We start from the raw sequence: 54,356 nt of genomic DNA, 5'->3' as shown, positions 1-54,356 counted from the left end.
TATTCTCATATAACTATTTGAAGGGGTGTGTATGACTATGTTAGGGTATATGTGATTGACCTGGGAGAGGTCTAATATTACTACATATGCATGTGTTTAGCTTAGTTATTCTATGTTTACCTCGACATCTTCGGTGACGGATCAAAACTTCTATCACTATCTCTCGACAATTAACTATTTCGCTAGGTGAAACAAGAAAAGGAAAAGGTAAGGGAATTGAAGATTTATTTGAGCCAAACAAATGCATGTAATTTCTGCAAGGTTTGTGAAAGGTTTTTGGTGACATTATGAATAGTTCTTAATCGGTCCCCTTGCAGAAATTACATGCATTTGTTTTTTTTTTTTACTTACCAAAAAAAAACAAATGCATGTAATTTCTGCAAGGGGACCGATTAAGAACTATTCATAATGTCACCAAAAACCTTTCACAAAGTAAGTGCGAGAGTTCTTATTATTATTTCTCTTTTCCGTTAAAGATCAAGCCCTATCTACTTTGGTCAAGGTGAAATGATTATGAGTGATTATAGAATTTTGGAAGTTGGCAATTCTCTACAAAAGGAACTATTGTTCGACCCTTTTAACCTCGTGGATGCACACGGGAGTAAAAGACATTGTAACTTTAGCAAATATGATATGATATTACTGCGGTATGAACTTTTAAATCTTTAGCTATAGATGGTCAATTAGCTTATACATGTTCGAAGCTCGAAATGCATCCAACTGGGAAAATTTGTCAAGGATAAAACAATTTGCATGGAAATATGGGGACATTCTCACTTTTAGTGCTTTTGATCGTCCCATCAGAGCTGAACTTTAATCATGGTACTATTGGGTCATGAGGCCCATTGAACCCACTGTTCGGAAGGGTTTTGCTAGGCAATGTATTTGTATGATTAGACCTAACCAATCTAATTAAGCTCACTCTAGATCTCGACTCTCAAATTGTTAAGATGATCGCTTGCCGAAGTGGCAAATTCGAATTCATAATTACCCTAGTTGGTAATAAAAGCCCCTTACATGATAGCTATGTATTCACATCATATCCAAACCGGAGCGTTTAATCTGTTACGAAATAGTAAGTGCTTTTGTATTATCTATGCCATCATGGCATCGGGCTTTGCTCCTAATTTGTTTGTTTCAACATGTACCACAAATGGACAAAAACTCTATTGAGAAGTTTATCCTAATTTTAGCTCTCTCAAGCACCAAATATAGCACAGCGCTTATTAGAAACAAAAGCCCGACTGTTCCATGGAGCTCGTTCATATGGGATCATAATATTGCGCCAAGGTATGGGTTTCTACTATGGCTGATCACTCTAGACAGGCTCCCTACTCAGATTGTTTTGCTAAATTATCGTAGAATCTTGGAAGGTCTTTGTGCATTCTGTAGATATAGACCATATTCTATCGATCATTTATTTTTTGGGTGTGCAATCACGGGTACCCTGGCACTATTCTGGGCAAGAAACTGTAATCTCTCTTGGCGTAATAGATCGTGGCAAGAAAACCTCCAGTGGGCTGTCAGGTTCATAAGTGGAAACAGCTTTCGCCAGCTAATTGTTCGCTTCTCCCTTGGGGCGCTTTGCCATATTATTTGGTCGGAACGTAACCATATCCTCTTCAGGAATAAACCCCTGTTTATGCCGGCTCTACTCGTGCACCTTTCTAAGCTCGTAAGGGACAGAGGGCTGTCCTACAAGTCTGTTCAAGACTCCCCTCGCAACAGAAGGATCCAATCTAATTGGGGCATCTCGCCTTCTATCTTTGAGTAATCCCATTGCGGTGGTTTAGTTTTTTGCCCTTTTGTATTCTGTTGGCCATTGTTTGGCCTTGTTTTGCAACGCTTGTGTTGCTTTTTTTCGTTGACTAGTCGGTACACCCTTGCACCAGTCGGGACACCCTTCCGTGTCTCTTCATGTGCGGGGTTTTTGTGTTCGGCTACTCTTTGTATTTTGCGTTGAAAAGTTATAACAATCCTTACCTTACCAATATATATATATATATATATCACAGCACTTTACATGAGTTTCGTTGTTGTAGTGTAGACAATTTTTAGCCGTCAAAACTTTGGAAGAAGCATGTCAAAACTTCTTTGCAATATCACGGTCACATCGTACAACCAAGAAAACTTCTTTTTTGTTTGGTTGTGACATTGATATCGTCCTTGAGTCAAAGTGAGCCGTTCTTATTAACCATTCTAAGCTTAATTTATCTCCAAAAAGAGTTGAGCACTAATGCCACATTGGCTTCTGAAGGGGTACTTAATTTCGGAAAGAAATCCAACATTCACTCCTCTTCTTTGGTTCTTTCTATTGCAATATTTATGTACTTCCTCAAAGCTAATTAGTCCTAAACAATTTCCCGATCTTTTAAACCTATCCAATAACCTTCCACTTTTTAATTTAGGCTCCATTTGTTTAATGGAAAATAAATGATTTGGAAAATATTTTCATAGAAATAAATATTTTTATCTCTTATAAAAATGAATGAATGATTTTTTTTATTATTCACGAAAATGTTTCGACATAAATTGTTGTCAATAATATTATTTTAGGAAAATATTTTTCAAATAATTTATTTTTTGCAAAACAAATAGAGCTCATAACGAAACTCTAATCCTCTCCTCTGTTATCTATGATAAAAAAATTCTTGCAAAATAGGCATTCCTTTTTGAAATCAATGATTTGACGGTGCAATTAAGATAGTGTGTTTGTCCTGGTCCGTCGGTCTATCTTTAAAACGAACTTGATTAATATGCATTTGAAAGCTACCAAAAAAAATTAAAAATGTACAAACTATAAAAATTCTCTCCATCTCACTCTCATCTCATTAGCCCTTCCTTAAGCATTATACATTGATTCTATAAAGAATTTCGATTATATTTCAAAATGATTTCGATTATTTTTTTTTGGACTGAATACTTAATTTTTGCATAAAAGAGCTAACCATTAATACCATACTAGCTTCTGAAGAGGTACTCTTAATTTAGGGAAAGAAATCCAGCATTCACTCCTCCTCCGCCTCGTGATGATTTTTCTTTCCTTTCGGGCATGGAGCTCAACCTTTCTTCCTCCACTTTCCAAGATGATTTCCTTTTCCTTCCGGGAATTTTCCAATAAATTTTCCCCCGAAACCCTGGGGCGGCATCTCTCCTGACCTCGAGACTTCTCCTCCACCTCGTGAATGGCTTCTTCTACAATCTCCTCCAGAGCTGTAACCCAGACATTCTCGATTATGACCACGGCTTCACAATCGAAGGCTCCTCGCAGAACCCTTTCTCTCTGATGGTCTCGACCGGCCATTTCATTACCCATCCCCTGATCCTCAACTGGCCGCAACGTTCCCCAGAGGGTTCGACCTCTGCGTGAAGCCGCCACCGCTGACCTCTCCTCCTCCTCCTCCTGTGTCCATGGAAACCTCGCTGGAGAGCAGCGACAACAGCGACTGCGTAGCGGCGTGTGGCCAGGTCGAGCTCAAGAGCCTCTTCGACAATGGTCCGGTTGATCACCATCGTCATCACGATCCGGTAATGGTGGCCCGCCAGATTATGCCTTTGCTCCACTTGAATGACCTTGGATCGCTGAATGAGAGGCTCGGTGAGGAGTTCTCTTCGGGTGGCGTGAGCTGGGACTGCCAATGGGGTCATGAGCGGGACGGTGGTGGTGATGATCGGAGCAAGAGCGGTGGTGATAGGTCTGCCGCTGCAGCAGCAGAAGCAGACAACGTGGAAGAAGAAGAGAGAGAGCGAGGATGGCAAGGTTGACAAGGAACCCTTGGTAGTCAAAGGCCGGTGGACTTTAAGGAAGGCAGGTTAAGACTTGATAAACATTCCCCTCTTCTTCTTCATCTATTTTTTCTTCTTCTTGTTTTGAATGTTTCTCTTTTCGTTATCTGCGAGCTTAATTTCTTCGTTAGGATTTTTGTGCTTTTTTTTATCCGAAATTTGGGGTAATATGTGACGAAGGATCTGTATATTTTTTTCTTATGATTTTTGTGCAAGCTCTTGACTATATTTGTTGAGATTTATGGAATGAAAAAGTGGTCTCTGATTGCTCAAATGCTGGAGGGAGAGAGAAAACAATACCTGAAGAGATGATATAATCATTTGAAGCCTGATATCAGAAAACAAATGGAAAAAAACCTTAATATTAGGCTTCTTATGCCATCTCTCCCTGCATGTTTTTCGACTCTCCCCTCTAGCATCTGGGCAATCTGAGACCACTTTTTCGTTCCATGCATCTCAACAAACATCCTTAATAACCTGCACAAAAATAAGAAGAAAAGATATACAGATTCTTCGTCACATATCACCTCCCAAATTTCGAAAAAAAAAATGCTCAGAAACCCTAACGAACAAATTAAGCTCCCAGATAACAAAAGAAAAACATTCAAAACCAGAAGAAAAAAAATAGATGAAGAAGAAGATGCAAGAAAAAAGAGGAATTTTTTGCAAGTCTTAACCTGTCTCCACTGGCCTTTGACGACCAAGGGTTCCTTGTCAACCTTGACATCCTCTCTTCCCCCTTCTTCTTCCCCGTTGTTTTAAGCAGTTTTGGAATTGCTGTGGCTCTCGAGCTGAGGGTCTCCATTCGATGATTGGGTTGGGATATTAAAATGTCTGTGCTTGCCGTTTGCTACGTTTTGTATGAAACCAAAGACTCTAATTCTCAGTGCTGATGAAACTACATGTATCCGTTATTGAAATTTTATTGATGGTTTTGGCTAATGTTCAGTTCAATGGGTAGAGATGTGAGTCACCATCACTGTCATCGTGATAAATGTGAATGTTAGAGTGTTGTAACTGTTGAGACTGATTTTAGGGGAAGGGTCGTCTGCCTCCATTGTGGTCTTTATCCGGTGCTGCATTCATCCCAACCATCAATCCTTATTGAGATACAATGGAGGCACAGAGCGAGTTAAAGGGTCTTTCTCTGTTTTCAAATCTATGGCTTACTATAACCAAAGCCTCGGGAGGGTTATCGTTCGCGGCCTTTTGATGTAGTGAATCTGGTGGCCCGAGTTGATCTAGGAAAAATGCATTGGGAGTCCTTCATTTTTTCTTTTTCGCATGAATTGATCTTTGCTGAATATCTACATGATTTCTGAACGAAAATGTTTAATTCATCACGTAATATTTAGTACTTTGGCTTTAGCTATGATGTTATGGCATCAGGCTTTGCTCCTTATTTTTTGTAACATGAACCGCAAAAGGACAAAAACTCCGCTGAGAAGTTTATCCCGATTTTAGCCCTTTGTTGAGCGCCAAATATTGAGTTTCATTGTTGCAGTGTAGAAAGTTTTTGGCCGTTGAAACTTAGGAGAATCATGTCAAATCTTTGTAGTATTAGAAGTCGCATCATACGACCAAGAAAAGAACATTTGGTTATATATAAAATGATATCGGTAGCCCATAAAGTTTAGTCCCAATGTGCAACATCATTACCGTTTGGACTTGTTCAATTTGGTACTTGAAATATTCTTCGATATTCAATGTATTCCTTTTATTTGATCAAACATAAGACGGGCAAGTCATCCCACGTGTCTCCTTTCTCTTTCTTTTTGCATAAAAGAGTTAAACATTAATGACACATTAGCTTTTGAAGGGGTCCCTAATTTCGGAAAGAAATCCAGAATTCAATCCTCCTCTTTGGTTCTTTGCATATTTGCAATATTTATGTACTTCCTCAATGCTAATTACTCCTAAACACATTCCCGTTCTGTCAAACCTATCCAATAACCCACCTCTTTCTCATTTAGGCCCCCCTTTGTTTTGCAAGAAATGAATAATTTGGAAACTATTATCCTAAAATTGATCATTTATATTGCTTAAAAAAATGAACATATGAAACAAATTGCAATATTTATGTACTTCCTCAATGCTAGTTAGTCTTAAACACTTTCCCGTTCATTCAAACTTATCCACTAACCCTCCACTTTCTCATTTAGGCTCCGTTTGTTTTGTTGAATGAATAATGGAAAATATTTTCCTATATTATATTTTTTATATTGCTTACAAAAATGAACGAATGAAAAAATTTTCATCAATCACAAAAATACTTTGACATAAATTGTTGTCGATAGTAAAAAAAATTTCATTGGCTAATTATTCAAGCGATTATTTTAAAAAAAATATTTTCCAAATAATTTATTTTTTGCGAAACAAACAGAGCCTTAAATGAAAATCTCGATCCTCTCCTTTTTTCTTTATGATCAAAACTTCTTGCGAAGGATCCGTTTTTAAATCAATGATTGGACAATGCAACTAAGACCGTGTCTATTTGTCCTGGTCCATCTCTTTGTCTTTGAAATGAACTTGATTGATATGCATTTGAAAGCTGCAAAAAACGTGAAAAATGTATGAATTATCAAAAATCTAATTAGCACTTTCTCAGGCATTATACATTGATTCTATTCGGCATTATAAGCGAATCAAGATTTTTGCTGTGGAAGAGATGGTGGTAGAGATGGAGGCTGAGGTGGACGTGGCGATTCTAATTATGGGGGAAGGGATGGTGGAAGGGGAGGTTGGAAGCAGGCCAGTCAAAGGTAGTGGTCGTGGCTACGGTTCCGAGTCACGTGAAGGTAATGTTGGCAGCAACATTGTCTGCTGGAAATTCTTTTCTATTTGATACACTGCATTTGGAAGATCATGATGCTTAAGAGGTCTTCTCCTATATTGAAACAGGTTTAGCAATGGCCATGATGAATATGAGAGAGCTCAGAAGTCGCAGTCCCAAGGGATCGGGTGGCTGGGTTGATCGTGCTAGTAACTGGAGTCGTGACCACAGCTGTAGCCTGATACGTGTGAACATGACAGGGTTCGTTCCCCAGTCCGCAGCTTACACCAAGCAATGATGAAGAGAAACTAACCTCATCGCCCAGGTGCATCTTCCTTCCACAGTGAGAAAACAAGAGAGGGTTCATGGAGTCCGCCAAGTGCAAGGTCTCATTTGCCCGTGGGAAGGATAGCGAGCGAGGGAATTTTGGGGATCACATGGCGACGCTCTATCAAAATGGGATGGAGGATATGGTGGTGTTCCCGCTCTTCTTACCTCGGGGAAGAAGAAGAAGGCGTGATTCCTGTTTTACGGAGGCAGATAAGTGGGTGCAGCTGAAGATCCCCTCATTCTTTCTGAGGTCGGGCCAGATAGGGGAAGCCGTAAAGGGAAACTTGGTTTCCCTAGAATTACAGGATCTAAGATGCTTGACCCATGATCTCCTAGAAATGGTTTTCTTTGCATCTTTGTCCGCAGTGGATGGAACGATTTTTGTGAATGCTGCATTGTAGTACCTGCAGGGGGATTCCAATGCAAAATGCTTAACTGAATTATGGCAAATGAAGCACTTCACTAGAAATTATACTAGATGCGATGTTCTTTTTAAGCGGTTTTGCGGTTTTGGAACTGCTGTGGCTTGAGCTGAAAGTCTCCATTCGGTGATTGGGTGGGGAATATTATATTGTTTGTGATTGCCGTTTGCTACTTTTTGCATGAAACCGAAAACTCTAATTCTCAGTGCTGCTGAAACCTACATGCTGTATCGGTTATGAATTTTTATTGTAAGGGATCCTTCGCCTCTCCATTGCTGTCTTTTATCTGGTGCTACATTCATCCCAAACATCAATCCTTATTGAGAAAAAATGGAGGCACCGAGTGGGTTAAAGGGTCTTCCTCCGCTTTTCAATCTATGGCTTACAATAACTAAAGCGTCCGAAGAGTTATCTCATTCGCGACCTTTTGATTTAGCGAACATGGCGACCCTAGCTGATTTAGAAGAAAAAAGAATTGAGGGTCATTCAATTTTTCTTTTCCATATGAATTGATATTTGCCGATTATCCACGCGATATCTGAACCATAACGTTTAACCAGTTATGAAATATTTAGTGCTTTGGCGTTAGCTATGATGTCATGGCATTAGGCTTTGCTCCTTATTTTTCGCAACATGAACCGCAAAAGGACAGGATCTCTATTGAGGAGTTTATCCTGATTTTAGCCCTTTGTCGAACACCAAATATGCCATGGCACTTTGCATGAGTTTCATTGATGCAATGCTAAAAGTTTTCAGCAGTTTGAAACTTGGAAGAATCATGGCGAACTTCTTTGCAGTATTAGAAGTCGCATCGTACGACCAAGAAAAGAACATTTATCATATATGAAATGATATTGGTAGCCCATAAATTTCGATCCAAATGTGCAATGTCATTTTTACCGTTTTGACTTGTTCAATTTAGTACTTGAATTATTCTTCGATATTCAATGCATTCCTTTTATTTGATCAAACATAAGAGGGGGAAGTCATCCCATATGTCTCTTTTCTCTCGCTTTTTGCATAAAAGAGTCAAACATTAATGACTCATTAGCTTTTGAAGAGGTCCCTAATTTCGGAAAGAAATCCAGCATTCAATCCTCCTCTTTGGTTCTTTTCATATTGCAATATTTATGTACTTCTGGAATGCTAATTAGTCTTAAACATTTCCCCATTCTGTCAAACCTATCCAGTAATCCTTCACTTTCTCATTTAGGCTCCGTTTGTTTCACAGAAAATGAATAATGAAAAATATTTTCCTAAAATTGATCATTTATATTGCTTACAAAAATGAATTAATGAAAAATATTTCACTATCCACGAAAATGCTTAGACATAAATTGTTGTCGATAATGAAAATAATTTGATTGGCAAATTATTTCGAGTGATACAAATGACTATTTTTAGGAAAATATTTTCCGAATAATTTATTTTGTGCAAAACAAACGAAGCCTTAAACGCAACTCTCTGTCCTCTCTTTTCTGCAGTCGCTTGACGATGTTGGTTGAGATGCATAGAACGAAAAGGTGAGCTCAAATTGCCTAGATGCTCGACGGAAGAGTTGGAAAACAATGTAGGGAGATGGCATAACCATCTTAGGCCTGATATCAAGGTTTTTTTCCCCATTTTTCCTTTAAAAATTTGTTTTTTCTTGTCCATAATTTGTTCTTACTTTAGACTCTACCTCCATTATACCTTCCATTATATGAATTTACATTGACCATCCTACTCATTTAGTCTTGTATTCATAAAAAGAATCGCAGTTAGATTTGATAAGTGAATTGCATACATGGGAAGTATATCTAGAGATGGATATATGATATGCATATAGATTAAAGGACATGAGCATTCAACACTCATTGTGATTTTCCATCATGATTTATCATAAATTCATGCCATAATCACACCATTCATACACACCATTATTGAGTATATGTATTTCTTTTATTACCTTTCCACGGAGATATGACTTTATTTCCTTATCTTTACCGACGCGTGTCGTCTAGTGTGTGGAACTCGTGACTCTATCCCTTTTTTTTTGTCGTTATTAAGTTTTTGGCTGACTTACTTCTTCAAGTTTGCCAATACGCTACTTATCCTACGTCGTTTAGTCCATATGCAACAACTCACAAGCATGCATGGCGACAAGTGCCCATGCGGATCGGATTTTTCGGAAACCATACCTTATAAGCTTATAAGCAGGGCTGTAAAAATCCCAAAAGATGCTTTGATTCTTATTAATCATAAATGTTGTTTTTTTCTAACTTCCAGTGGTGACCAAATTGCATGAACCCTTCATGCACTTCCATGCCTTAGCTCAGCAGCTAATTAAGAACAAAACAAAAGGTTAAATCCATTTCATGAACTCCAAATTCTTCCATTTAACACACAACATATACCTATTAAATCACCCCAAAAAATTAGGAATATATCACAATTAAGCCTTACATGAATAAGATCCATAATTATATTAAAAGGGTGTAAATGCATTCATTATGAATTTTCCTCGTTTTTTCCCTCAAAGAAACTTCACCTTTATATATAAAAATAAACATTTTACACTTGCATGTAAATACACATATTGTAATCTATTTGATCAATTAAAATTGAAAATCAAATTACTATTGATTGTCTTAATGAAGTGTAATCTTGATCCACTATAAAATTAAGGACTTCGCCAAAGACCCAAACTCACAAAACCCTAGAATAAGTTTTTCTATCTCTTCTCCTCTTTTTTTCTTCTATTTCTTCTTCGTTGGGTTCTCATCATTTTCTTAGCAGAAGGACTCGTGGAGCATCGAAGAAGACAAGATCCTGATTCAGGCACACAAACAGATTGGGAACAAATGGGCCGAGATAGCCAAGAGATTGCTTGGAAGGACTGAAAACACAATTAAGAACCACTGGAATGCTACCAAGCGCATGTAATTCTCTAAGCGCGACTTACTTTCCTACAACAACTCCAACCTCCTGCAAAATTATATCAGGAGTGTCACCACTCCATCTTGTCCGAAACAGTCGGCACCGACTTGTGGTCGCGAGCACTATCACCACCAGACCAAGAAGCTATCGTTGTCTTTGTCGGCGGCAGCCATTTCCCGTGGCTCGGACATGCAGCCTGGAGCGACCAACCGCCCCCAGCAGGCGCCGGATCACCGCCACCACCACCAGCCGCCGCTACCACCTGCTCAGAGGCCAGACAGCAGTTACTTTGGTTTTCCGATGGTTGATGGGAATGGGAATGGGAATCTTGGGCTTTATCAGGTGAATGACCATCATTATCATCAGGTGCTCAGTGAAGACGGTGGTAATGGGAGTGAAGAGAGATTTGATGGTGAACCTGAGTTGGACTTGGAGATGAGCTTGGAGATGGATGGTGATCGCCACCACCACCGTCGCCATCAACACCATAATGACCATCGACGTCAGGAGATTAAGGAGCTGGACTTTCTCGAGATGATGGCTCACCGAAGTGGCTAATTCTAAATTCATAAATACCCTAGTAGGTAATAAAAGACCCTTGCATTGTAGTTGCTTCTCAAAATGTTATCTTTGTGTTTTCCCAGTTTGCTTATCTGAGACCTAATGTTGTTGTTCTAGTAATCGAATGCGAGATAGAGACTTTTGTTTTATTCCCATATAACCATTTGAAGGGGTGTGTGTGACTATGTAAGGGTTTATGTGATTGACCTGGGCGAGGTCTAATATTATTACATATGGATGTGTTTAGCTTAGTTATTCTATGTTTACCTCGACATCTTCGGTGACGGATCAAAACTTCTATCACCATCTCTTGACAATTAACTAATTCGCTAGGTGAAAACAAGAAAAGGAAAAGGTAAGGGAATTGAAGATTTATTTGAGCAAAACATGTGCATGTAATTTCTGCAAGGGGACCGATTAAGAACTATTCACAATGTCACCAAAAACGTTTCACAAAGTAAGTGTGAGAGTTCTTATTAATATTTCTCTTTTCGTTTAAAGATCAAACCCTATCAACTTTGGTCAAGGTGAAATGCTAGTGAGTGATTATAGGATTTTGGAAGTTGGCAATTCTCTACAAAGGAACTATTGTTCGACCCTTTTAACCTCGTGGATGTCACGCCCCGTACCCTACGAAGCGTTAACATCCCTACCTTGGTCGATTGCAGTGCGACGTCCCAGGAAACGTCGCCGACCCAACGCCCAACAGAGAACAAGCACAAGCGGAAGCAATTAAATAAACAACCCTGACAATTATAAAATACGAGCCAAGGATAGCCAAGCAATAAACACGATCACAGCAGAAAATAGGTACATACTTACATTACTATAGAAAACCTTTTTACAATACCCATCAAACAACAAAAGCGAGCAGTACAAATAGTCAACAGCCACTGAGTCAAAAGGGTAAGTGGCTAGGGGGCTCTTAGGGATCCCAGTCAGGATCTGAGGATTTCGAGGATTCATCCGACTGCTCCTCTGACTCCATATCTGCTGCTCCGTCTCCACAGGGGTGCATGCTCAACGACCGCTGAATGCGATGCGGTATCCCAGAAAGAGGTGGTGACCTCGGCATTCTACGGTTGGGGGTCTGAAATGTTTCGGTTTACACAACCGTGAGACGAATCTCAGTGAGTTCAACCCATAAACCTAGGCTAGGCTAGCATGCAATCTCCTGACCGGAAATAAACACTCAAAGTATAACACAACAATGATAACACAAGTCTCTGACCCTGCAGGTTAGATAGTTCAACATCTAATAATCACGGCACATACGTGGCACACATAGTCACACGTATGCCAAACACATGCTCCTGCACCAAGTCTCACACACTCGCACGCTAATCCATGCATTCTTATGCATGCAAATGTCGTCAGCATGTCATATGCATTTTCCGGCCCACTGGCCCACACTGGCACACTGGCAATCGCCCGATTTATTATTTATTACGACTCGAGTCGACAATATTCACGGCCCGATGCGTCTAGCCTGCTTCAAAGTGCATGAGGCGCAGCAACCGATCTGGCCAAGTGTCTCTAGCCTGCTTCAAAGTGCATGAGGCGCAACACTGATATCCTTACGAACCAGAGCCTGCTTCAAAGTACATGAGGATGGTCGTCTTTCGGACGTACCGGGCATCGTCCTGCTTCAAAGTGCATGAGGACGGCATCGACCCGAAGGGTCACGACCCGAAGGCCCTTAGGTGATCACACAACCCATTATTATCTGAATCCCGCGTAACACGCATTAGGGTCTTTTAGGTGATCACGTGCTCATGACAGGCACGCAGTTTCACACAATTTCATCACAAGTCTCATTCTCGGTATTCATAATGCGTGCCATGAAATGCAACATGAGCATCCACATAACATAGACACAGGCACACAGTTCAATCAAAGTCATTCCATAGTGCCTAATTCACAAGCCACGTGCTTACTTGGCCTAATAATACCGTGCGGCCAAATTCCAAATACACAATTCAAGCCATCAATTGGCCAATCACACTCCGCACGATTCAGCCACACAAGCACGCAATATAGCATTTCGCAATTAAACACAATTGATCATCAATCAATCAACAGCCAATCATTCTAGGTAATCCCGGCCATTCAGCTAATAATTCTTGCTGTCCATTATAATCCGGTACATTCCTCAAAAATATGGACAGTCACTATTTCCTCAATCCGGGCCCAATAATTGTCCATAATAATCCCACTAAATTCCTCGGATTTTATTTCCACTAATCAGTCCTCAATCCAGTCCGAATTATACACCGATAATACCTAAATCAGTCCAGAAAAGTGCACTATCAATCCTAATCCGGGTTTAGGAATTTTACTTACCTAATCCAAGGTCACGACGACGGGGAACGGCGGCCGATCACTGGTGAACAGTGAAACCGGCGGCGGAATTCCCGGCGACGGCGTACGGACGGCGTGAACAGTGACCGTATGGACGGCGGTGAACAGTGCACCCCCCCGCGGCCGCGTACGGACACTGTACGGACAAGGGGAAAACGGTGGCCGGCGAGGTGCCGGTGGCCGGCGCGACGGCCGTACGATGGCGACCGTACGACGCTACAGTACCCGACCGTACGGACACTGTACGGACGGGTATGGTTGGCGTCGTACAGCGTGGCTGGACGGCTGGGTGTCGATGGAACGACGATCGGAGCTCCGGCGGCCCTATTTGCTGGACGGGAAAGAGAGAAAAAGAGGGAGAAAGAGAGAGAAATAGAGAGAGAAAGGGTCTGGACAGGGGCAAGGCCGAGGCTGGCCGCAGTGGTCGATTTCGCGGTCGGCGGCGCAAGCTCGCGGCCGGGTCGGCGAGCTCCGGCAAGCCAAACCAAGAGAAAAAATGGGAGAGGGAGGGCTGTTCTAGGGGAGCTGCTGGCCGAATGGGGCTGGGAGGAGAGAGAGAGAAGGTCAGCTGGTCAAATAAAGTGGCCTAGGGGCGACACGTGTCGCCGATCCTGCGGTTTTGACCAAAATACCCCTAATCCTACGGTTCTAATCTAACCCTATCCAAAAATTGAGGGTGTTGACACCTATTTTTAATTTGCCCAAAATTAATTGCACAAAATTTAGGAGTTAATTTTCTTTAATTCCTAAAACAAAAATATTTCAATTTAAATGCATTGCATATAGAAATTAGGCACATTTTGCATTAATAGGGTCTATTAGAGAAGATTAATTAAAAAAGATCAAAAAAAAAATTCGAGTCAGGCCGGGTCGAGGCCAGGCCGACCCGGCCCTTTTCTTTTTCTTTTTTCTTTCCCCCCGCACGGGCCCCCGCCCTTTTCCTTTTCGTTTTTTCCCCCACGCAAGCCCGGCTCGCCTTCTTCTCCTTTTCTCCTTCTCCCCACGCCGGCTAGGCCTGGCCCGGCCCAACCCTCCTCCTTCCTTCTTCCCCCCCGTCGCTCTCGCCGCCCCTGTTCGCCTCTGTGCTCGACGGCAGCGTGATGCACGGCGGCGCTGCTCCTTGGCGTCGCTATCCGGCCAGAGCAGGGTCGGGTGAGCATGCCGACGGGACTGGCATTAATTGCCAGTCCCGTCCTCCCCGTTGTCCCGGCTTTCCTTATCCCCTCCACCCTCTCTTCTCCCTGTTCCTCTTTGCGCCTCACTAAACTGACCCCCCTGCTTTGCACCGGCCTAAATGGCCGCGAAAGTCGCGCGCCAGAATAGGCCGGTGCAGGCCGTCGTCATTGCAGACGTAACGGAGCAGGGGGGCACCGTCGTCGCCGGCTATAAATAGCCAGAGAGAGAGAGAGGGCCGGTCGGCCATTTTTCAGAAAAAACAGAGACAGAGAGAAGAGAAAGAACAGAGAGAGAATCAGAAAGAAAAGAGAGAGAAAGAAGGGAGATTCGAGTTTCTGCAGGTTCTCACAGCTGCGCCGTCGACCGCAAACCAGCCGGAAAACATCTAGTCGCGTCGCCGAACGGTGAGCCACCTCCGGTGCTCTGTTTTGCTCTGTTTTTGTGCTCGGTTTGGCCGGGACCTGCGCCGGCCGTTTCACGCGAGTCCCGGCCCATACCGTTGTCCCCCGCAGTCCGTGTGTCCTCACCGAAGATAGGTTGGGTCGCCTGAATCCTCCGGTTCGCCGGAACAGGTCAGGATTTGCCGTTTTTGGTCGCGCACACCATCTGCTTGACAAAAGTCCTCAATGAAACCAGTTTTCGTTTTGGTCGCCGGCTGGCGAATGGCGGTCGGACGGTGACCCCGGTGGGTGGAGAGGCTTGGTTTTACTCCCAGGAGGCCGATTTGGGGGCGGCGCCGGTCTGGGTCGGCCGGCGAGAGGCCGTTTTTGGCTTCGCCGGCGGCTGCTCCCACGGGTTCGACCTGACCCGGTTCAGCCGACCCGACCCGGTCAATGACCAGGTCGAATCCGTTGACCCGGGTCGGATCTGTTGACCCAGGTCGGTCCGACCGACTCGGTTCAGCTGATCCGACCCGAGTCAACGCACCGGGTCGGATTCGTTGTCCCGGGTCGGTTCCGACCCGGTCCGGATCCGCTTACTTTTTTATTTTTATTTTTATTTTTATTTAAAAAAATTAAAAAAAATTAAAAAAATTTAATTTTTTTTTTCTTTTTTCCCTCCCTTTAAAAAAAAAGGTTTCGTATTTTATTTTTTAAAATTTTTTTATGTGATATATTATTGTTGTTTTAGTTTAATGTGATATTATTTTGTAAGTTTTTGTCTTTTTAAATTAGACAAGCCTGAGGTTGCGCGGTAGTATTTTGCATGTTCGTTTTTATTACCGTTGTATTGTTATGCATGTTTTTAATACAATTGCATGAGCTGTTGTGTTTTTGAATGTCATCTGACTTAGTTAAGGTTAGAACCTTAGGCTGCATGTATTGTTGTATTCCTGACTGCTAATCGTTTCTGATTATGTACTCGCTTGATCACCTCACATGTTAGGAGAAAGGTCCTAAAATCAATCTAAATTGCCTGACAAATGTTTTCATGAAATGAACAGGATAAAAAGGTACCGAAAGGGCATTAGTTATCTAACTAGTGTAACCAAGTCCCCTAATTCAGTGAATTTCTCGTTCGCAGGAATAGGGTGATTCTCCCATCACCCTATTTGGGTTTCTAATCGGCCCACCCCAAATCGATTAGTGGTGACTCCTTGATATAAATCACCTGCATGTTAAGAAACTTAAACCCTAAGTTGCGATATGGTATGGGCTTGGGAGAGCCCGAGTTAAGTCCCAAATCTAGACTTAGCAAGTACCAGGCGAGCCCCCCTTTTTTTGCATGTTTGATAAAAAAAGGGCTCGGGAGTTCGGTCGCGACAGACTGGCGACTCCGCTTGGGGACTTGCATTTTTTAAAAAAAAGTGGACTTAGGCCAAAAAAATTTTATCCTGTTCAAAATGATTTTTGTTTGGCAGCAAGGACTCCAGGTATAAACCTGACATTAAGGTGTTATTTGTTCTTGCAGGTTCAAATTGATTGTTTGTAAATTGTTATGCATGCCTTAATGATTTAGCACTACACTATTGCATACACAATCACGCTGCCGGACCTGGGCCGCAATAGGACATTTTAGGATGGTGTTAAGAAAGATACGACCTCGAACGCGAGCCCGCGATGTAGAGGTTGTCTTTTTTTTCCCCGAAATTTATTTCTAAAAATCGTAAAGAAGTATCTTTAGCCTCTATTCGCGTGACTATAAGATATTCTTTCGATTTGGCCGAGGTTAAAAGGACTTGACACCAACGCGAGTCTGCGACGGTCAGGCACCCTTTTAATTTCATTTTGCTGAGCCAGTCTAGATAGAAATCGAACCTCACTCCTCATGTGTATGTCGTTGTGATTACCATGGTTCAAGGAAAGGTATATATTCTGTCCCTTTTCATTTTATTATCCAACGTACTTATTCATTTGATTTGTTTTTTTAGGCCACCCGTTGATTGCATTCTATACACGATGGGAAGAGCTGATGTCCAATTTGTCCCCACTCCTAAAAAAGAGCTTCTGGCATGGTGGGACCGACTCGATCAAAATGGCCAACAGTATGTTAAAGCAAGAATTGGTCGCCTACTCCCCTTGCTCAAAATCAACATCCATTCTGGCATGATGCAAGCATTGGCAAATTTCTGGTGCCCACAAACATCCACTTTCATAGTCGTTAAGTTTGAGATGACCCCGACCCTGGAGGAGTACAGTGTTGTCATTGGAAAGTCTTTGGGGTCTGAACTCCTCAAATCACTTTTGGGTATGTCCCCTCTACCCGAATTATCCCAGTTTTTGCGAACCGATAGCAATACCGTGAAAAGAGTCGTTAAAGCTCATTGCAATGCCTGCCCCTGATTTTTCTTAAATGAGCGTTTTGAAAGTCAGCCCATGAGCCAAAAAGCTAAAATTTTTATCCTTGCTTTTGTTGGGTGTGTCATTTTCCCCTATCGCAGAAATTCAATAAACCCTTCGATTGCTTATGTGGCCAAACAAATTTGCACCGGCTTGGGTTATGTTAATTCGGTTCTAGCAGAAATATTTTTGTCTCTGAACCGTTTTAAACAAAATGATGATAAAATTATGCGGGCCGCCCCAGAGATTTTGCAAATCTGGTTTTTATCTCATTTGAGAGGATTTGGGTATCTCATGCAGCTTTTTGAAGTCGATGACTTCATGCACCCGATTCAAAGGTTCGAGGTTTTAAAAAATAATTCCCCTCATAAGGATTACTCTACCTGGGTAGATTTTTTGAAAGACCCCGATCCCGAGGCTTTCTTATGGCATGCTAAATGGTTCCATGAGGGTCAGGTTCGGTATGTTCACCAATTTCACAACCCTGTCCCTTTGCTCAGTTTATCTGGCATCACTTCATACTACCCCTACCGGGTAGCTCGCCAGTACAAGGCCCTCCAGGAGATCCCACCACCTCTCACGACAGATTTGCTTCGAACCCGATTCACTCGCTCAAATTACAATTACGCTGACGAAATTGGTGTCATCCAGAGAAGATGGACTGAATGTCAACCTGAGAACATTCTTGTGCCTAAACTATTGAAAGGGCCAGAAAAAGTCCACCATGCCTCTTTATTCTACATCTTACATCACAAAATCCCGGTAGAGCTATAGCCAAAAGTCCCGGATGTACCCAACAAGCCCAGTCGCCAAACACAGATCGACCAGCTCGAAAGGACCGTGGGGACGAAGGATACGCTTATTGCGGAGCTTGTCCGTGAAAATAAACGGCTCCGAGAGACTGTAGCTTCCCCATCGTTTATAGAATGAGCATCTGGGAAAGAGCATCTTTTTGTTAAAAGCTCTGTCTTTTATATTTCCCTGTATTTATGTTTAGGGGTTTTGGTCATCTCCTGTAAAAATGTTTATGGGTTGTACAAATGTTAATATAACTCGGGCCGCTTTTTATACTTTAAATAAATTTTTTTGCCCCTTACTGACACCACCGTGGCCTTCGGCCCAGTGGTATCCGGGGATGTAGCCTCAGGGTCCGAGGCGACCGGGGTTCAAACCCCGGGGACGCCACCTGTAATGGATATATAAATAAAAACCTTTTTTTCTCTCTCTTTTTTCTTTGCAAATAAGTAAATTATGCAATAATAATATGACTAAGTCATAGAATGATTCTTTATGGGGCATTATACTCATTCATATACGCGTTTTCACAGGTAGTTACAAAAAATGGCCGAAGAAAATGTCCGCCTCAATAACATGGAAGATGAGATGAAAATGGTCCTCAATGCGATCCAAAATCTCACAAAGCAGGTGGAATCCATTCATGGCAAGCTCATACCTACGCCTGCAGCAGTTGAGGTGGTGTTATCACCACCGTCTACTGGAAAAGATAAAGCCTCCGCCATGGACGATCAAAATGCCCCCGCTGGGAGGACGATCCGCTTCCCCTTGCCGTCGAAGCTCGAACTCCGAAGCCGTACCAATGACTGAACAGACAAACGCCTTGCAAAGGTCGAGGAGATGCTGAAACAGCTACAAGACCCGCAACATGCCGTTCCACTTGACCTGTCCATATACAAACGGGTCAAAGTACCAGAAAAATTCAAGATGCCGGAATTCGAGAAGTATGATGGTACCTCATGCCCCAGACATCATTTGCACATGTATCATGTGCGGATGACCCAGTACGTTGACAATGAACCCTTCATGATTCAGACCTTTCAAGCGAGTTTGACGGGGCCAGCCTTGACATGGTATATGTCGAAAGATGCGGATGCTTTTAAGTCTTGGGATGATGCCGCTGATGCATTCCTCAAGCAATATCAGTTCAACCTTGACGTCACCTTCACTCGTGACGATCTAGAACGCACGGAAAAGAAGAAGAGCGAGTCATTCAAGGAGTATGCCACCAGATGGAGGAACTTGGCCGCCCAGGTTACCCCACAACTCATTGATCATGAACAAGTGAAGTTGTTCATAAAGTCGCTTCCGTACGAATACAGACACCGCCTGGTTGGCGCCACTGCTGAATCCCTTAATCGTCTCGTCCCTGTGGGTGAACGAATTGAAATGGGACTGCGTGACGGATGGTTCACAGACCCCGCTTCCACAAGTAAGAGACTCCACACACGAAAAGAGAAGAAGCCCCGACGGATGGAAACATTGCATATACCCAGATCTGTTCATCCTCCCTGACAAATCAGTGAACAAAGGAGCAAGAACCTATCTCAAGTCGCCAGCCTCAGAGGCGATATAAGAAAAGACAATTTACTCCATTGCCTGGATCCCCTTCTCAAGTCCTAGCCATACTCCGGAAGAAAAACCTGCTTTCTACCGAACCAAAACGACCCAACTCAGAAAGCTTTTCGAATTATGATCCGTCAAAAAATGTGACTATCACATGGGCGAGGTAGGGCATTCGACTGATGACTGCTATACCCTCAAACACCGAATCCAAAACTTGCTCGACACCAAAGCCTTTTCATTTCAGACATCCAAGCCAAACATGCAGAACAACCCGCTACCCGAACATGAAAACAGAATCAATGCCATATCCACTTTCAACGCCAGTCGAATCAAGAGTGAGAGGGTACGCACTGTTGATGTTTATAATGCTCTAGTGAGAGCAGGGTATTATCCTACTGGTGAAGTACTGCCCCTGTCTCTAACGAAAGAAAGGGTTGCCAGCATGGCGAAAGCAGGTTTGATTGTGTACGCCGACTGTACCGATATAGTGGCTACCATCTCTGAGGTTATCATCGACTGGGACAAAGAACTTTCAGCATTGAATGCCGAAACAAGTGAATCCATCTCCACGCTTGTGAACGAACCTTTGTCTGACAGCCCAGACGAGGAGGAGGAGCTGACGATTGAGGTACCCTTACCCGCAGAGCATATAGTGATCGAAATACCTCAGCCCTACCGGTACGAGAATGACAAAGCGGTCCCATGGTCCTACGAATTGGATGTGGACCTAATCACCAGGTCAGGACGAACGTATGCCCAAGCTGACGCTCAGCCTCCGAAGCCTGTTACCGACGAAGAAGTCAAAGAATTCCTGGCCATCGTCAAAGCCAGTGAATATAATGTGGTGGATTAGCTACGTAAGTTGCCCGCTCAGATTTCCTTATTAAAACTCCTCCAAACGTCCGTAAAGCATCAGAAAGCTCTGATGAAGGTACTCAGCGAAGTAAACGTACCAGAGACAATCGAGCATGACAAGCTAGAAGTATTTGTGGGGTCTATCCTTTTGAAGGATCAGATAACATTCTCGGAAGATGAATTTCCCGCTGAAGGAAGGGGACATACCAAAGGCCTCTACATTTCCGTCAAATGTAGAAACTCCCACGTAGCTCGAGTTCTGATAGACAATGGGTCTGCACTGAATATCTGCCCGCTGGCAACCTTGCACCGTCTTAATGTGGACACATCTAAGCTCCGTGCCTCCAAAACATCCGTCCGAGCTTTCGACGGAATGAAGAAAGACACTGTGGGTGAGATCAACCTCGATGTCCAGATTGGCCCAACAGTATTCAGCATCCTGTTTCAAGTGATGGACATCCCCACTACCTTTAGCTTTCTATTGGGCCGTCCCTGGATTCACTCTGCCGGAGCTATACCTTCAAGCCTTCACCAAAGCGTAAAGTTTGTGGCCCAAGGGAAGCTGATCACGGTCCTTGGAGAGGAAGACCATCGGATCTACCAAGAAACCGCCATCCCGTATGTCGAACCAAGCGGCAAAGTCGAATCTAGCTATTAGTCCATCGTGCTCGTTTCGACTGTACATGGATATCGAGGAACTGCTCCTCTTGTCCCCGATATGTCAAAAGCCTCGGTCATGGTAGGGAAAGTTATGATTAGGAATGGCTTCACCCCAGGTCAAGGACTCGGCATAGGAGGCCGGGGCATCCGAGAGCCTATTCAGGCTGCCAAGAATCACCGTACTGTTGGTCTAGGGTATCGCGGAGGAAACCCATCGGCCAACAAGGGGCATATAGCGGGTCAAGTCGGTTTGCCACTTCCCCATATTCAGGAAACTTTCCCGTCACCTGCTAAATTACTGCAGGATGAAAAAATTTATCTTAACCTCTCAGGACAATCAGGAAAGGGGTTCAAGCATCCTGCCGAATCTTCAAGTCAGTCAAGCTCCTCGATCCTTCTCGTAAATGTTGCTGTTGACCAATATCGGAACCCAGACAAGCTACCGATTGAGGAAGATTGTGGACGAGAAGAAACGCTGAATAGTGTGGTCACCCTATTTGACGACATTTTTATAGGAGCCATGCAAGAAGACTCGGCCTCTCAGACAAGTACGAACCTGCCTGATTTGCTTGCACGATTGCAGTGTCGGTTAGGCGAGCTACGAGAATTGCTTGCGTTGTTAATGGATACTATCGGCCAAATCTCGGGTGTGTTACTGTCGTTTCCCGATCAGGAACAGGTGACCCAAGTAAATCGTCCCGAAGAAAACCCGCCATCGGGAGAGCCCTTCCCGACCCGACTTGGCGAGATGTCCAACTCCTACAGTGGCAGGGCAATGTACGACGATACTCGCCGGTTCTCAAATCCATGGATGTGATATCTCTATCCTTTTGTAAAAAGGGCTGATCACAAGGAAGCCAAAACACCCTACTCCTGAATACTTTATTAACTATGATCCCTCCAGATCTTGTGACTTTCACTCAGGAGAGGTCGGGCACTCGCTGGATGATTGTGACGCTCTGAAGAATAGAATTCAAGACCAACTGGATGCTAGGGCATTCACTTTTCGTGCCCCATGGTTATGTCATGGTGAAGATGACCTCTTGGTGGTACCTAGCCTTCGTGACGCTGCCCCTGAGCTTTCTGATAAGGCACGCAAGGGAAAGAAAATTATGGATACCCTGGGCCAGCCCAGTGGTAAGTTCGATTATTACGTTGACTACCAGATGCCATCAAGTTTTTATGAAGATCAGCAGAACAGCATTCTTAATGGATGGGACGACATGGAAAAGCTGACACCAGTGAAGAGAAGAGCCGATGAGCTAGATTCCTGGAACGATGATTTCGAAGATTTCTTCGTCGGCGCAATAGACAAAGGACCGGTGGAGGGAATGGGCGCAAGCCCGCTTGAGTAGAATTCCTCTTCTCTTTTCTGCATGAATCCCTGGAAAATGGGCTATCCTTGTGTTTTGTTTTTTGTAGTCATTTCTGCCGGAAGAAATGTCTTTTTGAACTCACCTTATTTTGAGATTGTAAATCCATGTATTGTAAATAAATAATGTTTTGAGGGCATGAGGTAGTATACCAAACCAGCCCACTGATGATATCTAGCCACGAAAAGGAAGGTATTCTGAGGCCCGGGCTATCTCATGTTTCCTCGTTTTTAAAACTTTCTGAAAATCAAAGACGTTCCATAATTTCTTCAAAAAAAAAAATGTATTAAGTGGAAGAGGACAATGAAAAAATCCATATCTCCATTTGTTTTTCTGATCAATTTACCCTATGTTTCAGGCATAATCTTGCGACTTGCGAGGGAGTTAGTACGGTCCAGCCTGATGATGTAGATACTGATAGCAGTGATTCTGACGATTCAAGCGATGACCCCGCTGAAATCCAAAGAAATTGGGAGCAATATGAACAAATCAAGCCCCTTACAACCGAAGATACTGTTACCATCAATTTGGGTGGTACTCAGGAGCCAAAAGAAGTGAAGATTGGGGCCAACCTTCCCAAAGAGAAAGCCACACGTTTGATCGCTCTCCTCAAAGAGTATCAAGACGTTTTTGCATGGTCTTATTCTGATATGCCAGGACTGGACCTCGGATTGTCGAGCACAGTCTGCCTACCAATCCCGACATGCCTCCCAAAAAGCAAAGATTACGAAGGACCAAACCCGAACTGTCGAAAAAGATCGAAGAAGAAGTGATGAAGCTGTTGAAAGTAGGGTTCATCGAAGTTTCGCAATACCCTGATTGGGTAGCGAACATCGTACCAGTGAAGAAGAAAGACGGTCGAATTCGAGTTTGTGTGGATTACCGCGACTTGAACAAGGCCAGTCCAAAGGACGACTTCCTGCTCCTCCACATAGATGTCCTTGTGGATAGCACTGCTGGTTTCGAATTATTTTCTTTCATGGATAGATTTTCTGGATACAACCAGATAAGGATGAACGATGAAGACAAGGAGAAGACGGCGTTCATCACTCCATGGGGGACATTTCACTATAGGGTTATGCCTTTTGGTTTGAAGAATGCTGGGGCAACATACCAACGTGCTATGGTCACTCTCTTTCATGACCTGATGCGCAAAGAAATTGAAGTCTATGTCGACGATATGATCGCCAAAACTAGGTGCGGAGAGGACCACATTGAAGCTTTGAAGAAGCTATTCAGCCAGTTGTGTGAGTTCAAATTACGCCTGAACCCTGTAAAGTGCATATTCAGGGCGACCTCTGGTAAGTTACTCGGATTCATCGTGAGTAGCAACGGGATTGAGGTCGATCCCTCGAAAGTCAAAGCAATATGTGAATTGCAACCCCCGTCCACAGTTAAGGAGGTCAGAAGTCTTTTGGGAAGATTGAACTACATTGCTCGGTTCATCTCCCAACTATCTGAGACTGCGCGGCCTTTCTTCAAACTCCTCAGGAAAGGCGCTCAAATCAACTGGGATGAAGATTGTCGGGAAGCATTTGAAAAGTCAAGCTGAAGATTTGATGAGTCCCCCTAGCTAATCCCACCACCCCAGGGCATCCTCTAACTCTCTATTTAACGATTCACAAGTGAATCATTAGGAGCTCTATTGGCCCAGAGCCACCCCGACGATGGAAAAGAACGAGCCATCTATTATCCGAGTAAGAAGTTCACCGTTTCGGAACAGAATTATTCCGAATCAGAAAAAACATGCGTCGCATTGGTGTGGGTGTTGCATAGACTCCGACAATATACTTTGCACCACCAAACGTTCCTTGTAACTGAAAACGACCCTATCCGGTATCTGCTTAACCGACCAGCATTAGTGGGAAAATTAGCTAAATGGCAGATTCTAATTTCAGAATTTGACATCCAAACGTCATCGCAGAGGTCAGTGAAAGGCCGGGTGATCGCTGATATGCTAGCTGAATGCCCTGGGGAAACGCATGAGGATGGTCTTCCAGATGATCGCATTTTATCAACGGAGGAACACACATGGACCATGTTTTTCGATGGAGCAGTAAACCTGTCTGGCTCTGGCACTGGGGCGGTCTTGATATCCCCAGATGGGCAGCATTATCCTGTGGCTGCGAAATTGGTGTTTCCTTGCACCAACAATATAGCCAAGTATGAAGCATGTATTCTCGGTTTACAAGCAGCAATTGATATGAAAATATCCAAACTAAAAGTGTTCGGCGATTTTGCCTTAATTATACTCCAGACTGTGGGTGAATGGAAGACCAAGGATACTAAACTATTACCCTATCGTGACTATCTGGAGGAATTGATTTCAGAATTCAACGAGATCTCGTTTGACTACCTATCTAGATCTCATAACCAATTCGCCGATGCACTGGCTACACTATCATCCATGTTGCAGGTTACCAATGGTTTGAAAATAGAACCTCTGAAGATTGAAGTCCTAACCAGACCGGCCCATTGCATGACCTTGACTGAAGAACCCGATGGTAAACCATGGTACTACGATATCATGAACTACATCAAGGAGCAGCAGTTCTCTGAAGGGATTAACTCTACAGACAGAAGGTACATAATGAAGATGGCGACGAAGTTCTTCGTCAGTGGTGAAAGCTTGTACAAGAGGTCCTATGATTCTATTTTGCTAAGATGCGTTGATGCAACCGAAGCAACACGAATTATGCAGGAATTGCATGAAGGAGTATGTGGTCCACACATGAATGGACACATGTTGGCTAGGAAAATAATAAGACTAGGTTATTACTGGCTTTCCTTAGAAAGCGATTGCATCCAACACGTTCGAAATTGTTACCGTTGTCAGATCCATGGAAACAAGATAAATGCCCCACCAACTGAATTACATCAGTTATCTGAGCCATGGCCATTTTCAATGTGGGGTATCGATGTGATCGGCCCAATTAATCCGAAAGCATCAAATGGACATCGCTTTATCTTGGTCACAATTGATTATTTTTCGGCAAAAGAACACTACAAGTGCCATAACTTGTGTACGGCGCTCACTTTGGTGCCATAAGTTTTTTTTGGATCACTTTAGTGCTAAAATTTTTGAAAAACGATCACTTAAGTGCTAAAATTTTTGAAAAACGATCACTTAAGTGCCAACTCCGGTGCCGTACACAATTTTTCGCCGGAAATCTGACGTGGCATTTTTTTTATTAATTTTTTAAGCTGACGTGGCTCGCCGGAGATTGGCAAGCACTTAAATGATCGTTTTTAAAAAAATTTAGCACTTAAGTGATTGTTTTTCAAAAATTTTAGCACTGAAGTGATCCAAAAAAAACTTATGACACTTAAGTGATCATTTTTTCTCCGACTTGGCACCAAAGTAATCCGAAAAAAAGTTATGGCATCAAAGTGATCTCCGTACACAAGTTATGGCACTTATAGTGTCCTTTTGCCATTATTTTTCCAAGTGGATAGAGGCTACGTCATACGCCAATGTCGCTGCTCGGAATGTGATGAAATTCATCAGGCGAGATATAATCGCCTGTTATGGCGTCCCTGGAGCCATAGTTACAGATAATGGGACGAATTTGAACAACAAGATTGTTGATGATTTACTCAGTGAATTCAAAATCTGCCATCTGAATTCGTCTCCTTATCGTCCCCAAATGAACGGAGCTGTTGAGGCTGCCAACAAAAACATCAAAAAGATCTTAGCCAAAACTGTTGAGAACTACCGAAATTGGCATGAAAGATTGCCTTTCGCATTAATGGCTTACCGAACATCAATTCGGACATCTACCGGGGCAACCCCTTTTTCCTTGGTGTATGGCATGGAAGCAGTCCTGCCTGTTGAGGTAGAAATCCCCTCACTGCGGGTATTGTCCCAAGTGAAACTGTCTGATGCAGAATGGAAGCAGCAAAGATTGGAGCAGCTAAATATGATTGATGAAAAACGATTGAAGGCTCTTTGTCATGGGCAATGCTATCAATAGAGGGTAGCCAGATCGTTCAACCGGAAGGTACGCTCCAGACACTTTGAAGCAGGCGATCTTGTCCTAAGAAAGGTGCTACCACTACCCCCTGAGCTTGGAGGTAAGTTCGCTCCTAACTATAAGGGTCCCTATGTCGTGAAAAAGACACTCCCGGGAGGAGCTTTGATTCTGACTGAAATGGATGGACGCCAATTCTCCAACCCGGTCAACTCGGATGCTGTGAAGAAGTACTATCCTTGAAATAACTTCTGTGTCCCAACTTATAACAAGGGAATTGGCAGAAAAGTTATTGACAAGGACATTCTTGGTGGCAAATCTAACCGGAAAGGATTTCGCACATGACAAAGTGACTTCAAGGCCGATCCTGACAATCATGGAAGTCTCAATGGTAGTCACACCCATATCCGTCAAAGACCTTTAAAGCAGAAATTAGCTTTGCTGCGAAGTTCCCCATGCAAGCAATTGCACATGCCTGTGCAATCAGGAATCGGAGCATCCACGAGAAACTTCTCAACATGCCGGAACCGCATGGACACAGCATGCGTTGACAATAGAACCCTCCATTTGGAAGCACCTCTAACTATAGAGGATTTCACTCAAGTTTCGAGACCAAGAGTATGGAGGAGTAGACTGAAACAGAGAAGGCTGAACAAAGTAAAGAGGAGAAAAGACTCTGCTAGCTTTGAAGGCAAAATGGAAGAAGGGTAATTTGTATCGTTATCAATTTACCCTCAATCATGTCATTTCTAACATAAGCTCCTGTTTTTGTCAGAAGAGAATTATCAACATCCGAGAAAACTCAAGGAGTTGTCAATTTAATCTCAAATGAGGGGAATCACGAAGGGTAATGTTGTATCGTTCCCAATTCCTGTCCCTCAAAGAGCCGTTCATTAACACGGTCTTTCTTATTACCTTGCAGGTTTGCCCTACTGTTGCAGCATAGGTAAGTATCTCTTTCTCTAAAAAATTCTCTCATACGAGTACAAAGAAACAAAGGAGGAGGAAACATGTTAAAGCAAACAAATGTTTAACCTTCCCCCAAGTGCATTGCATGTCTTTTGGAAAGAATTTCGCATGGTAATTTTACCTGTTTAATTCACCAATTCCCTGTGAAAATTTTGACAATTCGACGAATGGTGTCGAACTACTCCGAGGTATTGAACGAGGTGTGTCAGGATGATGAGAGGCAATCCTTAGTCTATACACATTCTCACGTACCAAACCCTTGCAAGATGAGCGAAAATGTTTCACTTCTACAAGGTAAAGGGGTTTCTCGCATAAGGTACGGTAGCCAAAATGACGAGAGGCAGTTCATTTCTCTGCCCCATACACTACCATTAATCCTTTGCTTGACCATTTGAGCCCATACACTTGGAGGTTCCTTTTAAATCACCCCTGTCAAGAATCACCCCACATTGAGGCAGCTTGAGGTAAATCGGCATCACAGGGAGAATTCAAATTCAGAGGGAGCAAGAAGAGCGTCCCTCCCTTTCGATCACCGCCCCTGTGACTTCGGCCTCGTCGTTTTCATGGATCCGGTGGTCCTCGACAGGGTCCTCCAAGACAAGCACACCATCGACGGCTGAACAGTCGAGGCTAAGAGGGCTTTGTCAAGAGAGAAGCAGCAAACTAAAGTCTGTCCAAAATGCCAATATCTTATTGATAACAGTGATGTTTTCACTGAGCAAGACAAGAAGGATGAGGAGTTTGTAATATCTAAAATTTTCTATGATCATCAGCTGCAGCATCTCGCACAAAGTGAAAAGATGAATAGAAATTTTCTTGCTCTCATTTGCATTAATCTTTGAGTGTTTTTATTGCAAATGAACTCTCACAATAATTTAAGTGCCCTAGGATGACGAAGAGCAGTTCTTCTTCTATCCCATACACTTAAATCCCTTGCTAGCCCAATTGAGCCGGTGATTCCATTTCGTATGAACCCAATTGGTGATCATCCCCCACACCGGGACAAAGCAAAAGTCACCACAACTTGAGCATCGGGATCCAAGGTACCGAATCAAGATGAAGACTCCAAGAGCCTAATAACATTGTTCTGCTCAAACTTGTTTAGGCTAGTCCTGACAACACCAAAAGAGCAGCAAAAAAATGCTGAAAACTAGGGACATGAAAAAGCGGTGTGCCTGGTAAAAGCAAGGCCAATGCCCATGAATAAAAAAAACAAAGAAAAAGAAAAAGGAGAAGAAGAAAAACGATGGAAAAGACGACCCCAAAGGGTTAAACTTGAGTTCTTCTTCGATACAAATTCCTACTTTAGGAACTCTGTCTTGACAAAGATCTGTCACATGATAGATGAAGACGAATCTATTCTTAAGAAAGCAATTGGAACAGAGATAGAATGGTATCCAGGAAAATGCTTGACGCAGAAGCTCCTCAAGAAAAAGTTGTCAAAGAAGCTAAAACACGGGATTACCCAGGGAGTTTTCCAAAAGAGTCCCGACGGTGGAGAAGAAGGCTGGTGACAACGCTAAGATGATCACCAATTTTCACCCTTACACACATTTTTGAGCCTAACGATCCTTTCGTTTCTCAACCTATAAACCGAGCCCACGTTACATCCCTCATGAAGTCTGTTTTGATTAGGGCACTTGATTTAACGTGGAATTTCAAATGTTTATAAACAACGCTCGAGGAAGTGCGAGCAAGACTATTTCTATCTCGTTTTGCAGGGTTCTTGACTTGTAAACCCGGAGATGATTGCAGAATATTTTCTTTCATGGCCTTGACTCGGGCAGTCTCCTTCGTTAAGCCATTGACCAAGCCTACATTACGACCCTGAAGAAGACCTCTCAGATTGGTAGCGTCGTACTGCTTGCGAGAAAACTCAGACCCTTGCGGATGTGATGACGGTCAGATTGAGTGTTTTCGATGTTCCTGCATTAATGGACGGGACAAATAGCCCTTTTCAATGAGAGCGAGTGGAAAGTCCTTTCTGACTGAGGATCCCTCGTTCAACATATCGAGAAGTCCACCTCCCAAGCGAAAATTGTCTTGATTGACCCTCGGTGGATGTTTGGTGATGCAAACATGGCAAAATCATCATGCATGAACTTTCAAATACACATTCTGGGATGGCCTAGCTTGTCTATCCTTGATGAATGCATGCATGTTTGCGCTAACCCTCTTTGACAGGTAAAATATCCTCAAAGACTCAAAGAATATGGCTCCGTTCGTTTGGCGGAAAATATTCTCCTTTTGGAAAATATTTTCCCGAAAGTCATTTTCTTGGAAAATGTTTTCCCGGAACATAATTTTCCGATGTTCGTTGATCAATATGAAAAAGTTTCGGAAAATATTTTTCGCCGGCGCGGCCGACGGCGACCGGCGGCGGAGGCCGGCGGCGGTGGCGGGCGGCGGCGGCGGGCGACCGCGGTGGCAAGCGACCGTGGCGGCGGGCGACCGGCGGCGGAGGCGGGCGGCGGCAGCCGGCGACCGGCGCGCGGGCGGCCGGCGGCGGGGCGACGGCGAGCGGTCGGTAGCTGGGCGGGCGGCGCGGCGATCACGGGCGGCGGCAGCGGCGGTGGCCGGCGACCTTAGTGAAGAAGAAGAAGAAAAATAAGCTCTGGAAAATGATTTCCGCTTTTGAAGAAGCGGAAGTCATTTTCCATAGACTTAGGCTATTTTGTGAGGGGGGAAGGAAAATATTTTCCCACGGAAAATGTTTTCAGCCCCCCGAACACCGGAAAACTCGGAAAATATTTTCCGCCAAACGAACGGAGCCTATATGACCTTTGGAGCGTCTCCAAAGATGTCACGGAAAATTTCTTCCGCTCCCCAAGTGGAATTGACACAGCATGCTTCTGCAGCTCAGAGTTCTAATCCCCAGTGATAGAACATGAAAATTCGGGCGCTGGAGAAGCCCTCATTATCATCATAAAAGAGATGCCCTGAAAAAGGTCGGGTATTCAGCAGATGATACATCAAACCTCCGGGTAAGAAATCCCAGGTATTTCATCATAAATTCTTTTCAAACTACCCAGAAGGTTAACAGTGTGTTCCTTTGAAAAAGAAAAGCATCTTGGCTTGCTGACAAAGATATTTCATATGATATTCTAGAATAGCCTTAATTGTCTATTTCTTCGATGAATACATATGTGTTCGCACAAAGAAAATTTGTCTGACAGGAGACATGCCCTTAAGAGGCAGGAATGTGCCCAGGTAAGTATATTTTACCCATGCCCGGTTCCAGAAATCCATGTACCTACGATTGTTATGGTACCCCTCCTGAGCATGGGACTGACCCTCTCTGTTCGCAACAAATTCTCGGGCGAGGACCCCCAGGTGCTCATCGTTTGAGCCTTTTCAAGACCTGCTGGCGAGGACCCACCAGGCAAACCATCAAATCCTCGGGCGAGGACCCTCAGGTGCTCATCGTTTGAGCTTTTTCAAGACCTGCTGGCGAGGACCCACCAGGCAAACAATCAAATCCTCGGGCAAGGACCCCCAGGTGCTCATCGTTTGAGCTTTTTCAAAACCTGCTGGCGAGGACCCACCAGGCAAACCGTCAAACCCTCGGGCGAGAATCCCCAGGTACTTTGGCAAAGCAAAATCCAGTCAGTCAAGGCGACTGAAGAAAGGTTCGGGGCCTAGACAGATAAAATCCAGTCAGTCAAGGCGACCGAAGAAAGGTTCGGATCCTAGACAGACCAAATGAAATCCAGTCAAGGCGATCGAAGAAAGGTTCGGGTCCTAGGCAAGCGATTTCCCCAGTCGAGGCAACCGAAGGTAGATTCGGGTCCGAGACAAATGAAATCCAGTCAAGGCGACCGAAGATAGGTTCGGGTCCTAGGTAAGCGATTTCCCCAGTCAAGGCAACCGAAGAAAGGTTCGGGTCTTAGACAAATGAAATCCAGTCAAGGCGACCGAAGAAAGGTTCGGGCCCTAGGCAAGCGATTTCCCCAGTCGAGGCAACCGAAGGTAGATTCGGGTCCGAGACAAATGAAATCCAGTCAAGGCGACCGAAGATAGGTTCGGGTCCTAGGCAAGCGATTTTCGCAATCAAGGCAACCGAAGAAAGGTTCGGGTCCTAGACAAATGAAATCCAGTCAAGGCGACCGAAGATAGGTTCGGGTCCTAGGTAAGCGATTTCCCCAGTCAAGGCAACTGAAGAAAAGTTCGGGTCCTAGACAAATGAAATCCAGTCAAGGCAACCGAAGAAAGGTTCGGGTCCTAGGCAAGCGATTTCCCCAGTCGAGGCAACCGAAGGTAGATTCGGGTCCGAGACAAATGAAATCCAGCCAAGGCGACCGAAGATAGGTTCGGGTCCTACGCAAGCGATATCCCCAGTCAAGGCAACCGAAGAAAGGTTCGGGTCCTAGACAAATGAAATCCAGTCAAGGCGACTAAAGATAGGTTCGGTCCTAGGCAAGCGATTTCCCCGGTCCAAGGCGACCAAGAATGGTTCGGTCCGAGACAAATGAAATCCATCAAGGCAACCGAAGATAGGTTCGGGTCCTAGGCAAGCGATTTCCTCCAACCAAGGCGACCGAAGAAAGGTTCGGTCCGAGACAAATGAAATCCAGTCAAGGCAACCGAAGAAAGGTTCGGGTCCTAAACAAGCGATATCCCTAGTCAAGGCGACCGAAGAAAGGTTCGGGTCCTAGACAAAAGCAACTTCCGTCAAGGAGACCGAAGATAGGTTCGGGTCCTAGACAAACCATTTTTCCCGTCAAGGCGACCGAAGACAGGTTCGGGTCCTCGACACACAATAACAACTATCTGGAATTACTCTACCCTTCGGAAAGGTAAGTAGCCCCAGGTATGTTTTTATTTGCTTTAGCATGCATCATCTTATATCGCATCATAAAAATGGGACTCCGGTTTCGCCAAAAATAACATTCATTGAACATGCATGGGCCAAATTTAGGTGCCATTTTATTTTTGAACGTAACCTCTGCGAGCTCAATCTCTGCGAGCTCACCTTCAAAGAGGGGCAGCTGTTGACACCTATTTTTAATTTGCCCAAAATTAATTGCACAAAATTTAGAAGTTAATTTTCTTTAATTCCTAAAACAAAAATATTTCAATTTAAATGCATTGCATATAGAAATTAGGCACATTTTGCATTAATAGGGTCTATTAGAGAAGATTAATTAAAAAAGATCAACAAAAAAAAAAAAAATTCGAGTCGGGCCGGGTCGGGGCCGGGCCGACCCGGCCCTTTTCTTTTTCTTTTTTCTTTCCCCCCGCACGGGCCCCGGCCCTTTTCCGTTTCGTTTTTTCCCCCACGCGGGCCCGGCCCGCCTTCTTCTCCTTTTCTCCTTCTCCCCACGCCGGCTGGGCCTGCCCCGGCCCGGCCCTCCTCCTTCCTTCTTCCCCCCCGTCGCTCTCGCCGCCCCTGTTCGCCTCTGTGCTCGACGGCAGCGTGACGCACGGCGGCGCTGCTCCTCGGCGTCGCTATCCGGCCAGAACAGGGCCGGGTGAGCACGCCGACGGGACTGGCATTAATTGCGAGTCCCGTCCTCCCCGTTGTCCCGGCTTTCCTTATCCCGTCCGTCCTCTCTTCTCCCTGTTCCTCTCTGCGCCTCACTGAACTGACCCCCCCTGCTCTGCACCGGCCTAAATGGCCGCGAAAGTCGCGCGCCAGAGTAGGCCGGTGCAGGCCTTCGTCATTGCAGACATAACGGAGCAGGGGGCACCGTCGTCGCCGGCTATAAATAGCCAGAGAGAGAGAGAGGCCGGTCGGCCATTTTTCAGAAAAAACAGAGACAGAGAAGAGAAAGAACAGAGAGAGAATCAGAAAGAAAAGAGAGAGAAAGAAGAGAGATTCGAGTTTCTGCAGGTTCTCACTGCCGCGCCGTCGACCGCAAACCAGCCGGAAAACATCTAGTCGCGTCGCCGAACGGTGAGCCTCCCCCGGTGCTCTGTTTTGCCCTGTTTTTGTGCTCGGTTTGGCCGGGACCTGCGCCGGCCGTTTCACGCGAGTCCCGGCCCATACTGTTGTCCCCCGCCGTCCGTGTGTCCTCACCGAAGGTAGGTTGGGTCGCCTGAATCCTCCGGTTCGCCGTAACAGGTCAGGATTTGTTGTTTTTGGTCGCGCACACCATCTGCTCGACAAAAGTCCTCAATGAAACCAGTTTTCGTTTTGGTCGCCGGCCGGCGAATGGCGATCGGACGGTGACCCCGGTGGGTGGAGAAGCTTGGTTTTACTCCCAGGAGGCCGATTTGGGGGCGGCGCCGGTCTGGGTCGGTCGGCGAGAGGCCGTTTTTGGCTTCGCCGGCAGCTGCTCCCACGGGTTCGACCTGACCCGGTTCAGTCGACCCGACCCGGTCAACGACCGGGTCGGATCCGTTTACCCGGGTCGGTCCGACCGACCCGGTTCAGCTGATCCGACCCGAGTCAACGCACCGGGTTGGATCCGTTGACCCGGGTCGGTTCCGACCCGGTCTGGATCCGCTTACTTTTTTATTTTTATTTTTATTTTATTTTATTTAAAAAAAATTAAAAAAAATTTAAAAAAAATTAATTTTTCTTTTTCTTTTTTCCCTCCCTTTAAAAAAAAAAGGTTTCGTATTTTATTTTATTTTTTTTAAAATTTTTTTATGTGATATATTATTGTTGTTTTAGTTTAATGTGATATTATTTTGTAAGTTTTTGTCTTTTTAAATTAGACAAGCCTGAGGTTGCGCGGTAGTATTTTGCATGTTAGTTTTTATTACCGTTGTATTGTTATGCATGTTTTTAATACAATTGCATGAGCTGTTGTGTTTTTGAATGTCATCTGACTTAGTTAAGGTTAGAACCTTAGGCTGCATGAATTGTTGTGTTCCTGACTGCTAATCGTTTCTGATTATGCACTCGCTTGATCACCTCACATGTTAGGAGAAAGGTCCTAAAATCAATCCAAATTGCCTGACAAATATTTTCATGAAATGAACAGGATAAAAATGTACCGAAATGGCATTAGTTATCTAACTAGTGTAACCAAGTCCCCTAAGGGTCTGCATAGCAACGTTTCTGTTCCCAGAAACAATTTTTGATCAGAAATAGTTTTTTCTATTTCTATTTCTTGGAACAGTTTCTGAACAAAAAATAGCGTTTAGTAATTGCACAAAATTTCTATTCCTGGAATAGAAAAAGAATAGAAATCCGTTTAGGGCGTGAATGATCCATTTCTATTCCATGGACGAGTTTCTCCCTTCTGGGTTACCGGCGGAGGACGGCAGGTGGCGGTGGGGGGCGGAGGACGGTGGTCGGCGGCGGCAGAGGATGGCGGCCGGCGGTGGGAGGCAGTGGAGTACGGCGATCGGCCGGCGGAGCACGGTGGCATCGGGCGGCGGTGACGGCAAGCCGGGCGGGCGGAGGGGAGGTGGCCGCGCGGCGGAGGTGGCCATCGTCGATCGATGGAGCACGGCGGCCGGTGGCGAAGGATGGCGGCCGATGGTGGGTGACCGCCGGCGTCAGGTGGCCAGAGGCGGAAGGTGGCCGGCGGCCGAGGGCAGCCAGCGCCAGGTGGTGGCCGGTGTCGGGCGGTGGAGCACAATGGTCAGCGGCGGAGGATAGCGGCCGGTGGTGGGTGGCCGACGGCGGCGGAGGACGGCGACCGATGGTGGGTGATCACCGGCGTCAGGTGGTTGGCGGGGGAAGGCGGCTAGCGCCGGGTGGCGGCCGGCGTCGGACGATGGAGCACGGCGGCCAGCTGTGGAGGACGGCGGCCGATGGCGGGTGGCAACAAGCGTCGAGTGGCGGAGAATAGTGGTCGACGACAAGAGACGGCCAGCAGGCGGGAGGCGGCCGGCGAGCGTTGGCCGACAGGCGGCGGCGGCGGCGGAAGGCGGGCGGTAGGTGGCGGCGAAGGACGGCGAGAGGCGGCGGTGGGCGGGTTGCGGCTGATGGATTGTTTCTTGTTTTTGGAGAATTCTAGAAAAAAAAATCGTTTCTTTTTTCTTGTTCCAGAAACAAGAAGCATATTTTTTTTGCTTCTTGTTTCTGTTCCAAATCTATTTCTGGAACACTTTTTGTTCCAGAAACAAAAAAAAATAGATTTTTTTACTAAACGGATTTCTGTTCTTTTTCTGTTCCGGGGAACAAAAGAACAGAAAAACAAAGAAACAGAAACGTTACTAAACAGACCCTAATTCAGTGAATTTCTGGTTCGCAGGAATATGGTGATTCTCCCATCACCCTATTTGGGTTTCTAATCGCCCCACCCCAAATCGATTAGTGGCGACTCCTTGATATAAATCACCTGCATGTTAAGAAACTTAAACCCTAAGTCGCGATATGGTATGGGCTTGGGAGAGCCCGAGTTAAGTCCCAAACCTAGACTTAGCAAGTACCAGGCCAGCCCCCCTTTTTTTGCATGTTCGATAAAAAAAGGGCTCGGGAGTTCGGTCGCGATAGAGGGAAAAAGGGTAAATGGGGCTAATAATGCAGCTGATAATTATCTTTAACTGTCCCAAATACTTTCCCAAAAATTCGGACCCGAAAATAGCCCAGGGGCAAAATGGTCATTTTTCCGGTCCCGGGGCGAAATTCCAATTTTCGTACGTATCAACCCCAGATGTGTGTGGCCAACATAATATGGCGTCGGAATCGTGAAAACAGCCCTTTAAGCCCTCGAAAATCGACTGCCAAGTTCTGGGAATAAAATAATATTATTTTTTTAATTTTTGTCGAAATTCTAATTTTTGGCCATAACGACTCCTGGTATGTGTGGCCACCCAAAAATGGCGTCGGCCTCGAAAAATAACCTCATTTGGCCTCGAAAAGCAACGCTGGCGTCCCGAGGGGCAAAATCGTAATTTTTCACCCCCGGACCGAAATTCCAATTTTTACTCGTACTAACTCCAAACGTGTGTGGCCAGCGTGATATGACATCAGATTCCCAAAAATAGTCTCTTAAGCCTTCGAAAATCGGTATCAAAGTCCGGATCCAATTTCGTGACTAAAACTCGCTCGATTTCCAATTTCAGGGTCTCTCACTAACGGGCGGCTGTCTAGAGGTTACGCGTATCGAACTAGGGTTATCCGAGTCATGACGGTCCTCATCATTGAGAGAATGAGAAATTATCACCAATCCCAGAGGTCACGATCGTCCGGTTTAAGTTCAAGATTGGTTGGCCACGTGCACTCTCGATGATGCAGAATCACCTGCGATCCGATTGTACATCGTTGGCCTTGGCCAAACCAAATCCGTTACTTTTCCTAAGATCGATCCACATTGGTTTATAATATTCTCTCATCATTTCTCGTGATCGGTGTCCGCTTCGCGATCGGATCCTTGGTCCACGTACCGCTTTCTAATTAGCCATACCCTATTCGTTAGTATCCCGAGAATGATCAGCTCTGGGCGAGACTTACTAAAATGAAATGCGAAATATTGTCAATTTTATTGATCCCGGAGCTACATCGAAATTCGGGCTGTTACAGTGGATGCACACGGGAGTAAAAGACATTGTAACTTTAGCAAAGATGATGTGATATTACTGCAGTTTGAACTTTTAAATCTTTAGCTATAGATGGTCAACTAGCTTATACATGTTTGAAGATCGAAATGCATCCAACTAGGAAAATTTGTCGAGGATAAGACACTTTGCATGGAAACATGGGGACATTTGCACTTTTAGGGCTTTTTGATCGTCCCATCAGAGCTGAACCTTAATCAGGGTACTATTGGGTCATGAAGCCCATTTAACCCATTGTTCGGAAGGGCTTTGCTAGGCAATGTATTTGTATGATTAGACCTAACCAATCTAATCAAGCTCACTATAGATCACGACTTTCAAATTGTTAAGATGATCGATTGTCGAAGTGGCTAATTCGAATTCATAATTAACCTAGTTGGTAATAAAAACCCTTACATGATAGCTATGTATCCACGTCATATCCGAACCAGAGCGTCTAATATGTTACAAAATATTAAGTGCTTTGGTATTAACTATGCCATTATGACATTAGGCTTTGCTCCTTATTTTTTTCAACATGAACTGCAAAAGGACAGAAACTCTGTTGAGAAGTTTATCGTAATTTTAGCTCTCTCTCGAGCACCAAATACAGCACAGCGCTTTGCATGAGTTTCGATGTTGTAGCGTAGAAAATTTTTAGCCATCAAAACTTTGGAAGAAGCATGTCAAAACTTCTTTGCAATATCACGGTCACATCGTACAACCAAGAAAACTTCTTTTTTGTTTGGCTGTGACATTGATATTGTCCTTGAGTCAAAGTGAGCCGTTCTTATTAACCATTCTTAGCTGAATTTATCTCCAAAAAGAGTTGAGCATTAATGCCACATTGGCTTCTGAAGGGGTACTTAATTTCGGAAAGAAATCCAGCATTCACTCCTCTTCTCTGGTTCTTTTTATTGCAATATTTATGTTCTTCCTCAATGCTAATTAGTCTTAAACACTTTCCCATTCTTTTGAACTTATCCAATAACCTTCCACTTTCTCATTTTTGGCTCCATTCGTTTCATTGAAAATAAATGATTTGGAAAATATTTTTCTAGAAATAAATATTTTTATCTCTTATAAAAATGAATGAATAATTTTTTTTTTCATTCACGAAAATGTTTCGACATAAATTGTTGTCATTAATAATGTTTTAGGAAATTATTTTGCAAATAATTTTTTTTTTGTGAAACAAATTGAGCTTTAAACAAAACTCTAATCGTCTCCTCTATTTACTATGATAAAAAAAATCTTGCAAAATAGGCATTCCTTTTTTAAATCAATGATCTGATAGTGCAATTAAGATAGTGTGTGTTTGTCTTGGTCCATCGGTCTGTCTTTAAAATAAACTTAATTAATATGCATTTGAAAGCTACCCAAAAACATGAAAAATGTATGAATTCTAAAAATTCTCTCCATCTCACTCTCATCTTATTAGCCCTTTCTAAAGCATTATACATTGATTCTATAAAGAATTTCGATTATATTTCAAAATGATTTCGATCAATTTTTTTGGGACTGACTACTTAATTTTTGCATAAAAGAGCTAACCATTAATGCCATACTAGCTTCTGAAGAGGTACTTTTAATTTAGGGAAAGAAATCCAGCATTCACTCCTCCTCCGCCTCGTGATGATTTTTCTTTCCTTTCGGGCATGGAGCTCAACCTTTCCTCCTCCACTTTCCAAGACGATTTCCCTTTCCTTCCGGGCTTTTTCTAATAAATTTTCCCCCGAAACCCTGGGGCGGCATCTCTCTTGACCTCGAGACTCCTTCTCCGCCTCGTGAATGGCTTCTTCCACAAGCTCCTCCAGAGCTGTAACCCTGACATTCTCGATTATGACCAGTGACCACGGCTTCACAATCGAAGGCTCCTCCTAGAACCCTTTCTCTCGGGTGGTCTCGACCCCACAGCTCGACCCGCCATTTCATTACCCATCCCCTGATCCTCAACTGGCCGCAATGTTCCCCAGAGGGTTCGACCTCTGCGTGACGCCACCACCGCCGACCCCTCCTCCTCCTTCTGTGTCCGTGGAAACCTCTCCGAGAGCAGCAACAACAGCGACGGCGTAGTGGCGCATGGCCAGGTTGAGCTCAAGAGCCTCTTCGACACGATCCGGTAACGGTGGCCCGCCAGATCATTCCTTTGCTCGACTTGAAGGACCTTGGGTTGCCGAACGAGAGGCTCGGTGAGGAGTTCTCTTTGGGTGGCGTGAGCTCGGACCGCCAATGGGGTCATGAGCGGGACCGTGGTGGTGATGATCGGAGCAAGAGAGAGGTGGTGATAGGTCTGCCACTGCAGCAGCAGAAGCAGACAACGGGGAAGAAGAAGAGAGAGAGCGAGGATGGCAAGGTTGACAAGGAACCTTGGTCGTCAAAGGCCGGTGGACTTTAAGGAAGGCAGGTTAAGACTTGATAAACATTCCCCTCTTCTTCTTCATCTATTTTTTCTTCTTCTTCTTGTTTTGAATGTTTCTCTTTTGTTATGAGCTTAATTTTTTCGTTACGATTTTTGTGCTTTTTTTTTCCCGAAATTTGGGGTAATATGTGACGAAGGATCTATAAATTTTTTTCATATGATTTTTGTGCAAGCTCTTGACGATATTTGTTGAGATTTATGGAATTAAAAAGTGATTTCTAATTGCTCATATGCTGAAGGGAGATTCAGTAAACAATACAGGAAGAGATGACATAAGCATGCTTCTTATGCCATCTCTCCCTGCATGGTTTTCCGACTCTCCCCTCTAGCATCTGGGCAATCTGAGACCACTTTTTTGTTCCATGTATCTCAACAAACATCTTTAATAACCTGCACAAAAATCAGAAGAAAAGATATACAGATCTTTTGTCACATATCACCTCCCAAATTTCGAAAAAAAAATGCTCAGAAACCCTAACAAGCAAATTAAGCTCACAGATAACAAAAGGAGAATATTCAAAACCAGAAGAAGAAGAAGAAGCAAGAAAAAAGAGGAATTTTTTGCAAGTCTTAACCTGTCTCTACTGGTCTTTGACGACCAAGGGTTCCTTGTCAACCTTGACATCCTCTCTCTCCCTTCTTCTTCCCCCTTCTTCTTCTCCGTGGTTTTAAGCAGTTTTGGAATTGCTGTGGCTCTTGAGCTGAGGGTCTCCATTCGATGATTGGGTTGGGATATTAAAATGTCTGCTGTTTGCTACTTTTTGTATGAAACCGAAGACTCTAATTCTCAGTGCTGATGAAACTACATGTATCCGTTATTCAAATTTTATTGATGGTTTTGGCTAATGTTCAGTTCAATGGGTAGAGATGTGAGTCACCATCACTGTCACCGTGATAAATGTGAATGTTAGTAGAGTGTTGTGACTGTTGAGACTGATTTTAGGGGAAGGGTCGTCTGCCTCCATTGTGGTCTTTATCCGGTGCTGCATTCATCCCAACCATCAATCCTTATTGAGATACAATGGAGGCACAGAGTGGGTTAAAGGGTCTTTCTCCGTTTTCAAATCTATGGCTTACTATAAGTAAAGCCTCGGGAGGGTTATCGTTTGCGGCCTTTTGATGTAGTGAACCTAGTGGCCCTAGTTGATCTAGGAAAAATGCATTGGGAGTCCATTTTTTATTTTCCATCTTAATCGATCTTTGCTGAGTATCTACATGATTTCTGAACGAAAACGTTTAATTCGTTACGAAATATTTAGTGCTTTGTCGTTAGCTATAATGTTTTGGTATTAGGCTTTGCTCCTCATTTTTTGCAATATGAACTGCAAAAGGACAGAAACTCTATTGAGAAGTTTATCCCGAGCCCTTTGTCGAGCCCAAATATGCCATGGCACTTTGCATGAGTTTCATTGTTGCGGTGTAGAAAGTTTTTGGCTGTTGAAACTTAGAAGAATCATGTCAAACTTCTTTGTAGTATTAGAAGTCACATCGTACGACCAAGAAAGAACATTTGGTTATATATAAAATGATATCGGTAGCCCATAAATTTTAGTCCCAATGTGCAATGTCATTTTTAAACTTTTTGACTTATTCAATTTGGTTCGTGAATTATTCTTTGATGTTCCATTTATCCCTTCAATTTGATCAAACATAAGAGGGAGAGTCTATCACATGTGTCTGTTTTCTCTCTATTTTTGCATAAAAGAGTTAACATTTATGAAACATTAGCTTTTGAAGACGTCCCCAATTTCGGAAAGAAATCCAGAATTCAATCCTCCTCTTTGGTTCTTTCCATATTGCAATATTTCTGTACTTCCTCAAATCTAATTACTCTTAAACACATTCCTCAAACCTATCCAATAACCCTCCACTTTCTTATTTAGGCCCCCGTTTGTTTTGCAGAAAATGAATAATTTGGAAACTATTTTCCTAAAATTGATCATTTATATTGCTTACAAAAATGAACAAATGAAACAAATCACAATATTTATGTACTTCCTCAATGCTAATTAGTCCTAAACACTGTCCCATTCATTCAAACCTATCCACTAACTCTCCACTTTCTCATTTGGGCTCCGTTTGTTTCGTGGAATGAATAATGGAAAATATTTTCGTAAATTATATTTTTATATTGCTTACAAAAATGAATGAATGAAAAAAATTTCATCAATCACCAAAATGCTTAGACATAAATTGTTGTCGATAGGAAAAACAATTTCATTGGCTAATTATTCAAGTGATACAAACGATTATTTTTAGGAAAACATTTTTCGAATAATTCATTTTCTGCGAAACAAACGGAGCCTTAAACGAAACTCTCGATCTTCTCCTTTTTTCTTTATGATCAAAACTTCTGGTGAAGTATCCTTTTTTAAATCAATGATCGGACAATGCAACTAAGACCATGTCTTTTTGTCCTAGTCCATCTCTCTGTCTTTGAAATGAATTTGATTGATATGCATTTGAAAGCTGCAAAAAACGTGAAAAATGTATGAATTATCCAAAAACTCTCTCGCTCTCATCTCATTAGCGCTAATGGTGGTAGAGATGGTCAATGTAAGTTCAAATAATTGCAGGTATAATGGTGGTAGAGATGGTCAATGTGAGTTCAAATAATTGCAGGTATAATGGTGGTAGAGTCTAATGCAGGGAGCAAATTATGGGCAAGAAAAAACATATTTTTAAAGGGGAAAAGGGGGGGAAATATCTTGATATCATGCTTCAAATGGATATATCATCTCTCTCTGCGTGGTTTTCCAACTCTTCCGTCTAGCATCTGAGCAAATGAAGTACTTCACTAGAAATTTTACTGGATGCGCGATGTTCTTTTTAAGCGGTTTTGGAACTGGTATGGCTTTTGAGCTCTGAGGGTCTCCATTCGATGATTAGGTTAGGATATTAAAATGTTTGTGCTTTTCGCTTGCTACTTTTTGTATGTAACCGAAGACTCTAATTCTCTCTGTTGTTGAAACTACATGTTGTATCCGCTATTGAAATTTTATTGATGGTTTTGGCTGATGTTCAGTTCAATGGCCGCCGATTGGGTAGAGATGTGAATCACCATCACTGTCACCGTGACAAATGTGGATGTTAGACTGTTGGAACGGTTGAGACTGATTTTAGGGGAAGGGTCCTCTGCCTCCATTGTGGTCTTTATCCGGTGCTATATTCATCCCAACCATCAATCCTTATCGAGATACAACGGAGGCACCGAGCGGGGTTAGAGGGTCCTCCTCCGTTTTCAAATCTATGGCTTACTATAACTAAAGCATCAGGAGGGTTATTGTTCGTGGCCTTTCGATGTAGTCCTGGTTGCCCGAGTTGATCTAGGAAAAATGCATTGGGAGTCTCCATTTTTTATTTTCCGTGTGAATCGATCTTTGATGGTAACTACATGATTTATGAATGAGAACATTTAATTCGTTACGAAATATTTAGTGCTTTGGCGTCAGCTATGACGTCATGGCATCAAGCTTTGCTCCTTATTTTTTGCAACATGAATCGCAAAAGGACAAAAACTCTGTTGAGAAGTTTTTCCCGATTTTAGCCCTTTGTCAAGAGCCAAAGATGCCACGAAAATGTTTAGATATAAATTGTTACCTAAAATGAATGAATGAAAGTTTTTGGCTGTTAAAACTTGAAAGAATCATATCAAACTTCTTTGCGGTATTAGAAGTAACATCGTGTGGCCAAGAAAAGAATATTTATCATATATAAAATGATATTGGTAGCCCATAAATTTCGGTCTCGATGTGCAATGTCATTCTTAAACTTTTGATTTGTTAAATTTGGTACTTGAACTATTCCTTGATGTTCAATGTATTCCTTTTATTTAATTTAACATAATCATCCCATGTGTCTCTTTTCTCTTTATTTTTTGCGCAAAAGAGTTAAACATTAATGACACATCAGCTCTTGAAGAGGTCCCTAATTTAGGAAAGATACTCAGCATTCAATCCTTCTGTTTGGTTCTTTTCATATTGCAATATTTATGTACTTCCTCAATGCTAATTAGTCTTAAACACTTTCCCGTTCCGTCAAACCTATCCAATAACCCTCTACTTTCTCATTTAGGCTTTGTTTGTTTCGCGAAAAATGAATAATTAGAAAAATTTACCTAAAATTTATTATTTATATTGCTTACAAAAATGAATGAATGAAACAAATTTTCATCATCCACGAAAATGTTTAGATATAAATTGTTATCGATATTGAAAACAATTTCAAAGGTTAATTATTTCAAGCCATGCAAACTACTATTTTTAGGAAAATATTTTCAGACTCATTCATTTTCTACGAAACAAACGGAGCCTTAAACGAAACTCTCAATCCTCTCCTCTGTTCTCTAGTATAAAAACTTCTTGCAAAATAGACGTTCCTTTTTTTAAATCAATGATCTGACAATGCAACTAAGATCATGTCTTTTTTGTCTTGGTCCATCAGTCTGTCTTTCAAATGAACTTGATTAGTATGCATTTGAAAGAGGCAAAAAACGTAAAATTGTATGAACTATTAAAAATCTCTCCATCTCGCGTTCATCTCATTATCACTTTCTCAAGCATTATACATTGATTCTATAAGGAATTTCGATTAATTATTTTGGACTAACTACTTCACATAATGATTTTTCTTCATGAGCTGTCGCCCAGTGGCCGGTAGGGGTGCCGGGCCTTGGCCTGCCAACAACCCTTGCCGGCCCTTAACAATAAAAAAAAAGATGTAAAGAAGAAAAATGAAAAAGAAAGAAAAGAAAAGAAAGGAAAAAATAAAATAAAATTCAAAAAATATTTTAAAATATTATTAAAATTATCCACATCAGCGCCGGCCGTGCCAAGTAGGATGGTCAGAGCCCATGTCAGCAATTTCTAAGCCAAAATTTGCAAGATGGATTCAATTGACAAAACGTAAAATGTTTATAACTCAATTGGCACAATTAAAAAGGATTTAGAACTGAATTGGAAAAATGGCAATAGGTTTAAAACTATTTAGACAATTTTGTCTCAGAAATTGGATCTACCAACATTACGCAAATTACCATCCTTGTACTTCATGCTCTTTCAAGTAATTATCCGTGTCGATTTGCGATAAGCGAATCAAGATCTTTGCTGTGGAAGAGATGGTGGTAGAGATGGAGGCCGAGGTGGATGTGGCGATTCTGGTTATGGTGGAAGAGATGGTGGAAGGGGAGTTTGGTCGTTTTCTGCTTCTGCTTCCAGCAGGCCAGACAAAGGTGGTGGTCGTGGCTATGGTTTCGAGTCACGTTATAGGTAATGTTGGCAGCAACTCTGTATGTTGGAAGTTTTTTTCTACATGATAAACTGCATTGGAAGATGATTGATGCTTAAGAGGTCTTCTCCTATATTGATACAGGTTTGGCAGTGGCCAAGATGGATATGAGAGAGCTAGAAGTCGCAGTCCCAAGGGATCGGGTGCCCGGGTTGATCGTGCTAGTAACTGGAGTCGTGACCGCAGCCGTAGCCCTCATAAATCTGAACATGACAGGACTCGTTCCCCAGTTCGCAGCTTCCACCAAGCAATGATGGAGAGAAGCCAATCTCATCGCCCAGGTGCATCTTCCTTCCACAGTGAGAAAACAAGAGAGAATTCACGGAGTCTGCGACGTGCAAGATCTCCTTCGCCCCGTGGGAAGGATAACGACGGAGGAATTTTGGGGGATCGCGTGGTGATGCTACATCGAAATGGGATGGAGGATGTGGTGGTGGGTCCCGCTCTTCTTACCTTGGGGAAGAAGAGGAAGGCATGATTCCTGTTTGACGGAGGCTGATAAGTGGACGATGGCAAATGAAGTACTTACGCTAGAAATTATACTAGATGCGATGTTCTTTTTAAGCGGTTTTGAGGTTTTGGAACGGCTGTGGCTTGAGCTTAGGTCTCCATTCGGTCATTGGGTGGGAATATTAAAATGTTGGAAAATACCACTAAAAACCTCAAACTATGTCATTTATGATAAATTTACCATGAACTTTTTTTGTGACACGAAAAATCCCAAACTATGTTACTTGTGACAAATTTACCCTGAACTTTTTTTTGTGACACGAAAAACCCTAAATTATGCCGCTTGTGACACATTTAGCTCGCAATACTTTGGCCCATGGGCATTTTCGTCTTTTTCCTTTTTCTATTTTTTTTCTTTTCGTCTCTCTTCCGGCAAGGCAGCCCTCGCTGGCGTTGGGCGAGGGTGGCCCTCTCCGGATCTGGCGAGGGCAGCCCTCGCCCGACTCAAGCAAGGGCGACCCTCATCGGCCCAGGCGAGGCCTACCCTCGCCTGCCCAGGCGAAGGCGACCCTTGCCCAATGCCGGCGAGGGTCGCCCTAGCCCGCCCAGGCGAGGGCAGCCCTCACCCGACTTGGGCTGTAACAGCCCGAATTTCGATGTAATTCCGGGATCAATAAAATTGACAATATTTCGCATTTCATTTTTGTAAGTCTCGCCCGGAGCTGATCACTCTTGGGATACTAACCAATGGGGTATGGCTAACTAGGAAACGGTACGTGGACCAGGGACTCGATAGTGAATGGGACACCGATCTCGAGATATGATGAGGGAATATTTTGGGCCAACGTGGGCCGATCTTAAGAAAGGTGATGGATTTGGTTTGGCCAAGGCCAACGATGTACAATCGGATCGCAGGTGATTCTGCAAGACCGAAAGTGCACGTGACCAACCAGTCCTGAACCTGAACCGAACGATCGCGACCTCTGGAACTAGTGATGATTTCTCATTCTCTCAATGATCGGGACCGTCGTAAGTCAAATAACCCTAGGTCGATACGCGTAGATCCTAAACAGCCGCCCGTTAGTGAGAGACCCTGAAATTGAAAGTTTAGCGAGTTTTGTTCACGGAATTGGGCCCTGATTTCGATGCCGATTTTCGAAGGCTTAAGAGACTATTTTTGGGAATCTGACGTCGTATTACGCTGGCCACACACGTTTGGAGTTAGTACGAGTAAAAATTAGAATTTCGGTCCGAGGGTGAAAAATTACGATTTTGCCCCTCGGGACGCCAGCGTTGCTTTTCGAGGACAAATGAGGTTATTTTTCGAGGCCGACGCCATTGTTGGGTGGCCACGCATACCAGGAGTAGTTATGGCCAAAAATTGGAATTTCAACAAAAATTGGAAAATAATATTATTTTATTCCCGAAACTTCGCAGTCGATTTTCGAGGGCTTAGAAAGTGAATTTCGCGAATCCGACGCCATATTATATTGGCCACGCACATATGGAACACATATGTACGAAAATTGGAATTTCGCCCCGGGATCGGAAAAATGACGATTTTGCCCCTTAGCTATTTTCGGGTCCGAATTTTTGGGAAAGTATTTGGGACAGTTAAAGATAATTATCAGCTGCATTATTGGCCCCATTTACCCTTTTGCCCCTCAATTATTTGGATAGGATTGTTTAGAAACCGTTAGATTATGGGTATTTTCGTCAAAACCGCCGGATTTGCGACACGTGTCGCCCTAGGCTGCTTTTTTTTACCAGGTCTGACCTTTATTGTAACAGTCTGAATTTTCGATCCTTTTCCCGGGATCTATGAAATGAATATTTTGGCCAATGCACTTGTAGTGAAATCTCACCCGGAAATGCGCATTCACGGGATGCTAACCTTAGGGGTATGGCTATTACGGGATTGAGTTCGCACGACCAAAGAACTCGACCTGGGTTCGATTTTCGACCATATGGATTGACGAGGGAATGTTTTGAGCCAACCGAGACCGGTCTATTTGATTGATCGTGTCCGAAGGGAACTAGCGAACAGACTCTCGCAATTATATGACAATCGAGGTCGCCTTGGCTCGAGCAAACTTAAACGTGATTTGACTTAGTATCGGTCACGGGTCAAGAGCGCGTAATCCCAATGAGCCACCCGTTAGCCTGAAATAAACTAAAGTCGCGATTATTCGATCTTAGTCATTTCTTGGAATTCGGGCCCGGGAATCGAGAATTTTGAAAGTGACAAGTTTGGATGGCCGATGACATTTTTGGCTTGGCCAACCTTGGGGCCAACCATTTCTGCAAAAAAATGGATTTCGGTTCGGGACCGGGAAAATTACGATTTTGCCCCTGTGGACACCGATGTTGGATTTTGAGGTCGTTTGAGGTTATTTTTCGAGGCTAGCGTCATTTTGGGGTGGCCACGCGCATTTGGAGTAGTTACGGCCAAAAATTGGAATTTTGGCTCGGAAGCGAAAAATAATATTATTTTATTCCCAGGACTTTGCAGTCAATTTTCGAGGGCTTGCGCGATGAATTTCGCGATTCCGACGCCATATTATGTTGGCCACGCACATATGGAACACGTATGTGCAAAAATTGAAATTTCGCCCCGGGACCGGAAAAATGACGACTTTGCCCCGGGCCCGTTTCAATTCCGAATTTTGGGAAATTATTTGGGATTATTATTATTGGTTTTTTCAGCTACATTATTGGGCCTTGGACAATTTTGCCCCTCAGTTATTGGATTGGGTTAAACCTAGACCGTCGGATCAAGGGCAAAATGGTCAAAGTGCGTAGGATCGCGACACGTGGCACTTGGGGCTGTCACATTTGACCAGCTGACTCTCTCTCTCTCTCTCTCTCTCTCTCCTCCCAGCCCCATTCGGCCAGACCACCCACAGCAGCCCCTTCTCCACGTTTTCCTCCTCCTCCTTTCTTTCTTCATTCTCTTCCTTAGCCATTTCCTCCCATTGTTGCTGCTGCTGCTGTTCCGCCCGTTTTAGCCACCCATTCAGCCCGTTCGTCTCGTCTTTCTTAGGTAAGTGACCTCCCCAAATGTCGCCCAGGACCTCGGGTATTGTTAGGCTTGTTTAGGGCTCGGTTTAGGGTGAATTTAGTGGCTGGTTTGCTCGGTGGTGTGTGTTGGCTGATTTCCAGTTAGGTTGCTGCTGCGTCGCTAGTTTTTGTTATTTTTACTGTGACTTATGCGGCCCGAATTTGAGGAAATGTTCTTCATAAAAGTTGTTCCCAACATGTTTAAGTATAACATATTTTAATTTGGGAATTTTTGGAAATCATTTGAGGCCATTCGGAAGCCCATCTTTGGACCGAAATAAAACTGCCCGATTTACTGTTCACCCGACCTTCTGGTCTGTTCGAATTTTTATAAATTTTTCCAGGCCTATTTGCAAAATACTTCCTTCACAAAAGTTGTTGGGGACATTTGTGGTTATAACATATAAAAATTTCAAAGCTTTTCAAGGTGATCTGGATGTTGAAATAAATGTATTTTGAGGACAAAACGGTCTGTTTGAGCGAACTGATTTTGGTCTGACTTCGAGAGACAAAAAGGCATGGTTACAGATTGAATCGGATTTTTTGTTCTTCATAATAAATGTTGATCAAGATGTTTTTTATGACATATCCAAAATTTAGAATTTTTGGAGTTCGTTTACTATTTATTTTGATGGGATTTCGGTCACTGTTTAGGGTTCAGTTTAGGGATTTTGTGACTGTTTTAAGGGCTGTTTGGGGCTGAATTGAGAGACTGGTTATTTGGTGGTTGTGGACTGATTTGGCGACGAAGATTTGAGGTATAGAAAGCTCGGGTAGGACCGTGATGTTGTGACTGGATTGGGGTTGAATTGTGCAATCGATCAGTGGGAATTATGCTATGAATTGAATTGTGTACGTGGTTGTGTGATTTGTGATCGTGGGCTGATTTGGATTGTGCTTGGGCCGAATGTGATGTGGTACCGTGCCGTGTGTATGTGGCCGTGAGGTGTAGGGGCGTGGTCGTGTGAATACGCATTGAATTCGCGTGCCAAGAGTGTGTGATTGGGTGGCGTGTTCGTGTGACGAGAATGTGAAATTGTGAAATGTGTGTGTGAGGTGTGTATGTTTGGCCGTGCGTTTGTTGGCCGTGTGTAAGTGTGGTTTGAGTGGAACGAGGATACGGAAATGTGGGATTGGTTGGAAAGGATCTGTCCTGAGGCGTGTACGTTTACGCGGGACGATGACGTCCCTGACGAGGTGACGATGCCAGGCCTGACGAGGTGTCGATACCTGACGTGGTCAGAAGACCATTGGCCTGATGCGTTTTACGCGGGCACGGTAGAAGGAAAGTGCGTGTAGGATTCCGTCCTGAGGCGTGTTCGTTTACGCGGGACGATGCCGTCCCTGACGAGGTGACAATGCCCGGCCCGACGGGGTGACGATGCCTGACGAGGTCAGAAGACCGTTGGCCTGATGCGTTTTACGCGGGCGCGGTAGGGGTGGAAAGGCTGAGAATGAGCAAGAATTGGCGGGACGAGTGAAATTAAGAAAGTGGCGTGTGGTGTGAGTTGGTGTGCGAGTGTGTTTGTATCGCGTGGTGTGATGCTCGATTATGGGATAAAAACTGCTAGGCATGGTATGGGACGTGCCCAAGTGGGTTTTGCTCTATAATCGGGGCACGCGCGAGGTGGTGATGTATTTCTGTGGCATACTGGCTGTGTGGTTGACTAACGTGCAGGGACGTGCGTGAGGAATTCCAGGTAGGGTCGCATGTGATTGTTAGTTTGGCTAATCATTGTGTGTTATGTGTGTTTTCGTCTGGCGGTACGTGAGTGCCTACGTGGGGTTTGGGGTTGTACACTTATTGAGATTCGTCTCACGGTTGCATAACCGCCACTTTCAGACCCCCAGCCTTAGACCCGGGAAGTTTGCCTCCTCTTTTTGGAAGTTCGAGGAACCGCCTTTGGTGCCTGGTGGAATTGCAGGTGAATGTCCGGAGGCTCAAACCCGAAGAATCAGAAGCAGAGCGGAAGGGCGACCAGTAGGCTTTCCCTAGGATATTTTAGGGGTTGTGTAAATCGGGTTGACCCATAGGGAAGTTAAGTTAACCAGACCTTGATCTTTTGTTAAAACGGTGGCGGAGTATGTTCGTGCCTCGTATTTATGTCTGTAATATGATGTTTGTATGTTTGGTGCTGTATGAAGATGTTGTTGTTTAATTGTTGTGGTGTTCTACCCCGTTGTCGTCATCTTTTTGTCTGGGGTTTTTATATCTGCTTCCGCATGTGGCTCTGATGTTTGGATTGGGTCGGCGACATTCCTGGGACGTCGCATCATTTCGACTGGAGCAGGGGATGTCGCGAGCTCGTAGGGGTTCGGGGCGTGACATTTATCTCTCTCTTCACTCACCCTCACGCCAGAACTCCCCGAGAACAGCAGCCCCTTCAGTTTTCTCCCCAATTTTTCTCTCTTTTCCTCTCTTGTTTGGCTCGCCGGAGCTCGTCGCCGGCCACCGGAGCGCCGCCGCTGGCCACCGTGCCTCCCCATCGACCACCACAGCCCCCAGCCTCAATCTTGCCCCCGTCCGACCCCTTTCTCTCTCCCTTTCTCTCTCTTTCTCCCCTCTTTTTCTCTTTCCCGTCCGAGCAAAAGGGCCGCGGAGCTTCGCCGGGCTCGACCGTCTGCTCCGTCACCACCCGGCCGTCGTGCCTCGCCGTACAACGTCGGGGGGGGCACCTGTCCGTACAGTGTCCGTATAGAAGTACTGTAGCAGTCTGTACAGAAGTACTGTTCATCCCGTCCGTACGGGGTCACTGTTCACGCCGTCGCCGGGAATTCCGCCGCCGGTTTCACTGTTCATCAGTGATCGGCCGCCGTTCCCCTTCGTCGTGACCTCGGATTAAGTGAGTAAAATTCCTAAACCCGGATTAGGACTGATAGTGCGTTTTTCTGGACTGGTTTAGGTATTATCGGTGCATTTTTGGACTGGCTTAGGTAATATCAGTGTATATTTCAGACTGGGATGAGGACTGATTGGTGGAAATTATTATTGGGAAAATTTAGTGGATTAATGAGAATTATTTGGGGAGATTAATTGGATTAAAAGACCAATTTAGGAGCCCATTGGAAAACTACCGGGTATGTCCGGGTTGACTGGTTGTACGTAATTTGTACTTAATTGTGATTGACTTCGTACTGCCATGTCACATGTCGTGTGGTTGAATTATGTGGAGTGCGATTGGCCAATGATTGGTTTGAAATTAATTGTTGATTTATGATTCGCACGTTAGGCCACACGGTATTAATTGGGTCAATTGAGCACGTGTTGTGATATTGAGTATTTGAATTATATTGGCGCTCGTGGTGCATTGCATTGCATAACATGGACACGCATTGTGTATGCCAAGAGTGAGGCATGTGATGAAATTGTGCGAGAATGCGTGCCTGCCATGAGTATGTGATCACCTAAAATACCCCGAAGCGTCATACGCTGGGTTCAGATAATAATGAGTTGTGTGATCACCTAAGGACCTTCGGGTCATGACCTTCGGGTCGATACCATCCTCATGCACTTTAAAGCAGGACGATGCCCGGTACGTTCGGAAGACGACCATCCTCATGCACTTTGAAGTAGGCTCTGGTTCGTAAGGAGATCAGTGTTGCGCCTCGTGCACTTTGAAGCAGGCTAGAGACACTGGGCCAGATCGGTTGCTGCGCCTCATGCACTTTGAAGCAGGCTAGACGCACCGGGCCGTGAATGTTGTTGACTCGAGTTGTCGTAATAATTAATAAATTGGGCGATTGCCAGTGTGGGCCAGTGGGCCGGGAAATGCACGTGACATATCGACGACACTTACATGCATGAACATGCGTGGACTGGCATGCGAGTGTGTGAGACTCGGTGCATGAGCATGTGATTGGCGTACGTGTGACTAGGTGTGCCACGTATGTGCCGTGATTATTATATATTGAACTGTCTAACCTGCAGGGTCAGAGAACTATTTGATTATTGTTGTGTTATTGTTTTAAGTATTTGTTTCCGGTCAGAAGATTGCATGCTAGCCTAGCCTAGGTTTGGGGGTTGAACTTACTAAGATTCGTCTCACGGTTGTGTAAACCGAAACTTTTCGAGACCCCCAAAATAGGATGCCGAGGTCACCACCTCTTTTTGGAATACCACATTTTATCCAATGGTCGCCGAGCATGCCACCGGGGGACGGAGCGAACGGAGAAGTGGCTATTTGGTTATTCCTAACTGTTGGTGTTTCCTTTTTTGTTGTAGCGATTATTGTAAAAAGGTTTTCTATAGTAATATAAAGTGTACATATTTTTAGTAGCGATTGATTGTTGTCGTGCTATCCATTGTTTTATTATTACTATTGTCAGGGTTTGTTTATTTCTTCCGCTTGTGCTTGTTCTCTGTTGGGCGTTGGGTCGGTGACGTTTCCTGGGACGTCGCACCATAATCGACCGGAGGTGGGATGTTGCGTTCCAGTGGTGTACGGGGCGTGACATGGGCGAGGGCGACCCTCGCCCGACACCGACGAGGGTCGTCCTCGCCAGATGTCGGCGAGGGCAGCCCTCGCCAGATCCAGCGAGGGCAGCCCTCACCCAGCGCCGGCGAGGGCCGCCTTCGCCGGCTTCCCTCCGCCATTTTCTTTTCTTCTCTCTTCCCTCCGCCATGGCCGGCGGAGGGAAGAGAGAAGAAAAGAAAAAAGAAAAAAAAAACAGAAAAAGGAAACAGACGAAAATGTCCATGGGCCAAAGTATTGTGGGGTAAATATGTCACAAGTGGCATAGTTTGAGATTTTTTGTGTTACAAAAAAAGTTCAGGGTAAATTTATCATAGTGGCATAGTTTAGAATTTTTCGTGTCACAAAAAAAAATTTAGGATAAATTTGTCACAAGTGACATAATTTGGGATTTTTGGTAGTATTTTCCCACTCTTCTTACCTTGGGGAAGAAGAGGAAGGCATGATTCCTGTTTGACGGAGGCTGATAAGTGGACGACGGCAAATGAACGACGGCAAATGAAGTACTTACGCTAGAAATTATACTAGATGCGATGTTCTTTTTAAGCGGTTTTGAGGTTTTGGAACGGCTGTGGCTTGAGCTGAGGTCTCCATTCGATCATTGGGTGGGAATATTAAAATGTTTGTGATTGCCGTTTGCTACTTTTTGTACGAAACCGATGACTCTAATTCTCAGTGTTGCAGAAACTACATGTGGCATCAGTTATTGAAATTTTATTAAAGGGATTTTTTGCCTCTCCATTGCGGTCTTTTTTCTGGTGCTACGTTCATCCCAAATATCAGTTCTTATTTAGATAAAATGGAGGCACCGAGCGGGGTAGAGGGTCTTTCTCCGCTTTTCAATTTATGAATTACGATAACTAAAGCCTCCGAAAAGTTATCTCGTTCTCGACCTTTTTATTTAGCAAACTTGGCAGCCCTATCTGATTTAGAAAAATAAAGTATTGAGGGTCCTTCAATTTTTCTTTTCCATATGAATTAATATTTGCCAAGTATTCACGTGATTTCTGAACCATAACGTTTAATCAGTTACGAAATATTTAGTGTTTTGTCGTTTGCTATGATGTCATGGCATCGGGCTTTGTTCCTTATTTTTTGCAACATGAACCGCAAAGGGACAGGAACTTTGTTGAGGAGTTTATCCCGATTTTAGCCCTCTGTCGAACGCCAAATATGCCATGGCACTTTGCATGAGTTTCATCGTTGCGGTGCAAAAAAGTTTTTGGCCATTGAAACTTGGAAGAATCATGGCAAACTTCTTTGCGGTATTAAAAGTCGCATCGTACGACCAAGAAAAGAAAAGAACATTTGTCATAGATAAAATGATATTGGTAACCCATAAATTTCGATAAAAATGTGCAATGTCATTTTTACAATTTTGACTTGTTTAATTTGGTAGTTGAACTATTCTTCTGTATTCCTTGAATTTGATCAAACATGAGAGGGGGAAGTCATCCCATGTGTCTCTTTTCTCTCGATTTTTGCATAAAAGAGTTAAACATTAATGGCACGTTAGCTTTTGAAGAGGCCCCTAATTTCGGAAAGAAATCCCGCGTTCAATCCTCCTATTTGGTTCTTTTCATATTGCAATATTTATGTACTTCCTAGATGTTAATTAGTCTTACACACTTTCCCGTTCTATCAAACCTATTCAGTAATCATTCACTTTCTCATTTAAGCTCCGTTTGTTTCACAAAAAAATGAATAATGGAAAGTATTTTTCAAAAATTGATCATTTATATTGCTTACAAAAATGAATGAATGAAAAAAATTTCACCATTTATGAAAATGCTTAGAAATAAATTGTTGTCGATAATGAAAACAATTTCAATGACTAATTATTTCAAGCGACAAAAACGATTTCTTTTAAGAAAATATTTTCCGAATCATTTATTTTCTACGAAACAAACGGAGCCTTAAACAAAATTATC

General features: G+C 43.8%; 1 protein-coding gene and 1 long non-coding RNA gene across 2 annotated transcripts; both read left to right on the top strand.

The window, feature by feature from the left end:
* The first annotated feature begins 7,337 nt into the window (after positions 1-7,337).
* Positions 7,338-53,081, top strand: LOC130138769 (uncharacterized). The gene is made up of 2 exons (XR_008817071.1): positions 7,338-7,426; positions 53,012-53,081. It is a non-coding gene; the product is annotated as an uncharacterized LOC130138769 (long non-coding RNA).
* LOC130138768 (uncharacterized) lies at positions 44,281-44,815 on the top strand. The gene is made up of 2 exons (XM_056313826.1): positions 44,281-44,424; positions 44,528-44,815. Exons 1-2 carry the CDS (start codon positions 44,286-44,288, stop codon positions 44,695-44,697), a joined length of 309 nt encoding a protein of 102 aa, XP_056169801.1. The 5' UTR covers positions 44,281-44,285; the 3' UTR covers positions 44,698-44,815.
* Positions 53,082-54,356: the final 1,275 nt, after the last annotated feature.

Source organism: Syzygium oleosum, unplaced genomic scaffold (genome assembly GCF_021117445.2).
Source record: "Syzygium oleosum isolate NSW1041296 unplaced genomic scaffold, Sole_v2.1 Sole_v2.08, whole genome shotgun sequence".
Lineage (NCBI taxonomy): Eukaryota > Viridiplantae > Streptophyta > Magnoliopsida > Myrtales > Myrtaceae > Syzygium > Syzygium oleosum.
The sequence above is the reverse complement of the archived record's forward strand: the minus strand, read 5'-3'. Positions and strand labels throughout refer to the sequence as shown.

Bases quoted from the DNA above. Each gene is read 5' to 3' on its own strand.
- LOC130138768 (XM_056313826.1), top strand. From the start codon at position 44,286: ATGGAGGCCGAGGTGGATGTGGCGATTCTGGTTATGGTGGAAGAGATG. The intron at 44,425-44,527 runs GTAATGTTGGCA...ATATTGATACAG, and splicing joins GGTTTCGAGTCACGTTATAG to GTTTGGCAGTGGCCAAGATG.